Here is a 72,089-nt window from a genome sequence, read left to right on the forward strand (position 1 = left end):
CGCAATTTGATGCGGACCCCAATGGGGCACAGGTCAGATGTACCAACGAGGTTTGTCCTGTCAAAGATTTTATCTTTAGTCTTCCAAGTCCCAATCTGCCACATAAGTATACTTCTAAATCGGACATCAGGGAATGCACTAAAAGATGCCAAAGACGGCAGGCAGAGACCATTCCAGGTCGCGGTGCCACTGATCATCTGGGCAGTTGCAGGAAAGGCCTCTTGTATCTTTCAGCATCTCTTTAGCTTGAACAGGAGATCAGCCGTATGACCCTTGGAGTCCACCTCTTTGTCTTGGTACAAGAGGAAGCAGGTCCAGTCCTTTAGGGCTCTTCTCAGGTCTCAGACAGAAGGTTCAACTCTCTTCTCATTTTCCAAAGGTTAAGGAGTATTCTGAAGTTGGTTGCTGGGGACGTTACGTTAATGCTAGGCTCAAGTTTGTGGGTGAGAATGATACAAGGGGATGCCTTAACCTATTATGTAAGGTTCCCAGGCTAACCCTAACCAATTGGGCATTTGCAAGATGGCTGAAGTCTTCGGCCACACTAAACTTGGGCTCTGAGGTCTGGGGGTGTGCGTAGTGAATATAACATGGTAAACTCAGTGTCTTCCTACATCTAATACTAAAATCCAGTTTTAGGCAGTTTCTGTACCCAATCCAACAGAAAGACCGAAGTCTGGTAAAATCAAAGCTGAGGTTTCAACAGCTAGACCATAGATACCCACAACATGTTTTGGCATTCTGTTTCCCTTCTTTATAGTACACACCCAAATGGTCTATGATAAACCCCAGCAGACCTGTCAAGCAGGAAGTGACATTCAAGCAAGATTTGACACTCCAATGTCAAAGAGAATTCTAACAGCTCCAACCCAGTGGTCTCTCTAAGCCACTTCTGGGGCAGCTCTCTGGTGCTTGACTGACTAGAAAGACAAAAGGAAGGCAGTCCCAGTTGTGAGCTACATCTCCATGTGACAGTGGAGGACCCCGATAAAATATTTATTAAGGTCCTTGCTTGGGCAACCCTTTGAAGTGCACCCTGGGACTGAACAGAGCCCCCAGACAATCCTGTTAAGGTGAAGGAAAATACTTCCCCATTCCCAATGTTCATTGTTCCTGACCTGGAAGCAGTACACTGTTCATCTCAGGGCAGCCCACAAGCTGCCTGGTGACTGTTGAATTCTCATGGAAAGGCCTCCAGAGAACTTAGGCAGGACAAATGTATTTTTCAAAAGTACCTTTTGCATACTAGTTTCAAAATATTCAGCATGACCATTTAATTGGATTTTTTGTTTAACTATTAAAAATAGTCCTTGACATATTTCTGTAGCTATTACTAATCTGAAATTAACATTAGAAGGTGTTATAATGTAATCCCTCATTTCTTTATGGAAGCAACAAGCCTTGCTACAGAGAAAATAGCTTTTACGCTGTATGGGCATGTAGAATACTGAACTTCTACATGTCCTACTTTTAAATACCATGTACCATACCCTTTGGGCAATAAGGCCTACCTTAGGGTACCTCATTAATATTTAAAAGGACGGGTTAGGCCTGCTAAAAAGGGTTTAGTTTGACAGGCCAACTTGGCAGTTTAAAACAGCAAAACCAGGCTTCACTGGCAAGCCTGGAAGCATGCTTTTCTTTGTCACTATAGTAGTTATCAAAATGAGTGCTGCAGCCCACTGATGACAATTGACTTACAGGCTCTAGATAGACTGTGGGTATCATATATTAGGAACCTATAGAAAAGGTAAATATTCCAATCAGGAATGTTCCAATTTTACCATGCTGAAAGAATGAGCACAATCATTTTATCAATGGCTATCAGGGGTAAAGTGCACAGAGTTCTATAGCCAGTAAAAATAGAGCTCTGCACAAAGGGCAAATAGAAAAATGGGGTGGCCATGAAGAGAGGGCAACTTTCCAATACCTCCTACATCTTGTTACCTCTAACTGCCAATTTAAACCTAAAATACCCTGACCCCCATTTATCACTATCCAACACTGAACCCTAAAACCCCTAGGTACCCGGTACCCTTATCCACATCTGAATGCTAAAAACACCTTTACTGGTCTTACTATGCTCTTTCTTAACCCTCATCTGAACCCTAAAACCTCTTTAAAATCCTTAACACCCAGAACCCTTATAAATAGAAATATGTTTTTTCACATTTCATGTTAATATTTTGCAGACTGTTGGTAGGTTGTAAATGACAAGAAAACATACATGCACACTGTGATTACATGTCTGTTTTTCTATTTTCCTTCAAAAGTATGATTGTATACATTTATCAGAATCTGCGGCTCACGGACCATGGGCAATTTTTATAGGGTAAATCGAAAGTTCCCAAGGCTGTCCCTGTCCCCCAAAAATATTTGTGTCTCCTACACCCCTGGCTGCGCCAATAGAAAGCTGTGGGATGGGGGGTTAATGGTACCAAAAAAGACTTACCTGCCGCTACTGCTGTCGGCCGCATAGGTGTTCCTCTGCTTCCTGAAGTCCATACGCCAGAACAGGAGTCACTCACAAACAAATCTAGGCAAGGTATGAACCTGCAGAAAAAATACTTGGGACTCACAGCTACGACTCTGTTTCTGAGTCCTTCTGAGAAAAAGGCGCGCAAGATAATCACTAGCATTCAGACAAGTTGCTGGAACAACACCGTATCAGAGTACTCACAAGAAATATCTAAGCAAGATTTGCACTCACATACAAAATGCTAGCTTTACCACTGCAAACTATAACTCGCAGGAGTAGACTAAGTGAAGGTCTATGCCTAGAAAATCTGACGATTCGGTGAACAATTAATAAGGAAATCTGCAAGATTATGCTTGTGCAAAAAAAACTGTGCACACCCACACACATACCGGTCGTACAATGACCAGTTGCAGTAGATAGATAGATAGCCAAATAGATAGATAGATATATAGATAGATAGATAGATAGATACATAGATAGATAGTGACCATGAGTCATACGTATGGAAATTAGGAATTATCAGACTGCAAAGAGGAAATTGCAATTACCAATGTACAACATATAAAAAAAACGATTCCTTTTTAAAAAAAATGTATTTATTGATTTTATGGCAGAGGAGAGATGCACAATAGAAAATACAAACAAAAGTATTGCATATATTATCAATCAACAATACGTCGATTAATCACAGATAAAAAAAATAAAAAAAAATAAAATGACAGTAATGAAATCAAAGCAATCTGATTAAATCCAATTATTTATAGGTGACCATAATTTCTGACCCAAAATTTTTTTTTCCAACCCTTAAGTTTATAAACTGCCTTTTCTAATCGATAAACACTTAATAATTTACATTGCCAGTCATGGAACATTGGTGGGTCAGGATCTAACCATCGTGAAGTTATACAGAAATGAAATGCAGACATAGCTATAAAAATAAAACCTTCTTCTTCAATCATCCTTTCTATTTGATCCGTTTGAATTCCAAATATTACCAGATCAGGTGATAGAACAACAGTCGATTCCAAAATAATATTTAAGAATTCTTGTACTTTGGTAACAAATTGGGTTAACTTAGGACAAGAAAAAAGCATATGGGTTAGGTTAGCAGCCAGAAGACCACAGCGATTACAGTTAGTACCCTTCAAAGCTTTCCATTTCAGCAGTTTAAAAGGTGTATAGTACCGATTAAAAATAGACATATAGTGCTGGCTTTTAAGTGATCAATTAAATAGCACCTCAAAACCAACCTCTAGAGATCTTGACATATCGATTCTATCGATCCCTAAACTCCTCTGCCATGTGTCTGTCCAAGCTTCAAGGTCATCCGGAGTTTTATCTAACATCATATGGTCATATGGTTATAAATCATATTTTTAATGATTCCGTGATGATTAGATGGAACAACCTCAGGATCTGCTCTCTCGGGTCGTTGTATCAGGATGATCAATCTGTATCATTCGTTGAACTTTAAAAAAAAGTACGGTATTAATGTTGGACCTGGCCCTTTTTGGCAGGTTCACCCCGAAACTTTTTGCTTTTTCCTAGCCTGTTTCAGGAACCTGGGTTGGTGATTTTAGGCCTCTGCGCACTTTTTCACTGTGGTACAGTGTTTAGTGCGTGTGCTCTCTGTGTATGTGTGGTGAGTGACCTGCCCTCCCATAGGAATGAATGGGGAATATGTATGCCCATGGTAGTTCCTGATGTGTGGGGAGTGCAGGGTCGAGTTTGATATGTGCGAACTCGGGAGAATGAATGCTGCATAATGGTGTATGCGGCATGGTTGTGTCTAGTCTAGAAGTGCCACTTTTAGAAGTGGGCATATTTGTGTAGTGAGTCTGCTGGCACGTGATTGGCTGGTGAGCCTGACCCAGGAGTGCCTGGGCCTGCTTGTGGATTGACTGTCTGGTTTGAGTGTGACAGGGGCTGCAGAGCCCCAGGAGGTTGTCTGAGTCAGCCCGTGGATGAAAGGCAGCATCTGCTGCCAGGGAAGTGGGAGGAGATTAGCACCTGATAGTGAAGGGCTGTGCCTGCCTGCCACAATGCTGGCTCCACCACCCGCTGGGCGACTGTCACCTCTGTCCCTGATACTGACAGGACTTCCCTATAACCAGTTCTAGCTGGTTCTCACACTGCCTGCACAAAGACTTCAAAGACTTTTCTGTGTATAAGAAGGGGCTGTGTCCCCTTCCAAAATGTTCTTGTTTCTGACTTGAATCTACCAGGTGCGGGCGCTGCCCTGCCCCTGGATGCCTGGAGGACTTCTGGGGGCCCAGCCCCTGGATTCCTGATGGACTGGTCCTGGACTCCTGAAGAACTTTGCTGGTGGATTTCTCTTAATAGGAGCTGCTGTGCTGCCTCCTGGATGCCTCAGGACTTTTGGGACCCTTCTTGATGTAGGGGTCATCTCTGGGGGCTTGTGGGGCTGTCAGTGTCCCCAGCGCGAAGGAAGCGCTTTATTTTGCCTCCTAGCGCTTGAGAGCGCTTTATTTTACACCTGCAGCGAGCGTGTCGCTATCCCGCATTTTGCGTGAGGTTTTGCAGGTGCCAGCATGCGTTATGCCCGAGTAGTGCTATTTTTAAACTAAAGGGTGCCACCCCTTGTTTTGGTTCCCTGAGCGAGTGCCCACCTCGCTGCTATGTTTATTTGGGATTTCGAGGGTGCCCACCCCTCATGATGCCAGTGAAATCACCACCGCGGCCCTCGCGCCGCGACCAGGAAGTCAGGCACCGGAGTGCCTGATGTGGGGCGGGACTTCCGGTTCCCGGAGGAAGTCCCGCCCGCTGCCGCGCACTGATTGGCCAGTCCGGCCCGGTGAGGGAGAGAGAAGATGACGGCTGTTGCGGGGCTCCCGTGACCGAGAGGGAGCCCCGAGAGAAGGAGTGTGGCCAGCTGCTGGTGCTCCCGTGTGCAGAGGGAGCCCCGAGTGAGGAAGCTGAGCGGCCGAGAGAGGAGATGCCTGCGGCCGGAGAGAAGAAGGGTGGCCATTGTCCTGAGGGGCTCCCAGTTCAAGAAGGGGAGCCCCGCGCTGAGAGGAGAGCTGCCGGCTGCATTGTGGTGACCGGCGGAAGCAGCACTGTTCCTGGCCCCTTCCGGGGCTCCCGTAGTGAAGAGGGGGCCCCAGGGCCGCGAGGGCAGCAGAGATGACCGGAGAAGCCGAGGAGTAGAGTGCTGGAGTCCCCCGAGAGACGCCCGGTGAGCGATGGCTGGGCAGGGGGACATTGCTGCGTGGCGCTACCACTCCAATGTTGGGGGCACATCCGTCCAGAGAGCCCACGAGGCTTGGGCATTCCTGCAGTTAGAGCCTGAGAGGCCCGGGGGCCATTATTGATTGAGAGGCTCCCGAGTCGGCCACATTGTTGTTGAAGAGCAAGAGGGCTCAGGGGGCATATCGGGGCAGATTGTCGTTGCCCGTCCCCAGAGGGCCCAGTTGTGTCTAGAGCCACGAGGCTCTGGGGGCATCTTCTTTTAATGCCGAGCCCCGGAGGGGGGCTCCAACGACGCCGCCATTATTTTGAGAGCTCGCCAGGCTAAGAGGGGCATTTTGGTTGAGGAGCCAGAGGGCTCCAGAGGGCATGTTTTGTTCCAGAGCCTGTGTGGCTCCAACCGATGGTGTAGATGTGTCCAAGGGCCAGTGAGGGCCCTGTCGCAGTTTGTCTCCAGCTGCCCAGCAATTAGTGGGCAGCTGCACCGTTTAGGCGCAAGATGGAGAGTGAGTCCCTGAGAGGGACAGAGATGGCACAGAGGTGCCCGGCCAGTCACAGCTGCGCAGCACTTAGTGCCAGCTGCAGCGTTTAGGCCCTTGTGAGTGTTCACAGGTGCCCAGCAAGTAGTGGACACCTGCCACGTTTAGGCCCCTGACATTGAGACTCAGGGCGTCTTAGCCCCAACAAGGCCAGTTGGCCTAGGTACTGCCACAGGTGGTGGCTTATGTAAGGTTTTGCGCAATTGTATGGTTTTTATTCCTGTACCTCTGAATGTTTTCAGACATCATGTGACTTTTGCGCTATTGTATTGTTATGGTACCTCTGAATGTATTTTTATTGCATCATGTGCTTTATTCTTAACACCGCTGAATGTGTAGGTTCATGCATCATGTGTTTCCCTTTACTACTCCTCTGAATGTATATTTATGCATCATGGGTAATGTGTTCTTTCTTAGACCCCTAAATGCTGTGTGATACTTAGGTGGTTGTTCTTTTTAGTACAGGTGGTCCTAGTGAGGTCCTGGTCCCCTGCGTGACATTCTCCTAAGGTCTTTAGGGTTGCGTAGGTGGTACTTACCTGTCCCCAGTAGTTACTGGATGTGATTTACAACTGTTATTCTTTTTGCTATACTTATTCTAAGTTCTATAAGTGCTATTTCTATATCTGCAAAGTGTTGATTCTGACAGTGGCCCATGTGGCCATGTCCTGTACATAATCCCTTATGAATGTTGCCCGTGCCAGTTGGCACAATGTTCATGTGTGATTTTTATCTGTGTGTTTACAATACAAAAGTTATTTTAATATGACTTGTGTGGAGTCCCTTTTGTGGTGTGCCCAGTATGTTGTTGCTGTTGTGCCCTGGCGCAAATGCTTTACACATTGCCTCCGAGTTTAGCCTCACTGCTCGTGCCAAGCTACCAAGGGGGTGAGCAGGGGTTATCTTGCCGTGTGACTTCCTTGCCCTGACTAGAATGGTGGTTTCTGCCTGGCTTTGGCGTCAGCCATAGCCTACCAGAAATAGCCAGTTCTAACATTGTTGGTCAGCGGTGTGGATTTGGACTTGTGATTGCGCAGTGCCACAGCGACAGCTGGCTACATTACAAAAACTCTGCAATTTTTTTTCAGATAGTCACATGTTTGGGATTATTGTTTATGATTTTGTTTTTCCTCAAGAGTGTCATTTTCAGATGGTGTTCCTGCGCTTTATGTTTAGTGGCAGATGAGAGAAAATGACAGGGCGGGACGCCAGTAGAGGGGGAGGTTCCCATAGATTAGGAATCCTTTGCTGGGTCCAGTGGCCAATCTATTCCTGTCCCTGTGTGGGTAGATGGAAGAGAGGGAGTGTTGAGGAGAAATGACTTACTTGGGAGGGTGGTTATCCCCTGAGTGTAGTGTGTGTGTCTGGATTCCCTAGTATGGTAGGATCCAGCGGTGGCAGCTTAAATGTGTCCAGTGCGTGAAGTCCCATTCCCAGTTCCCAGAGTATGGTGCCTGGTGCTCAGTAAGAGGGTGACAGGTTGAAAGGTCAGAGGCAGTGAGGAACTGTCTCACCAGTCTGGAGGGGGAGTGTGTGTATGAGTGCTGTGTTGAACTGGAGGAGTTGGTGTGAGGTTTTTTTAAGGAGCTTGCACGTGAGGTGTACCTCTGGTGGTGTGCAGGAGGTCCTGCAGAGGCACTGGACAAGAAGGTGGATGTCTGGCCGTGTGCTAGATGTCTTGCAGAGGCATTGGGGAGTGATTCTAAAAGTAGTGGCTTGTGTATCTGATGATCCTGTGTAGGTGAAGAGGTTCATGTGTAGCCCAGCTAGGTCCCATTAGGATGGTAGGGGTGTAGGGGCTCACGTCCTGTCTCAGTGGAGGCGGAGTGAGTGTGGGACGGTGTGTCCCACGTTGGCCCGAAACCCTGTCTCAGGGCCTGGAGGGTTCCCTAAGGGAGCGCCAGGTCAGGGGCCTAGGCTGTACTTACAGGTCATTTGAGGGGGATCTTCCTGTGTCTAGAGGACGGGGAGTTTCTGTAATCAGAACTCCGGCGGTCCTGGTGTTGGGCCGTACCGCTCCTTAGTGGAGGGTGCAGAAGTCCTGGCTCGCTGAGCATTTGACCGTCTAGAGTGCTTGACCATTTGTGGGGCCTCTGGAGGTCGTTCCCCGAGGAGGGGGAAAGCCCGGTTGGGGTTGTAGCCTGACCTGGAAGGAGTACTGGAGGAGAGTGTGTCACTGATACGCCGCTGGCGTGTGCTCTGTCTAGCCTGGGACATACTGAGAATCACCCTGTGATAGGGAGTACTGGAGGAGAGTGTGTCGCTGATACGCCGCTGGCGTGTGCTCTGTCTAGCCTGAGACATACTGGGCCTGTAATCATGGAACTGGAAGGGGGTGCAGAGGGACGGTGTACTTCTGACCCCGGTGCAACCTGAGGGTTTAGATCCTAGGTTGGGAGATTAGGAAACCTCTAGGTCAAGAGGAACTCTACCAAAGTGGATCAGCTGAAGAGACTGAGGGGGCTCACCTGCAGTCGTTGTTTCCGCTAAGGTAGAGGAAAGGGGACTTTGCTGTGTGCTGTGTCCCCCCACCTGCTTGAAGAGGAACTGTGCTGTGTGCTTTGTACCTCAGAAGTGGAATAGTTTCCAGGTGGTAGACCAGTGATGGAGTGAAGTCCTGATCTGGTAGGAGAGTTGTGTTCTGGTGAGTGCTTCCCTGTGAGGGTGCGGGAACCCAGAAGTAGAGGTAGGGTGGGGCATGCTTGCCCGTGACCTCTGGTCAGCCTGCGGGTGTGGTCCCTGGGTTGAAGGATCAGTGGTAGTTGTAGCTACACTGAGAGAGAGAGTGGAGAATGGCTATTGTGTGCCAGGGGTTACTGCCCCCCACTCTGTGGATTGGTTAGGACCTGTGATATTTGGATGGCCTAGGGCCTGGTCTTGGCCGTGGATGACTAGAGAGTACCAGTGGGGTATCCTAGTTGTGCCAGAGAGCTTTTGTTGAGGGAAATCTTTGTGGGTTCAGAGTGGCGAAAAACCGGAGGGTGTCCCTGCCGTGCGGGCCCGTGTCCGTGTTTTGTCGCCCAATGCAAGGAAGCCCATAGGTGGAGTGATTGGTCTACCCTGCGTTTTGGCTGGAAGGGGGTTGTGTTGGACCTGGCCCTTTTTGGCAGGTTCACCCCGAAACTTTTTGCTTTTTCCTAGCCTGTTTCTGGAACCTGGGTTGGTGATTTTAGGCCTCTGCGCACTTTTTCACTGTGGTACAGTGTAAAGTGCGTGTGCTCTCTGTGTATGTGTGGTGAGTGACCTGCCCTTCCATAGGAATGAATGGGGAATATGTATGCCCATGGTAGTTCCTGATGTGTGGGGAGTGCAGGGTCGAGTTTGATATGTGCGAACTCGGGAGAATGAATGCTGCATAATGGTGTATGCGGCATGGTTGTGTCTAGTCTAGAAGTGCCACTTTTAGAAGTGGGCATATTTGTGTAGTGAGTCTGCTGGCACGTGATTGGCTGGTGAGCCTGGCCCAGGAGTGCCTGGGCCTGCTTGTGTATTGACTGTCTGGTTTGAGTGTGACAGGGGCTGCAGAGCCCCAGGAGGTTGTCTGAGTCAGCCCGTGGATGAAAGGCAGCATCTGCTGCCAGGGAAGTGGGAGGAGATTAGCACCTGATAGTGAAGGGCTGTGCCTGCCTGCCACAATGCTGGCTCCACCCCCCCGCTGGGCGACTGTCACCTCTGTCCCTGATACTGACAGGACTTCCCTATAACCAGTTCTAGCTGGTTCTCACACTGCCTGCACAAAGACTTCAAAGACTTTTCAGTGTATAAGAAGGGGCTGTGTCCCCTTCCAAAATGTTCTTGTTTCTGACTTGAATCTACCAGGGGCGGGCGCTGCCCTGCCCCTGGATGCCTGGAGGACTTCTGGGGGACCCCTCTGCCTTGCCTGGGCTGATGGGGGGACTTGGCCCAGCCCCTGGATTCCTGATGGACTGGTCCTGGACTCCTGAAGAACTTTGCTGGAGGATTTCTCTTAATAGGAGCTGCTGTGCTGCCTCCTGGATGCCTCAGGACTTTTGGGACCCTTCTTGATGTAGGGGTCATCTCTGGGGGCTTGTGGGGCTGTCAGTGTCCCCAGCGCGATGGAAGCGCTTTTTTTTGCCTCCTAGCGCTTGAGAGCGCTTTATTTTACACCTGAAGCGAGCGTGTCGCTATCCCGCATTTTGCGTGAGGTTTTGCAGGTGCCAGCCTGCGTTATGCCCGAGTAGCGCTATTTTTAAACTAAAGGGTGCCACCCCTTGTTTTGGTGCCCTGAGCGAGTGCCCACCTCGCTGCTATGTTTATTTGGGATTTCGAGGGTGCCCACCCCTCATGATGCCAGTGAAATCACCACCGCGGCCCTCGCGCCGCAACCAGGAAGTCAGGCACCGGAGTGCCTGATGTGGGGCGGGACTTCCGGTTCCCGGAGGAAGTCCCGCCCGCTGCCGCGGACTGATTGGCCAGTCCGGCCCGGTGAGGGAGAGAGAAGATGGCGGCTGTTGCGGGGCTCCCGTGACCGAGAGGGAGCCCCGAGAGAAGGAGAGTGGCCGGCTGCTGGGGCTCCCGTGTGCAGAGGGAACCCCGAGTGAGGAAGCTGAGAGGCCGAGAGAGGAGATGCCTGCGGCCGGAGAGAAGAAGGGTGGCCATTGTCCTGAGGGGCTCCCAGTTCGAGAAGGGGAGCCCCGCGCTGAGAGGAGAGCTGCCGGCTGCATTGTGGTGACCGGCGGAAGCAGCACTGTTCCTGGCCCCTTCCGGGGCTCCCGTAGTGAAGAGGGGGCCCCGGGGCCGCGAGGGGAGCAGAGATGACCAGAGAAGCCGATGAGTAGAGTGATGGAGTCCCCAGAGAGACGCCCGGTGAGTGATGGCTGGGCAGGGGGACATGGCTGCGTGGCGCTACCACTCCAATGTTGGGGGCACATCCGTCCAGAGAGCCCACGAGGCTTGGGCATTCCTGCAGTTAGAGCCTGAGAGGCCCGGGGGCCATTATTGATTGAGAGGCTCCCGAGTCGGCCACATTGTTGTTGAAGAGCAAGAGGGCTCAGGGGGCATATCGGGGCAGATTGTCGGTGCACGTCCCCAGAGGGCCCAGTTGTGTCTAGAGCCACGAGGCTCTGGGGTCATCTTCTTTTAATGCCGAGCCCCAGAGGGGGGCTCCAACGACGCCGCCATTATTTTGAGAGCTCGCCAGGCTCAGAGGGGCATTTTGGTTGAGGAGCCAGAGGGCTCCAGAGGGCATGTTTTGTTCCAGAGCCTGTGTGGCTCCAACCGATGGTGTAGATGTGTCCAAGGGCCAGTGAGGGCCCTGTCGCAGTTTGTCTCCAGCTGCACAGCAATTAGCGGGCAGCTGCACCGTTTAGGCGCAAGATGGAGAGTGAGTCCCTGAGAGGGACAGAGATGGCACAGAGGTGCCCGGCCAGTCACAGCTGCGCAGCACTTAGTGCCAGCTGCAGCGTTTAGGCCCTTGTGAGTGTTCACAGTTGCCCAGCAAGTAGTGCACACCTGCCACGTTTAGGCCCCTGACATTGAGACTCAGGGCGTCTTAGCCCCAACAAGGCCAGTTGGCCTAGGGACTGCCACAGGTGGTGGCTTATGTAAGGTTTTGCGCAATTGTATAGTTTTTATTCCTGCACCTCTGAATGTTTTTAGACATCATGTGACTTTTGCGCTATTGTATTGTTATGGTACCTCTGAATGTATTTTTATTGCATCATGTGCTTTATTCTTAACACCGCTGAATGTGTAGGTTCATGCATCATGTGTTTCCCTTTACTACTCCTCTGAATGTATATTTATGCATCATGGGTAATGTGTTCTTTCTTAGACCCCTAAATGCTGTGTGATACTTAGGTGGTTGTTCTTTTTAGTACAGGTGGTCCTAGTGAGGTCCTGGTCCCCTGCGTGACATTCTCCTAAGGTGTTTAGGGTTGCGTAGGTGGTACTTACCTGTCCCCAGTAGTTACTGGATGTGATTTACAACTGTTATTCTTTTTGCTATCCTTATTCTAAGTTCTATAAGTGCTATTTCTATATCTGCAAAGTGTTGATTCTGACAGTGGCCCATGTGGCCCTGTCCTGTACATAATCCCTTATGAATGTTGCCCGTGCCAGTTGGCACAATGTTCATGTGTGATTTTTATCTGTGTGTTTACAATACAAAAGTTATTTTAATATAACCTTGTGTGGAGTCCCTTTTGTGGTGTGCCCAGTATGTTGTTGCTGTTGTGCGCTGGCGCAAATGCTTTACACATTGCCTCCGAGTTTAGCCTCACTGCTCGTGCCAAGCTACCAAGTGGGTGAGCAGGGGTTATCTTGGCGTGTGACTTCCTTGCCCTGACTAGAATGGTGGTTTCTGCCTGGCTTTGGCGTCAGCCATAGCCTACCAGAAATAGCCAGTTCTAACATTGTTGGTCAGCGGTGTGGATTTGGACTTGTGTTTGTGCAGTGCCACAGCGACAGCTGGCTACATTACAAAAACTCTGCAATTTTTTTTCAGATAGTCACATGTTTGGGATTATTGTTTATGATTTTGTTTTTCCTCAAGAGTGTCATTTTCAGATGGTGTTCCTGCGCTTTATGTTTAGTGGCAGATGAGAGAAAATGACAGGGCGGGACGCCAGTAGAGGGGGAGGTTCCCATAGATTAGGAATCCTTTGCTGGGTCCAGTGGCCAATCTATTCCTGTCCCTGTGTGGGTAGATGGAAGAGAGGGAGTGTTGAGGAGAAATGACTTACTTGGGCGGGTGGTTATCCCCTGAGTGTAGTGTGTGTGTCTGGATTCCCTAGTATGGTAGGATCCAGCGGTGGCAGCTTAAATGTGTCCAGTGTGTGATGTCCCATTCCCAGTTCCCAGAGTATGGTGCCTGGTGCTCAGTAAGAGGGTGACAGGTTGAAAGGTCAGAGGCAGTGAGGAACTGTCTCACCAGTCTGGAGGGGGAGTGTGTGTATGAGTGCTGTGTTGAACTGGAGGAGTTGGTGTGAGGTTTTTTTAAGGAGCTTGCACGTGAGGTGTACCTCTGGTGGTGTGCAGGAGGTCCTGCAGAGGCACTGGACAAGAAGGTGGATGTCTGGCCGTGTGCTAGATGTCTTGCAGAGGCATTGGGGAGTGATTCTAAAAGTAGTGGCTTGTGTATCTGATGATCCTGTGTAGGTGAAGAGGTTCATGTGTAGCCCAGCTAGGTCCCATTAGGATGGTAGGGGTGTAGGGGCTCAAGTCCTGTCTCAGTGGAGGCGGAGTGAGTGTGGGACGGTGTGTCCCACGTTGGCCCGAAACCCTGTCTCAGGGCCTGGAGGGTTCCCTAAGGGAGCGCCAGGTCAGGGGCCTAGGCTGTACTTACAGGTCATTTGAGGGGGATCTTCCTGTGTCTAGAGGACGGGGAGTTTCTGTAATCAGAACTCCGGCGGTCCTGGTGTTGGGCCGTACCGCTCCTAAGTGGAGGGTGCAGAAGTCCTGGCTCGCTGAGCATTTGACCGTCTAGAGTGCTTGACCATTTGTGGGGCCTCTGGAGGTCGTTCCCCGAGTAGGGGGAAAGCCCGGTTGGGGTTGTAGCCTGACCTGGAAGGAGTACTGGAGGAGAGTGTGTCACTGATACGCCGCTGGCGTGTGCTCTGTCTAGCCTGGGACATACTGAGAATCACCCTGTGATAGGTAGTACTGGAGGAGAGTGTGTCGCTGATACGCCGCTGGTGTGTGCTCTGTCTAGCCTGAGACATACTGGGCCTGTAATCATGGAACTGGAAGGGGGTGCAGAGGGACGGTGTACTTCTGACCCCGGTGCAACCTGAGGGTTTAGATCCTAGGTTGGGAGATTAGGAAACTTCTAGGTCAAGAGGAACTCTACCACAGTGGATCAGCTGAAGAGACTGAGGGGGCTCACCTGCAGTCGTTGTTTCCGCTAAGGTAGAGGAAAGGGGACTTTGCTGTGTGCTGTGTCCCCCCACCTGCTTGAAGAGGAACTGTGCTGTGTGCTTTGTACCTCAGAAGTGGAATAGTTTCCAGGTGGTAGACCAGTGATGGAGTGAGGTCCTGATCTGGTAGGAGAGTTGTGTTCTGGTGAGTGCTTCCCTGTGAGGGTGCGGGAACCCAGAAGTAGAGGTAGGGTGGGGCATGCTTGCCCGTGACCTCTGGTCAGCCTGCGGGTGTGGTCCCTGGGTTGAAGGATCAGTGGTAGTTGTAGCTACACTGAGAGAGAGAGTGGAGAATGGCTATTGTGTGCCAGGGGTTACTGCCCCCCACTCTGTGGATTGGTTAGGACCTGTGATATTTGGATGGCCTAGGGCCTGGTCTTGGCCGTGGATGACTAGAGAGTACCAGTGGGGTATCCTAGTTGTGCCAGAGAGCTTTTGTTGAGGGAAATCTTTGTGGGTTCAGAGTGGCGAAAAACCGGAGGGTGTCCCTGCCGTGCGGGCCCGTATCCGTGTTTTGTCGCCCAATGCAAGGAAGCCCATAGGTGGAGTGATTGGTCTACCCTGCGTTTTGGCTGGAAGGGGGTTGTGTTGGACCTGGCCCTTTTTGGCAGGTTCACCCCGAAACTTTTTGCTTTTTCCTAGCCTGTTTCTGGAACCTGGGTTGGTGATTTTAGGCCTCTGCGCACTTTTTCACTGTGGTACAGTGTAAAGTGCGTGTGCTCTCTGTGTATGTGTGGTGAGTGACCTGCCCTTCCATAGGAATGAATGGGGAATATGTATGCCCATGGTAGTTCCTGATGTGTGGGGAGTGCAGGGTCGAGTTTGATATGTGCGAACTCGGGAGAATGAATGCTGCATAATGGTGTATGCGGCATGGTTGTGTCTAGTCTAGAAGTGCCACTTTTAGAAGTGGGCATATTTGTGTAGTGAGTCTGCTGGCACGTGATTGGCTGGTGAGCCTGGCCCAGGAGTGCCTGGGCCTGCTTGTGTATTGACTGTCTGGTTTGAGTGTGACAGGGGCTGCAGAGCCCCAGGAGGTTGTCTGAGTCAGCCCGTGGATGAAAGGCAGCATCTGCTGCCAGGGAAGTGGGAGGAGATTAGCACCTGATAGTGAAGGGCTGTGCCTGCCTGCCACAATGCTGGCTCCACCCCCCATCCGCTGAGCGACTGTCACCTCTGTCCCTGATACTGACAGGACTTCCCTATAACCAGTTCTAGCTGGTTCTCACACTGCCTGCACAAAGACTTCAAAGACTTTTCTGTGTATAAGAAGGGGCTGTGTCCCCTTCCAAAATGTTCTTGTTTCTGACTTGAATCTACCAGGGGCGGGCGCTGCCCTGCCCCTGGATGCCTGGAGGACTTCTGGGGGACCCCTCTGCCTTGCCTGGGCTGATGGGGGGACTTGGCCCAGCCCCTGGATTCCTGATGGACTGGTCCTGGACTCCTGAAGAACTTTGCTGGAGGATTTCTCTTAATAGGAGCTGCTGTGCTGCCTCCTGGATGCCTCAGGACTTTTGGGACCCTTCTTGATGTAGGGGTCATCTCTGGGGGCTTGTGGGGCTGTCAGTGTCCCCAGCACGATGGAAGCGCTTTTTTTTGCCTCCTAGCGCTTGAGAGCGCTTTATTTTACACCTGAAGCGAGCGTGTCGCTATCCCGCATTTTGCGTGAGGTTTTGCAGGTGCCAGCCTGCGTTATGCCCGAGTAGCGCTATTTTTAAACTAAAGGGTGCCACCCCTTGTTTTGGTGCCCTGAGCGAGTGCCCACCTCGCTGCTATGTTTATTTGGGATTTCGAGTGTGCCCACCCCTCATGATGCCAGTGAAATCACCACCGCGGCCCTCGCGCCGCAACCAGGAAGTCAGGCACCGGAGTGCCTGATGTGGGGCGGGACTTCCGGTTCCCGGAGGAAGTCCCGCCCGCTGCCACGCACTGATTGGCCAGTCCGGCCCGGTGAGGGAGAGAGAAGATGGCGGCTGTTGCGGGGCTCCCGTGACCGAGAGGGAGCCCCGAGAGAAGGATGGTGGCCGGCTGCTGGGGCTCCCGTGTGCAGAGGGAACCCCGAGTGAGGAAGCTGAGAGGCCGAGAGAGGAGATGCCTGCGGCCGGAGAGAAGAAGGGTGGCCATTGTCCTGAGGGGCTCCCAGTTCAAGAAGGGGAGCCCCGCGCTGAGAGGAGAGCTGCCGGCTGCATTGTGGTGACCGGCGGAAGCAGCACTGTTCCTGGCCCCTTCCGGGGCTCCCGTAGTTAAGAGGGGGCCCCGGGGCCGCGAGGGGAGCAGAGATGACCAGAGAAGCCGAGGAGTAGAGAGCTGGAGTCCCCCGAGAGACGCCCGGTGAGTGATGGCTGGGCAGGGGGACTTGGCTGCGTGGCGCTACCACTCCAATGTTGGGGGCACATCCGTCCAGAGAGCCCACGAGGCTTGGGCATTCCTGCAGTTAGAGCCTGAGAGGCCCGGGGGCCATTATTGATTGAGAGGCTCCCGAGTCGGCCACATTGTTGTTGAAGAGCAAGAGGGCTCTGGGGGCATATCGGGGCAGATTGTCGTTGCACGTCCCCAGAGGGCCCAGTTGTGTCTAGAGCCACGAGGCTCTGGGGGCATCTTCTTTTAATGCCGAGCCCCAGAGGGGGGCTCCAACGACGCCGCCATTATTTTGAGAGCTCGCCAGGCTCAGAGGGGCATTTTGGTTGAGGAGCCAGAGGGCTCCAGAGGGCATGTTTTGTTCCAGAGCCTGTGTGGCTCCAACCGATGGTGTAGATGTGTCCAAGGGCCAGTGAGGGCCCTGTCGCAGTTTGTCTCCAGCTGCCCAGCAATTAGTGGGCAGCTGCACCGTTTAGGCGCAAGATGGAGAGTGAGTCCCTGAGAGGGACAGAGATGGCACAGAGGTGCCCGGCCAGTCACAGCTGCGCAGCACTTAGTGCCAGCTGCAGCGTTTAGGCCCTTGTGAGTGTTCACAAGTGCCCAGCAAGTAGTGGACACCTGCCACGTTTAGGCCCCTGACATTGAGACTCAGGGCGTCTTAGCCCCAACAAGGCCAGTTGGCCTAGGGACTGCCACAGGTGGTGGCTTATGTAAGGTTTTGCGCAATTGTATGGTTTTTATTCCTGCACCTCTGAATGTTTTTAGACATCATGTGACTTTTGCGCTATTGTATTGTTATGGTACCTCTGAATGTATTTTTATTGCATCATGTGCTTTATTCTTAACACCGCTGAATGTGTAGGTTCATGCATCATGTGTTTCCCTTTACTACTCCTCTGAATGTATATTTATGCATCATGGGTAATGTGTTCTTTCTTAGACCCCTAAATGCTGTGTGATACTTAGGTGGTTGTTCTTTTTAGTACAGGTGGTCCTAGTGAGGTCCTGGTCCCTGCGTGACATTCTCCTAAGGTGTTTAGGGTTGCATAGGTGGTACTTACCTGTCCCCAGTAGTTACTGGATGTGATTTACAACTGTTATTCTTTTTGCTATACTTATTCTAAGTTCTATAAGTGCTATTTCTATATCTACAAAGTGTTGATTCTGACAGTGGCCCATGTGGCCCTGTCCTGTACATAATCCCTTATGAATGTTGCCCGTGCCAGTTGGCACAATGTACATGTGTGATTTTTATCTGTGTGTTTACAATACAAAAGTTATTTTAATATAACCTTGTGTGGAGTCCCTTTTGTGGTGTGCCTAGTATGTTGTTTCTGTTGTGCGCTGGCGCAAATGCTTTACACATTGCCTCCGAGTTTAGCATCACTGCTCGTGCCAAGCTACCAAGGGGGTGAGCAGGGGTTATCTTGGCGTGTGACTTCCTTGCCCTGACTAGAATGGTGGTTTCTGCCTGGCTTTGGCGTCAGCCTTAGCCTACCAGAAATAGCCAGTTCTAACATTGTTGGTCAGCGGTGCGGATTTGGACTTGTGTTTGCGCAGTGCCACAGCGACAGCTGGCTACATTACAAAAACTCTGCAATTTTTTTTCAGATAGTCACATGTTTGAGATTATTGTTTATGATTTTGTTTTTCCTCAAGAGTGTCATTTTCAGATGATGTTCCTGCGCTTTATGTTTAGTGGCAGATGAGAGAAAATGACAGGGCGGGACGCCAGTAGAGGGGGAGGTTCCCATAGATTAGGAATCCTTTGCTGGGTCCAGTGGCCAATCTATTCCTGTCCCTGTGTGGGTAGATGGAAGAGAGGGAGTGTTGAGGAGAAATGACTTACTTGGGAGGGTGGTTATCCCCTGAGTGTAGTGTGTGTGTCTGGATTCCCTAGTATGGTAGGATCCAGTGGTGGCAGCTTAAATGTGTCCAGTGCGTGAAGTCCCATTCCCAGTTCCCAGAGTATGGTGTCTGGTGCTCAGTAAGAGGGTGACAGGTTGAAAGGTCAGAGGCAGTGAGGAACTGTCTCACCAGTCTGGAGGGGGAGTGTGTGTATGAGTGCTGTGTTGAACTGGAGGAGTTAGTGTGAGTTTTTTTAAGGAGCTTGCACGTGAGGTGTACCTCTGGTGGTGTGCAGGAGGTCCTGCAGAGGCACTGGACAAGAAGGTGGATGTCTGGCCGTGTGCTAGATGTCTTGCAGAGGCATTAGGGAGTGATTCTAAAAGTAGTGGCTTGTGTATCTGATGATCCTGTGTAGGTGAAGAAGTTCATGTGTAGCCCAGCTAGGTCCCATTAGGATGGTAGGGGTGTAGGGGCTCACGTCCTGTCTCAGTGGAGGCGGAGTGAGTGTGGGACGGTGTGTCCCACGTTGGCCCGAAACCCTGTCTCAGGGCCTGGAGGTTTCCCTAAGGGAGCGCCAGGTCAGGGGCCTAGGCTGTACTTACAGGTCATTTGAGGGGGATCTTCCTGTGTCTAGAGGACGGGGAGTTTCTGTAATCAGAACTCCGGCGGTCCTGGTGTTGGGCCGTACCGCTCCTAAGTGGAGGGTGCAGAAGTCCTGGCTCGCTGAGCATTTGACCGTCTAGTGTGCTTGACCATTTGTGGGGCCTCTGGAGGTCGTTCCCCGAGGAGGGGGAAAGCCCGGTTGGGGTTGTAGCCTGACCTGGAAGGAGTACTGGAGGAGAGTGTGTCACTGATACGCCGCTGGCGTGTGCTCTGTCTAGCCTGGGACATACTGAGAATCACCCTGTGATAGGGAGTACTGGAGGAGAGTGTGTCGCTGATACGCCGCTGGCGTGTGCTCTGTCTAGCCTGAGACATACTGGGCCTGTAATCATGGAACTGGAAAGGGGTGCAGAGGGACGGTGTACTTCTGACCCCGGTGCAACCTGAGGGTTTAGATCCTAGGTTAGGAGATTAGGAAACTTCTAGGTCAAGAGGAACTCTACCAAAGTGGATCAGCTGAAGAGACTGAGGGGGCTCACCTGCAGTCGTTGTTTCCGCTAAGGAAGAGGAAAGGGGACTTTGCTGTGTGCTGTGTCCCCCCACCTGCTTGAAGAGGAACTGTGCTGTGTGCTTTGTACCTCAGAAGTGGAATAGTTTCCAGGTGGTAGACCAGTGATGGAGTGAGGTCCTGATCTGGTAGGAGAGTTGTGTTCTGGTGAGTGCTTCCCTGTGAGGGTGCGGGAACCCAGAAGTAGAGGTAGGGTGGGGCATGCTTGCCCGTGACCTCTGGTCAGCCTGAGGGTGTGGTCCCTGGGTTGAAGGATCAGTGGTAGTTGTAGCTACACTGAGAGAGAGAGTGGAGAATGGCTATTGTGTGCCAGGGGTTACTGCCCCCCACTCTGTGGATTGGTTAGGACCTGTGATATTTGGATGGCCTAGGGCCTGGTCTTGGCCGTGGATGACTAGAGAGTACCAGTGGGGCATCCTAGTTGTGCCAGAGAGCTTTTGTTGAGGGAAATCTATGTGGGTTCAGAGTGGCGAAAAACCGGAGGGTGTCCCTGCCGTGCGGGCCCGTGTCCGTGTTTTGTCGCCCAAAGCAAGGAAGCCCATCAGTGGAGTGATTGGTCTACCCTGCGTTTTGGCTGGAAGGGGGTTGTGTTGGACCTGAACCTTTTTGGCAGGTTCACCCCGAAACTTTTTGCTTTTTCCTAGCCTGTTTCTGGAACCTGGGTTGGTGATTTTAGGCCTCTGCGCACTTTTTCACTGTGGTACAGTGTAAAGTGCATGTGCTCTCTGTGTATGTGTGGTGAGTGACCTGCCCTCCCATAGGAATGAATGGGGAATATGTATGCCCATGGTAGTTCCTGATGTGTGGGGAGTGCAGGGTCGAGTTTGATATGTGCGAACTCGGGAGAATGAATGCTGCATAATGGTGTATGCGGCATGGTTGTGTCTAGTCTAGAAGTGCCACTTTTAGAAGTGGGCATATTTGTGTAGTGAGTCTGCTGGCACGTGATTGGCTGGTGAGCCTGGCCCAGGAGTGCCTGGGCCTGCTTGTGGATTGACTGTCTGGTTTGAGTGTGACAGGGGCTGCAGAGCCCCAGGAGGTTGTCTGAGTCAGCCCGTGGATGAAAGGCAGCATCTGCTGCCAGGGAAGTGGGAGGATATTAGCACCTGATAGTGAACGGCTGTGCCTGCCTGCCACAATGCTGGCTCCACCCCCCCGCTGGGCGACTGTCACCTCTGTCCCTGATACTGACAGGACTTCCCTATAACCAGTTCTAGCTGGTTCTCACACTGCCTGCACAAAGACTTCAAAGACTTTTCTGTGTATAAGAAGGGGCTGTGTCCCCTTCCAAAATGTTCTTGTTTCTGACTTGAATCTACCAGGGGCGGGCGCTGCCCTGCCCCTGGATGCCTGGAGGACTTCTGGGGGACCCCTCTGCCTTGCCTGGGCTGATGGGGGGACTTGGCCCAGCCCCTGGATTCCTGATGGACTGGTCCTGGACTTCTGAAGAACTTTGCTGGAGGATTTCTCTTAATAGGAGCTGCTGTGCTGCCTCCTGGATGCTTCAGGACTTTTGGGACCCTTCTTGATGTAGGGGTCATCTCTGGGGGCTTGTGGGGCTGTCAGTGTCCCCAGCGCGATGGAAGCGCTTTATTTTGCCTCCTAGCGCTTAAGAGCGCTTTATTTTACACCTGGAGCGAGCGTGTCGCTATCCCGCATTTTGCGTGAGGTTTTGCAGGTGCCAGCCTGCGTTATGCCCGAGTAGCGCTATTTTTAAACTAAAGGGTGCCACCCCTTGTTTTGGTGCCCTGAGCGAGTGCCCACCTCGCTGCTATGTTTATTTGGGATTTCGAGGGTGCCCACCCCTCATGATGCCAGTGAAATCACCACCGCGGCCCTCGCGCCGCAACCAGGAAGTCAGGCACCGGAGTGCCTGATGTGGGGCGGGACTTCCGGTTCCCGGAGGAAGTCCCGCCCGCTGCCACGCACTGATTGGCCAGTCCGGCCCGGTGAGGGAGAGAGAAGATGGCGGCTGTTGCGGGGCTCCCGTGACCGAGAGGGAGCCCCGAGAGAAGGAGTGTGGCCGGCTGCTGGGGCTCCCGTGTGCAGAGGGAACCCCGAGTGAGGAAGCTGAGAGGCCGAGAGAGGAGATGCCTGCGGCCGGAGAGAAGAAGGGTGGCCATTGTCCTGAGGGGCTCCCAGTTCGAGAAGGGGAGCCCCGCGCTGAGAGGAGAGCTGCCGGCTGCATTGTGGTGACCGGCGGAAGCAGCACTGTTCCTGGCCCCTTCCGGGGCTCCCGTAGTGAAGAGGGGGCCCCGGGGCCGCGAGGGGAGCAGAGATGACCAGAGAAGCCGAGGAGTAGAGTGCTGGAGTCCCCAGAGAGACGCCCGGTGAGTGATGGCTGGGCAGGGGGACATGGCTGCGTGGCGCTACCACTCCAATGTTGGGGGCACATCCGTCCAGAGAGCCCACGAGGCTTGGGCATTCCTGCAGTTAGAGCCTGAGAGGCCCGGGGGCCATTATTGATTGAGAGGCTCCCGAGTCGGCCACATTGTTGTTGAAGAGCAAGAGGGCTCAGGGGGCATATCGGGGCAGATTGTCGTTGCACGTCCCCAGAGGGTCCAGTTGTGTCTAGAGCCACGAGGCTCTGGGGGCATCTTCTTTTAATGCCGAGCCCCAGAGGGGGGCTCCAACGACGCCGCCATTATTTTGAGAGTTCGCCAGGCTCAGAGGGGCATTTTGGTTGAGGAGCCAGAGGGCTCCAGAGGGCATGTTTTGTTCCAGAGCCTGTGTGGCTCCAACCGATGGTGTAGATGTGTCCAAGGGCCAGTGAGGGCCCTGTCGCAGTTTGTCTCCAGCTGCACAGCAATTAGTGGGCAGCTGCACCGTTTAGGCGCAAGATGGAGAGTGAGTCCCTGAGAGGGACAGAGATGGCACAGAGGTGCCCGGCCAGTCACAGCTGCGCAGCACTTAGTGCCAGCTGCAGCGTTTAGGCCCTTGTGAGTGTTCACAGTTGCCCAGCAAGTAGTGCACACCTGCCACGTTTAGGCCCCTGACATTGAGACTCAGGGCGTCTTAGCCCCAACAAGGCCAGTTGGCCTAGGGACTGCCACAGGTGGTGGCTTATGTAAGTTTTTGCGCAATTGTATGGTTTTTATTCCTGCACCTCTGAATGTTTTTAGACATCATGTGACTTTTGCGCTATTCTATTGTTATGGTACCTCTGAATGTATTTTTATTGCATCATGTGCTTTATTCTTAACACCGCTGAATGTGTAGGTTCATGCATCATCTGTTTCCCTTTACTACTCCTCTGAATGTATATTTATGCATCATGGGTAATGTGTTCTTTCTTAGACCCCTAAATGCTGTGTGATACTTAGGTGGTTGTTCTTTTTAGTACAGGTGGTCCTAGTGAGGTCCTGGTCCCCTGCGTGACATTCTCCTAAGGTGTTTAGGGTTGCGTAGGTGGTACTTACCTGTCCCCAGTAGTTACTGGATGTGATTTACAACTGTTATTCTTTTTGCTATACTTATTCTAAGTTCTATAAGTGCTATTTCTATATCTACAAAGTGTTGATTCTGACAGTGGCCCATGTGGCCCTGTCCTGTACATAATCCCTTATGAATGTTGCCCGTGCCAGTTGGCACAATGTACATGTGTGATTTTTATCTGTGTGTTTAGAATACAAAAGTTATTTTAATATAACCTTGTGTGGAGTCCCTTTTGTGGTGTGCCTAGTATGTTGTTGCTGTTGTGCGCTGGCGCAAATGCTTTACACATTGCCTCCGAGTTTAGCATCACTGCTCGTGCCAAGCTACCAAGGGGGTGAGCAGGGGTTATCTTGGCGTGTGACTTCCTTGCCCTGACTAGAATGGTGGTTTCTGCCTGGCTTTGGCGTCAGCCTTAGCCTACCAGAAATAGCCAGTTCTAACATTGTTGGTCAGCGGTGCGGATTTGGACTTGTGTTTGCGCAGTGCCACAGCGACAGCTGGCTACATTACAAAAACTCTGCAATTTTTTTTCAGATAGTCACATGTTTGGGATTATTGTTTATGATTTTGTTTTTCCTCAAGAGTGTCATTTTCAGATGGTGTTCCTGCGCTTTATGTTTAGTGGCAGATGAGAGAAAATGACAGGGCGGGACACCAGTAGAGGGGGAGGTTCCCATAGATTAGGAATCCTTTGCTGGGTCCAGTGGCCAATCTATTCCTGTCCCTGTGTGGGTAGATGGAAGAGAGGGAGTGTTGAGGAGAAATGACTTACTTGGGAGGGTGGTTATCCCCTGAGTGTAGTGTGTGTGTCTGGATTCCCTAGTATGGTAGGATCCAGTGGTGGCAGCTTAAATGTGTCCAGTGCGTGAAGTCCCATTCCCAGTTCCCAGAGTATGGTGTCTGGTGCTCAGTAAGAGGGTGACAGGTTGAAAGGTCAGAGGCAGTGAGGAACTGTCTCACCAGTCTGGAGGGGGAGTGTGTGTATGAGTGCTGTGTTGAACTGGAGGAGTTAGTGTGAGTTTTTTTAAGGAGCTTGCACGTGAGGTGTACCTCTGGTGGTGTGCAGGAGGTCCTGCAGAGGCACTGGACAAGAAGGTGGATGTCTGGCCGTGTGCTAGATGTCTTGCAGAGGCATTAGGGAGTGATTCTAAAAGTAGTGGCTTGTGTATCTGATGATCCTGTCTAGGTGAAGAAGTTCATGTGTAGCCCAGCTAGGTCCCATTAGGATGGTAGGGGTGTAGGGGCTCACGTCCTGTCTCAGTGGAGGCGGAGTGAGTGTGGGACGGTGTGTCCCACGTTGGCCCGAAACCATGTCTCAGGGCCTGGAGGGTTCCCTAAGGGAGCGCCAGGTCAGGGGCCTAGGCTGTACTTACAGGTCATTTGAGGGGGATCTTCCTGTGTCTAGAGGACGGGGAGTTTCTGTAATCAGAACTCCGGCGGTCCTGGTGTTGGGCCGTACCGCTCCTAAGTGGAGGGTGCAGAAGTCCTGGCTCGCTGAGCATTTGACCGTCTAGTGTGCTTGACCATTTGTGGGGCCTCTGGAGGTCGTTCCCCGAGGAGGGGGAAAGCCCGGTTGGGGTTGTAGCCTGACCTGGAAGGAGTACTGGAGGAGAGTGTGTCACTGATACGCCGCTGGCGTGTGCTCTGTCTAGCCTGGGACATACTGAGAATCACCCTGTGATAGGAAGTACTGGAGGAGAGTGTGTCGCTGATACGCCGCTGGCGTGTGCTATGTCTAGCCTGAGACATACTGGGCCTGTAATCATGGAACTGGAAAGGGGTGCAGAGGGACGGTGTACTTCTGACCCCGGTGCAACCTGAGGGTTTAGATCCTAGGTTGGGAGATTAGGAAACTTCTAGGTCAAGAGGAACTCTACCAAAGTTGATCAGCTGAAGAGACTGAGGGGGCTCACCTGCAGTCGTTGTTTCCGCTAAGGTAGAGGAAAGGGGACTTTGCTGTGTGCTGTGTCCCCCCACCTGCTTGAAGAGGAACTGTGCTGTGTGCTTTGTACCTCAGAAGTGAAATAGTTTCCAGGTGGTAGACCAGTGATGGAGTGAGGTCCTGATCTGGTAGGAGAGTTGTGTTCTGGTGAGTGCTTCCCTGTGAGGGTGCGGGAACCCAGAAGTAGAGGTAGGGTGGGGCATGCTTGCCCGTGACCTCTGGTCAGCCTGAGGGTGTGGTCCCTGGATTTAAGGATCAGTGATAGTTGTAGCTACACTGAGAGAGAGAGTGGAGAATGGCTATTGTGTGCCAGGGGTTACTGCCCCCCACTCTGTGGATTGGTTAGGACCTGTGATATGTGGATGGCCTAGGGCCTGGTCTTGGCCGTGGATGACTAGAGAGTACCAGTGGGGTATCCTAGTTGTGCCAGAGAGCTTTTGTTGAGGGAAATCTATGTGGGTTCAGAGTGGCGAAAAACCGGAGGGTGTCCCTGCCGTGCGGGCCCGTGTCCGTGTTTTGTCGCCCAAAGCAAGGAAGCCCATCAGTGGAGTGATTGGTCTACCCTGCGTTTTGGCTGGAAGGGGGTTGTGTTGGACCTGGCCCTTTTTGGCAGGTTCACCCCGAAACTTTTTGCTTTTTCCTAGCCTGTTTCTGGAACCTGGGTTGGTGATTTTAGGCCTCTGCGCACTTTTTCACTGTGGTACAGTGTAAAGTGCGTGTGCTCTCTGTGTATGTGTGGTGAGTAACCTGCCCTCCCATAGGAATGAATGGGGAATATGTATGCCCATGGTAGTTCCTGATGTGTGGGGAGTGCAGGGTCGAGTTTGATATGTGCGAACTCGGGAGAATGAATGCTGCATAATGGTGTATGCGGCATGGTTGTGTCTAGTCTAGAAGTGCCACTTTTAGAAGTGGGCATATTTGTGTAGTGAGTCTGCTGGCACGTGATTGGCTGGTGAGCCTGGCCCAGGAGTGCCTGGGCCTACTTGTGGATTAACTGTCTGGTTTGAGTGTGACAGGGGCTGCAGAGCCCCAGGAGGTTGTCTGAGTCAGCCCGTGGATGAAAGGCAGCATCTGCTGCCAGGGAAGTGGGAGGAGATTAGCATCTGATAGTGAAAGGCTGTGCCTGCCTGCCACAATGCTGGCTCCACCCCCCCGCTGGGCGACTGTCACCTCTGTCCCTGATACTGACAGGACTTCCCTATAACCAGTTCTAGCTGGTTCTCACACTGCCTGCACAAAGACTTTAAAGACTTTTCTGTGTATAAGAAGGGGCTGTGTCCCCTTCCAAAATGTTCTTGTTTCTGACTTGAATCTACCAGGGGCGGGCGCTGCCCAGCCCCTGGATGCCTGGAGGACTTCTGGGGGACCCCTCTGCCTTGCCTGGGCTGATGGGGGGACTTGGCCCAGCCCCTGGATTCCTGATGGACTTGTCCTGGACTCCTGAAGAACTTTGCTGGAGGATTTCTCTTAATAGGAGCTGCTGTGTTGCCTCCTGGATGCCTCAGGACTTTTGGGACCTTTCTTGATGTAGGGGTAATCTCTGGGGGCTTGTGGGGCTGTCAGTGCCGCCAGCACAATGGAAGCGCTTTATTTTGCCTCCTAGCGCTTGAGAGCGCTTTATTTTGCACCCGTAGCGAGCGTGTCGCTATCACGCATTTTGCGTGAGGTTTTGCAGGTGCCACCCTGCGTTATGCCCGAGTAACGCTATTTTTAAACTAAAGGGTGCCACCCCTTGTTTTTGTGCCCTAAGCGAGTGCCCACCTCGCTGCTATGTTTATTTGGGATTTCGAGGGTGCCCACCCCTCATGATGCCAGTGATATCATCGCCGCGGCCCTCGCGCCGCGACCAGGAAGTCAGGCACTGGAGTGCCTGATGTGGGGCGGGACTTCCGGTTCCCGGAGGAAGTCCTGCCCGCTGCCGCGCACTGATTGGCCAGTCCGGCCCGGTGAGGGAGAGAGAAGATGGCGGCCGTTGCGGGGCTCCTGTGACCGAGAGGGAGCCCCGAGAGAAGGAGTGTGGCCAGCTGCTGGGGCTCCCGTGTGCAGAGGGAGCCCCGAGTGAGGAAGCTGAACGGCCGAGAGAGGAGATGCCTGCGGCCGGAGAGAAGAAGGGTGGCCATTGTCCTGAGGGGCTCCCAGTTCGAGAAGGGGAGCCCCGTGCTGAGAGGAGAGCTGCCGGCTGCATTATGGTGACCGGCGGAAGCAGCACTGTTCCTGGCCCCTTCCGGGGCTCCCGTAGAGTAGAGGGGGCCCCGGGGCCGCGAGGGGAGCAGAGATGACCAGAGAAGCCGAGGAGTAGAGTTCTGGAGTCCCCCGAGAGACGCCCGGTGAGTGATGGCTGGGCAGGGGGACATGGCTGCGTGGCGCTACCACTCCAATGTTGGGGGCACATCCGTCCAGAGAGCCCACGAGGCTTGGGCATTCCTGCAGTTAGAGCCTGAGAGGCCCGGGGGCCATTATTGATTGAGAGGCTCCCGAGTCGGCCACATTGTTGTTGAAGAGCAAGAGGGCTCAGAGGGCATATCGGGGCAGATTGTCGTTGCCCGTCCCCAGAGGGCCCAGTTGTGTCTAGAGCCACGAGGCTCTGGGGGCATCTTCTTTTAATGCCGAGCCCCAGAGGGGGGCTCCAACGACGCCGCCATTATTTTGAGAGTTCGCCAGGCTCAGAGGGGCATTTTGGTTGAGGAGCCAGAGGGCTCCAGAGGGCAGGTTTTGTTCCAGAGCCTGTGTGGCTCCAACTGATGGTGTAGATGTTTCCAAGGGCCAGTGAGGGCCCTGTCGCAGTTTGTCTCCAGCTGCCCAGCATTTAGTGGGCAGCTGCACCATTTAGGCGCAAGATGGAGAGTGAGTCCCTGAGAGGGACAGAGATGGCACAGAGGTGCCCGGCCAGTCACAGCTGTGCAGCACTTAGTGCCAGCTGCAGCGTTTAGGCCCTTGTGAGTGTTCACAGGTGCCCAGCAAGTAGTGGACACCTGCCACGTTTAGGCCCCTTACATTGAGACTCAGGGCGTCTTAGCCCCAACAAGGCCAGTTGGCCTAGGGACTGCCACAGGTGGTGGCATATGTAAGGTTTTGCGCAATTGTATGGTTTTTATTCCTGCACCTCTGAATGTTTTTAGACATCATGTGACTTTTGCGCTATTGTATTGTTATGGTACCTCTGAATGTATTTTTATTGCATCATGTGCTTTATTCTTAACACCACTGAATGTGTAGGTTCATGCATCATGTGTTTCCCTTTACTACTCCTCTGAATGTATATTTATGCATCATGGGTAGTGTGTTCTTTCTTAGACCCCTAAATGCTGTGTGATACTTAGGTGGTTGTTCTTTTTAGTACAGGTGGTCCTAGTGAGGTCCTGGTCCCCTGCGTGACATTCTCCTAAGGTGTTTAGGGTTGCGTAGCTGGTACTTACCTGTCCCCAGTAGTTACTGGATGTGATTTACAGCTGTTATTCTTTTTGCTATACTTATTCTAAGTTCTATAAGTGCTATTTCTATATCTACAAAGTGTTGATTCTGACAGTGGCCCATGTGGCCCTGTCCTGTACATAATCCCTTATGAATGTTGCCCGTGCCAGTTGGCACAATGTACATGTGTGATTTTTATCTGTGTGTTTACAATACAAAAGTTATTTTAATATAACCTTGTGTGGAGTCCCTTTTGTGGTGTGCCTAGTATGTTGTTGCTGTTGTGCGCTGGCGCAAATGCTTTACACATTGCCTCCGAGTTTAGCCTCACTGCTCGTGCCAAGCTACCAAGGGGGTGAGCAGGGGTTATCTTGGCGTGTGACTTCCTTGCCCTGACTAGAATGGTGGTTTCTGCCTGGCTGTGGCGTCAGCCTTAGCTTACCAGAAATAGCCAGTTCTAACAATTAATAAAGCCGATTTTTTTAAATTCTTACAGATACGTAGCTTTTTGGAGTCGAAAAATTTATTATTCACAAAATCTATGAATAAAATAGATATTTTAGAAAGCATTAAGAAAAAAGCACGAATTGGAATACTGTACCAAAAAAACGATTCCTAATGTGTTTGCAAATAGACCGACCTTATAAATATCAATTTGCAACCCATTAGGACTCATGGCCATCCCTGGGATTGTGACATGCTGAGTTCAATTGACCACCATGTCTGTGATTGTTTTCTATTAAAGCAATTATTTACTGTCTGCATTTAACAAATACTTGATTCAAATTTCAAAAAAGGGAAGGGATCCATTAGGTACCCATTCCCATTTGTGAATGGTTAGAACCTCCTTGGAAGTATCATTAAATAATGAATGTTTTGCAACTGTAACTCAGTCGCAACACATTCATAAACACCACTGCAATTCTGTATTTGAAGGCATGCCCCTTCCACATACCAAATACCAAATCACAAACACTAATTGCAATTTGGTAGCGTTACCGAATTGCAAATTGTTCATTTGCAAAAACATTTTTGTGGTTAGAATGGTCCGATTCTGTGAATCAGACCATTTCTGACCGCAAAAATGATTTGTACATGTGGCACCAAAAATCCCTGAGCATTCTGAACAATGTGTTCATTAAGCCTCTTTCCAGCACCTGCAAATCTCTCGTCGCACCGCCAGCATTGAGTAGAACAAAAGATTGTTATTAGCATTACGTTTTGTGTCCACTACTCCAAAAATTACCAGGCGGACATCTATACTCACGATGGAACCTGTTGAGGATGTTAATCTGATGCCTATTGATTGCCAGTAAGATGTTAGACGTGGGCAATCATAAAACATATGCACATCCGAGGATGCCACTTGGCCACAACGGGGACAAGCCACTGGTATGCCTGGTGAAAATGTGGACAACCTCTGAGGCGAATAATAAGCCCTGTGAAGGGTAAAAAGGTGGTTTCTGCGAAGCCAGGCAGGTTTAACGATATCCCAGAGAACATTGCAGGAGGTTAACCAAAGTTTGTGCAAGTTTATTGTAGGCAATAGGGAGCCCCAGAGCTGGTCTGGAAGATGGAATTCTCCGTCGATCTCCTCTAAAATTAGATTATAAAAGTAGGAGACCTCCTTGGGTGCCTGTGGCCTATCGAGTTGAGAATACTCCAATTGGCTACTTCCTCCGAAAGGTGGTTGTTGGCAACAAGGTGGCCCTGTTTTTTGTGCTTGTGCCCAGCTTGAAATTTGTAAGAATTTTAATCTAGAGAGATTGGGGCCTACCATGCTGACTAGGTGTTCCCAGGAGAACAGGCTTCTCCCCCGACGTTCTACGACTGGTGTTCCTCCATGCTACAAATATCTAAAATGGATCTTTCCAGGGCTGGAAAACCGGATAAAAGAGCTTTTTGGTCGAAACTTGATTGGTCCCAATAACTTGAGCTGGTTTTTTTTTTTTTACCCCAGTTCCAATGATTACGAAGCCATGACACACTCTCTTCGCTATATCACTGTTGTCCTTGTTTTAAGGCGAATCAGTGGTAACAGCAATAGTGGAATCTGGTTAATGGCATTCACCTGTCGATGGGTGCACAGGGGCCAGAGATTGGGTGAGAAAATGACATAGCTGTAGGGTCTTGTCGGATTCGCATTACGATCGCACCCCAACCAGTCCTGCACTGAGACGGCATGTCTACTTTCCATATCTCTTTTTTCCCTGTCCACGGTACTGACGGGCTAGCCATGGTTGAGATGAGGAACAAAAGAAAAAAGTAAAAAAATGTGTACATTAAGTTTCACTGGGGTCGTTTGTTAATGTGTTATCTATTAGCCTAGCACCTACCAGTAATCATCAGGATAAGCAATAAACAGAGGGATGCTGGCAAACCTGCAACTCCAGCAATCTTCCAATAGCACATCTAGAAACTTCAGTAAGAAATAAATCTGCATCCATTTAACGGCAATAGACTAATGGATGCACATGTATTACTTTCTGTAAGGATCCCAAGGCTTTTAGGAGGAGGCAGGTTTGAGCCTTTTAATCATTAGAACACATACATGTTTCTGCCCCTGGGTAAGTCCTAGTGGAGTGGGATTATGAAACAAAGTCCAAAGGCCATGGAGGCAAAATAGTACGTTACACCTGTTTGGCTACCAGGTAGAGTGGAATTCTGTCAACACTGAAAAGATCCCTTGGAGGTTATGCTAATGCTTAGTGTATAGATGTACCTTCCCTCCTACTTCCACATCCCTTATCTCAATATAGGAGAAAACTGACAATGTCCCTTGAACAAACCACCCTGAACATGACATGCACAATGATGGGCTTATCATGGATGGAGTGTGAATCACCTTCAATGACTCTGTAATTGAGAAATTGATCCCAATCCCTGTGGAAGGAGGGGTGAGGGACAACCATTGCATTACGGCTGTTACCCAGCATGCCATTACAACGCAAGTGTTACCACACATGCTTCGCAACAACGAGTAGTCTTTACTATCCATTGATTTACAACGCATGTGCTTTTACAAAGCATGCCTTTACAACGAATTTTGTTGTAAAGGTATGTATGGTAAAAGCACATATGTTGTGAAAATATATAGGCAATCCACGTCGTTGTGAGGAATCAGAGGCTCTTCTTCATGATTCATGCAGGGGTAGAGATTTAGGGTAGGGAAAGGACTGGGGGTCTGAGGGGTTGTGCAGGGCTAGTGATGTAGGGTTTAGGATAGGGAAAAGATGGGTGCTTCTGAGGTTGTGCAGGGGTAGGTGTTTAGCAAAAGGCAAGGGTTGGGGGTTGCAGGGGCTGTGCAGGGTAGTGATTTAGCGTTCAGGGTAAAGCAGGGTAGCGTAACTTATCTTACACACTTTTACCAAGTGTATGCCTTTACCACACATGCCTTTGGATTGTAAAGGCATGCATAGTAAAGACATATGAGTGGTAAAAGAATAAGTTGTGATGGTAGGTCATTGTAAGTGTGCAAGCGTAGTAATATCTGTGTTGTAATGTCACATGCGGTATTAGTATGTATAGTAATATCATACAAATACAAATGAATACCTCTTTTGGTATTGAAGCCACATCTTATGCCGACGACACATAGCTGATCTTGTTGTTAGATAAAGACTCCATAGGCTCTGAGATCATCTTTAAAAACTGTTTAACTAAAGTCATCCAGTGGATGCAAGTAAATCATCTTAAGTGCAATACCAACAACATTGATATAATGCCTCTCAGGAAGTCCAATTATTTTGATCTGGCCATATGGTGGACCAACTCCACCCCCCCCTCCAGCCATGGTTGAGGTCAAATGTTATGCCTCTCTTTCATTTCACCCACAAGCGATAGCAGTAGCAGAAACTTGTTTTAGTCTCATAAAATCATAAAAAAAGTTATTTGAGTACCTCCTACTAGCGACAAGAAAGACAGTTGCCTTTGATTTGATAACATCTAGACTGGACTACTGTAAAAGTTTGCATGTAGGCTTATCTAAACAAACTGTACAGAAATTACAGATGGTACAGCACTCTGCAGCCAGACTGGCACTAAAACTCAACGACAGTCCTCTGCATCACCAGCCCTGGAAGGTTTTTCACTTGCTGCCAGTGCCAAAAAGGGTTCTTTTTAAAATCCTTTTATTCACTTTTGTAGCTTACAGAGCACTAGGGCCAAAATACTTAACCGCCCGAGTAACCCTGGGTAAAGTACTACGCTACGCTTGCGTAGGTTTTGAAGTTTGCGCTACTTCGCACTACGCGAAGTGCACGTAGGACAGTGCAAACACTCATAGCGTGGCAGTAATTTTTTGCTTGCTCATGGTCCTCAACGTCAAGTTGGCAACCGCGAGCGAGCAAAATGACATCCCGGCGAGACTTTTTCCTCATTCGCGATCAGCAACATCAAGTTGCCGATCGTGAGCGTGGAAAATAAACCTCCCGGCGAGATTCTCAACGTTGGGAGGTCAGGTTTCTCATTGCGAGTGGTCGCATATGCTCGCGACCGCTCGCTATGAGAAACTACCAGTCCGCATTGAGAAAGCTGCCGCTCGAGTAGAAATCTACTCGAGCGGCAGAACACAACTGCTTGCACTGTGCAAGATGCGGTTTGCAATGATTGCACAGTGCAGACAAGCATCTGGTACTGTCAAGTGCGGACAAGCATCCGACACTGACAGAGTCACTCAACACACTACTCTGTGGACACGTAAATCCTCACAAGCCAACCTGGTCAAACCTCCTATGTTCAGACTTAAAACACATGGAGGGAAATCCTTCACAGTCTTGGGTACAAAGGTTTCGAATCATCTCTCAATGTATTTGTGATTCATTGAATTGGAAGTCATCTTTAGAAGGCAGCTCATGACATGGCTCTTTGGCATTTATGACTAGATGTGTTACTGGTTTATCCTCTGCTGTACATTCCACGTAGGTCACTTTGGATTCTGTAGCCACATTCATCACCGCTTAACGCCAGGATGCCCCTTTAGGAGTGGCAGTGCACTCTAAAAAGTATACTATTCATTCATGCACACAACCAAAAACCAAATACCCTTCACCAGCTTGGGCAGAACTAAAATAATGCAACCCATGTCGTAAGATTTTGCTAATCATAATACACAACACAATCACTGATTAAAGACAAGAAAAGATGAAAGTAGACATTGCAAATGTTAGACATAGTGGCAGATGAAACTGAGACAAGTGTAGGAGAAGCACCGTAAAAGCATGTTTTAAAATGTAAGATGAAGAAAACATACCTACAAAGGAATTCTAATACATATACACAAGTTCCGCTAATTTGAATTTCTTATGAACATGTTGTTTATTTGAATTTATTTATGAAACAGTACTATTAATAAAGTGGCCTAGTGTTTCTAATGCCTTCCGTAAGAATGCACCATTTAGGAAAGTCAGTGCAAAAGCGTGTAGAAACTAAGGGGTCTATTAGGATGTAGGGCGGATCGCCATCACCCGCTTGGGCTGGTGATCCACCAGACATCATACCCCAACACCACCCATTTCCCCCCGCCATATTAGTATGGCGGGGGTTTTACACAGGTCGACCAGTCGATCGGGCGGAAAAGGGGCTAGATATGGTGGCGATGTCTGCTAGACACCGCCATCCATATTAGCATGGGCAGCGGTGCATGGCTTTCCATGGCGGAGGCCTTTGTGGACTCTCAAATCTTTTGTTTCTCATGAATAGCATGGGTCAGCATCTTTCTTTTGCATGTGTCCCAGATGAAATTATGTGAATCTAAGCTCATGACAGTCTTTTGCTTGTACTTTGTTAGAGATTTTATAAAAGAAGAAAGTCCAAAGGAGGGGCAACAACTGCCATTCTGATTTTTCCAACTCTGAGACCTGAACACTATGCTGATCGATTTTTGATGATTATAGAGAACTATCCTTTTTCTTTTGGACTGCTTTGCTGAGGCTACAGGTGGTAGCTGATGGACTGAAACCTTCATTGCCAAACCATTTGCCTTTTTTGTTTCTTTTGATTTGAGCTGTTAGTCAAAAAAAATCTCTCTGCTTTTAATGGTAGTGGGAATCTGTAACTCTGTAAACTGATTTTTCTAATAACCATCTGATGAAGTCTTGTCTAAATGTTTCATGCTTTAATGCAAGCTGTGAAGTTATCTGAATTCTCAAAAGATTGCTTATTACAATGGACTTTGAATCTTTAATACAATAACCAAATTAATTCAATATCTGTGTTAGTGTATTATTGAGTCTTGTTTTTCTTCCATTTAAACTGTTCTAATTTACTAATGACTTAAATACACTGTAGAGAGAATTTGACAAGCTCTGTCAGAACATCAAGTGTTACTTCTTTTTTTCTGTGTTGCTTTTGTAGAGCTTTTGGTCTACAAAATTCTAGTCCAACTTAACATCAACAGGAGGATATGTCTACAGTATGGTCTCAACTGTGGTGTACCTAAACCTGGTCTCAAATTTGTCAGTTAGCTTTTAATTAATGGTCCTCATTGGACAGCTATCATGGTGTTTTGGTCACCCTATTTTTCATCCCTCCTATCAGATGATCAAAACCTCTGTGGTAAATGCTGCAGATTGCATAATTGTAAAGGGCCCAGTACGGTTAGAGTAGTGTGGAGAATCAGCATATAGTAAGATTTTACCACGCGTGCACTGCAACACACACTACCAACAAACCCCCCTAAAGGTAGTACAATATTATGCACTCTGTTGGAAAGGGAAATCACATTTGGACCTTTAACCCGAATTACAGCATTTTCGAGAGATAAACAATAAACGTGCAAAACATCAACAAATGAGAGAACCTTAGGCCTAGATGTATCAAGCCTTTTTCGATTCGTTATGGCCGAAATTCTGCGAATTTCGGCCTTAACGAATCGCAAACTGACATTTTGCATCTTTTGGGATGTATGAGAAATTAGCAAAATAAGGAATCGCAAAAAATTGCGATTCCTTAATTTGCTTAAGCATTTAAGGAATCACAATTTTGCGATTCCTGAAATGCCATGTATGAAGCTTTTTCAAATTGCGAATTCTGGTTAAGAAATCGCAAATTAACACCAACTTGAGGTTGGTGTTAATTTGCGAATTCCTTTCAAAATTCACAATTTAGCAATTTTGAAGGTGGCATGTGACACACATACATGCCCACTGGGCATGTATGTGCGCCATATGCACACACATGTAAGTTTCAGGGGTGCAGCAGGGTGTCCATGAGACTAACCCTGGGCGTAGTTCGCGGAGCCGCACTCCGCGGAGCTACGCGAAGACGCAGTTGCACTCCGCGACCTTCGCGTAGCTCCGCGGACATGCGTAGTAGCTTGCTAGACTCGTTCGCGCGCCGTTTTTCGTCTTCGGGAGCGCGGTGCGCGTGTTCGGGGCGCTGGCTGCATGCTCGAGATAGCTGTGTGTTAGACATGTTCGGGAACTCATCTTCTCGTTCGCACTGCCAAAGTGCGTGATCGCGTCAAATATCGCGCGAACTTACCCCGGCGCACGCGATAATGTTATTCAGCGCGCGAGAACTACGCTACGCACCGGATCGCGGAGTAATCGACAGCTTCGCGTTCTCCGTAGAACGCGGAGTTGCCAAAACTCCGCAAGCTCCGCGAACGGAGCGTAGTTCTTCGCCCAGGGTTACATGAGACACCCCTGCACCCTTGAAATAATTCTCAAATTGCGATTAGAATTATTTCGCAATGAATGGGAAATTATTCCTTATTTGCGATTTCGCAACCTGCGAATTCGCAAATAAATAATAAGGAATCGCAAAAAAATAGCGATTTTAAACATACATCCCATTTTGCAATTTCTAAATAGCGATTCGGTAAAAATCGCTATTAAGAAATTGCAAATAGGAACGATGATACATCTAGGCCTTAGTTACTGCATCGTAAAAGCATGTTGAAAAAGATGTATTTTAGATGATATTTTTCATACAAATAATATAGATTGTGATTTTTAAAAATAAGAATTTAACAAATAGTAGAAATGTGCATTATGGTGAACTCTTACGTTATGAAGTTTATTACTAATCATACTTTATTATCATTCATATGTGTGCACATCTAATGAAAACTAGTTAATCATTACGATTTAACCTGAATATGATGACACATTCAAAATAAATGTATGTTTTATGTGTAAACGTGTGCACTGAAATGACAAGAGAAAAGTAGGTGCCACACATTTCTAATTAATGATGCCTTTATGAAACTTTCATACTCTGAATTTCATACATGTACTAATTAAATGAACTAAGAACTCATCAGTTTGCTTATTATTTTAAATGAATTTACATTTACATGTTAGTACCTTACGGAAAGTAGAAGTCTGTCATAATGACATGTTTATTTTGTAACTATCCTAAATGATTTCATGAGCATCAAAGACACACTTGAATCACAATATCATTATATCTCTTATTAACGTATGCTTAATTGATTTTTATATATTTCACATTATATTAGCATCATTTAATGTAGGCCAAATGAATAAGTGAAGTATCTTGCCTTGCTGAACCTACTCCATTTGAGAGAGTTCTTCATTATAACAAATAACATGAAAAAGTGTTTTCATTCCTGAGTTCTCATGTACTGAAGGGGAAGCGTTGTTACAATGTTTGGTGCAATCTTGATCAGCTGCCTGGGAAACTCTCCTCTTTAACTCCCCTAAGTGTTTTTGCTAGAGGATTCACACACTGGATTGCTAAAGGACTGCATACTTGTCCCACCTTGTGTCTACAAATTGTTGGCTTATTTATGTTGCCTGATACCCATCCTATACAAATTGAACAATGCACTGAGTGGTCTGACCAGATGAGGTGATCCAAGGAGTTGTCAATCCTGGAAATTTAAGAATATAATATTGTCTGAACTGATGGTCGTGGAGCTCACTCTTTGTTCCTGTTCTTACTGGCTCTTGGCCTCTTCTTTTAGATTTGCTCACTGGGCTCCTAATGGTGATGGACAACTGAACTCTTAGCTTAACTTTCTTTGGCAGTCCTAACTTGCAGATGCAGGCTCACCTGGCTATCCTTATGAACTGATGCATACACTGTGGTCTTAGTGGTCCCTTCCTTCTCGGGAAACTGATCGAACTGGCATATTTCATGTAAGGGTGGGCGTAGTTTGCGAAGTAGCGCTACGTGAAGCTACAGGAAGTGCACTTCGCACTACGCAAACTTCACATAGCACTACGCGAGCTGCGTAGTAGCATGTTCGCACTGTGCAAGATGCGTTTTCAATGATTGCACAGTGCGGACAAGCATCCGGCACTGTGCAAGCATTGAAAACGGCATCTTGCACAGTGCGAGCTATAGTTTTCTGCTGCTAGAGTAGATTATTACTCGAGCGGCAGCTTTCTCAATGCGAACAGGTAGTTTCTCATTGAGAGCGGTCCCGAGCATGAGCAACCACTCACAATGAGAAACCTGACCTCGTCGCGTTGAGAATCTCGCCGGGATGTCATTTTGCTTGCTCGCGGTCGCGAACATGACGTTCAGGACCGCGAACAAGCAAAAACATGACCGCTGCACTACGCTACGCTGCACTACGCATGTTCGCACTGTGCTACGTGTAGCTCGCGTAGTGCGAAGTTGCGAAAACTTCGCAAACTCCGCGAGCGTAGCGTAGTGCTTCGCCCAGGGTTAATTTCATGTCTCTTCCGTATTTCTCGAGCTTTGATATTTTCAATTCAATGCCTTAATAGAATTGAACCAAACTCACCTTTAACCCCTTCGCCGCTAGGCCTCCCCCCTGCCCCCTGTGCTAAGCCTTTTTTTGGCTATTTGGGGTAGGGCGCGCTTAAACCCCTGTAACTTTTTGACCATATAAGGTATCCACGCCAATTATGCGTCCTTTTCTTCCACCATCAAGGAGATTCTAAAGGTACCCAGGGTTTGTGTATTCCCTTGGAGAAGTCCCAGAAATTAGCCAAAATACCACAACATTTTGGGTTTTTTCAGAAAAATGGGAAAACTTAAAGCATCTGGGTTTTTCCCTGCAAATGTTATCAAACAGGGGTTTGTGGGGCTGAAATCACCATTTCCCAGCTTTTAGGGACTGACAGACTTTTGTCAGAAACCAACATTTTTTACACAGTTTTGGCAAATTCATCAAGGGGTCTATTGTGTTGATCCATCAAGCTTTCTTTGTAGAAACTAACAGTTAAACATTGGAAATATTAGAAAATTAGTTAAAAAAAACAGCCTTTTGTGTCCAAATTTTCACCTGTAACTATTTGTAATTATCACAGCTCTTTGAAAGCAATATACCGTTACATTCGCTGGACCTTCCTGGTTGTCGGGATATATAGGACTTGTAGGCTCACCAAGAACCAGATGAACCCAGAGTGAAAAACTGAGTTGCAATTTGCAATGGCTTTTGATTGTGTACCGGGTATATAGCAATTATTGTGTGACAATGTATATATGGGAAAATCGGTATGAAAGACACCTATGTATTTCTGAAATGGGAACAAATTATAGAGTTTAGAAACATTACATATTTGCACAATTTCAAAATTGGGAATACTCATACAAGCATGGGAATTATTGGTCATTTTACACAATGTCTTTCATTTGGAAGGCAAAAGTGCATCAAAAATCAAAAGGTACTAACAGTTACTTTACAAATCTAAATTACCCTAAGTCTCCCGATAAAAATGGTACCTCACTTGTGTGGGTAGGAATAGTGTCCTCGACCGGAAAGGGCTCAAAACCCAACGTGAACACAGTCACACCACATTTTCACAATGAAAATGTACCCTTTTTTTTGCGAAGCGTGTATCTGTTGTTTTTATAACCCTAGCTCTGCCGGCACCACAGGCAACCTAGCAAACCTATACATTTGTGAAAACTAGACACCCAGGGGAATCCAGGATGATGTGACTTGACAGCCTCCCACCGGGTTCTGTTATGCAGAATCCCTTGCAAACCTAAAGAATTGTCAAATAAGCCAAATTATCCCACATTTCTGTGGTGGAAAGTACTGGACTCTGCGTGGATCCACACATTTCTACCCACCCCAGGTTCCCCAAAGTCTTACAAGAAAAACACTACCTCACTTGTGTGGGTCTGCCTAGTGCCCACGACAGGAAACGGCGCAAAACGCAACGTGGTCACACCTCAATTTCGCAGTGAAAAGCGACCCTTTTTTGGCAGAGTGCCTAGCTGTAGTTTTTTAAACCTAGCTCTGCCGGCACATAGGGAAACCTAGCAAACCTATACATTTTTAAAAGCTAGACAACCAGGGAATTCCAGGTTGGGGTGAATTGACTGTCTCCTACTATGTTCAGTTACCCAGAATCCCTTGCAAACCTAAACAATTGTCAAAAAAACAAATTTTCCCTACATTTCTGTGGTGGAAAGTTCTGGAATATGCATGGATCCACACATTTCTATTCATCCCGCGTTCGCCGAATTCTTACAAGAAAAATGGCACCTCACTTGTGTGGGTTGGTCTAGTTCATGCAACAGGAAATGGCGCAAAACACAACATGGTCACATCTCAATTCTGCAGTGAAAAATGACCCTTTTTTGGCAAAGTGCCTAGCTAAGGTTTTTGAACCCTAGCTCTGCCGGCACCTAGGGAAATGCAGCAAACCTATACTTTTTTTGAAAACTAGACACCCAGGGTAATCCAGGATGGGGTGACTTTACTGGCTCCCACCAGGTTTTGTTACCCAGAATCCCATGCAAACATAAAACATTGTAAAAAAAACCCATTTTCCCTACATTTCTGTGGTGGAATGTTCTGGAATCTGCGTGGATTCACACATTTCTACCCACCACAGGTTCCCCAAAGTCTTACAAGAAAAACACTACCTCACTTGTGTGGGTCGGCCTAGTGCCCACGACAGGAAACGGCGCAAAACGCAACGTGGTCACACCTCAATTTCGCAGTGAAAAACAACCCTTTTTTAGCAAAGTGCCTAGCTGTAGTTGTTAAAACCTAGCTCTGCCGGCACCTAGGGAAACCTTGCAAACATATACATTTTAGAAAGCTAGACAACCAGGGAATTCCAGGTTGGGGTGACTTGACTGCCTCCTACTAGGTTCTGTTACCCAGAATCCCTTGCAAACCTAAACAATTGTCAAAAAAACACATTTTCCCTACATTTCTGTGCTGGAAAGTTCTGGAATGTGCGTGGATCCACACATTTCTATTCGACCCGCGTTCCCCGAATGGTACCTCACTTGTGTGAGTAGGTCTAGTTCCTGCGACAGGAAATAGCGCCAAAACACAATGTGGTCACACCTCAATTTCGCAGTGAAAAATGACTCTTTTTTGGCAAAGTGCCTAGCTGTAGTTTTCGAACCCTAGCTCTGCCGCCACCTAGGGAAACGTAGCAAACCTATACTTTTTGAAAACTAGACACCCAGGAAAATCCAGGACGGGGTGAGTTGATTGCCTCTTATCAGGTTCTATTACCCAGAATCCCTTGCAAACCTAAAAAATTGTCAACAAAACAAATTTTCCCTACATTTCTGTGGTGGAAATTTCTGGAATCTGCGTGGATCCACAAACTTCCACCCACCCCGCGTTCTTCAAAGTCTTCCGAGCAAAATGGTATCTCACTTGGGTTGGTCGGCCTAGTGCCCCTGACAGGAAACAGAACAAAACGCAACGTGGTCACACCTCAATTTCTCAGTGAAAAATTACCCTTTTTGGCAAAGTGCCTAGCTGTAGTTTTTTAACCCTAGCCCTGCCGGCTCCTAGGTTAACCTAGCAAACCTATATATTTTTGAAAAGTAGACACCCAGGGGAATCCAGGATTGGGTGACTTCACTGCCTCCCACCAGGTTCTATTACCCAGAATCCCTTGGAAAGTTAAAAAAATGTCTCCCAAAAATCTTTCCCTACATTTCTGTGGTGAAAGTTCTGGAATCTGCATGGATCCACAAATTTCCACCCACCCCGCCTTCCCCAAAGTCTTCTGAGAAAAATGGTACCTCACTTGTGTGGGTCAGCCTAGTTCCTGCGACAGGGAACTGTGCAAAATGCAATGTGGTCACACCGCACTTTCGCACTGAAAATTTACCCTTTTTTGCAAAGTGCCTAGCTGTAGTTTTTTTACCCTAGCTCTGCCAGCACCTAGGTAAACCTAGTAAAACTATACATTTTTGAAAACTAGACACCCAGGGAAATCCAGGATGGGGTGACTTCAGTGCCTCCCATCAGGTTCTGTTACCCAGAATCCCTTGCAAATCAAAAAAATTGCCAAAAAAAACACATTTTCCCTACATTTCTGTGGTGGAAAGTTCTGGAATCTGCTTGGATCTCAAAGTTCCACCCGTCCCACGTTCCCCTAAGCCTTCTGAGAAAAATGGTACCTCACTTGTGTGGGTCGGCCTAGTGCCCGCGACAGGAAACGGCGCAAAATGCAACATGGTCACACATCAATTTTGCAGTGAAAAAGGACCCTTTTTTGGCAAAGTGCCTAGCTGTAGTTTTTTAACCCTAGCTCTGCCAGCACATTGTGAAACCTAGCAAACCTATACATTTTTTAAAACTAGACACCCTGGGAAATCCAGGATGTAGTAACTTGACTGAATCCCACCAGGTTCTGTTACCCAGAATCCCTTGCAAACCTAAACATTTGTCAAAAAAGCCACATTTTCCCCACATTTCTGTGGTGGAAAGTTCTGGAATCTGAGTGGATCCACAACTTTCCACACACCCCACGTTCTCATAAGACTGAGAAAAATGGTACCTCATTTGTGTGGGTAGGCCTAGTGCACGCGACGTGAAACTGGCGCAAAATGAAACATGGTCACACCTCATTTTTGCAGTGAAAAATTACCCTATTTTGGCAAAGTGCCTAACTGTAGTTTTTTAACCCTAGCCCTGCCGGCTCCTAGGTTAACCTAGCAAACCTATATATTTTTGAAAAGTAGACACCCAGGGGAATCCAGGATTGGGTGACTTCACTGCCTCCCACCAGGTTCTATTACCCAGAATCCCTTGGAAAGTTAAAAAAATGTCTCCCAAAAATCTTTCCCTACATTTCTGTGGTGGAAAGTTCTGGAATCTGCATGGATCCACAAATTTCCACCCACCCCGCCTTCCCCAAAGTCTTCTGAGAAAAATGGTACCTCACTTGTGTGGGTCAGCCTAGTTCCTGCGACAGGGAACTGTGCAAAATGTAATGTGGTCACACCGCACTTTCGCACTGAAAATTTACCCTTTTTTGCAAAGTGCCTAGCTGTAGTTTTTTAACCCTAGCTCTGCCAGCACCTAGGTAAACCTAGTAAAACTATACATTTTTGAAAACTAGACACCCAGGGAAATCCAGGATGGGGTGACTTCAGTGCCTCCCATCAGGTTCTGTTACCCAGAATCCCTTGCAAATCTAAAAAATTGCCAAAAAAACCACATTTTCCCTACATTTCTGTGGTGGAAAGTTCTGGAATCTGCTTGGATCTCAAAGTTCCACCCGTCCCACGTTCCCCTAAGCCTTCTGAGAAAAATGGTACCTCACTTGTGTGGGTCGGCCTAGTGCCCGCGACAGGAAACGGCGCAAAATGCAACATGGTCACACATCAATTTTGCAGTGAAAAAGGACCCTTTTTTGGCAAAGTGCCTAGCTGTAGTTTTTTAAGCCTAGCTCTGCCAGCACATTGTGAAACCTAGCAAACCTATACATTTTTTAAAACTAGACACCCTGGGAAATCCAGGATGTAGTAACTTGACTGAATCCCACCAGGTTCTGTTACCCAGAATCCCTTGCAAACCTAAACATTTGTCAAAAAAGCCACATTTTCCCCACATTTCTGTGGTGGAAAGTTCTGGAATCTGAGTGGATCCACAACTTTCCACACACCCCACGTTCTCATAAGACTGAGAAAAATGGTACCTCACTTGTGTGGGTCGGCCTAGTGCCCACGACAGGAAACGGCGCAAAACGCAACGTGGTCACACCTCAATTTCGCAGTGAAAAACGACCCTTTTTTGGCAAAGTGCCTAGCTGTAGTTGTTAAAACCTAGCTCTGCCGGCACCTAGGGAAACCTAGCAAACATATACATTTTAGAAAGCTAGACAACCAGGGAATTCCAGGTTGGGGTGACTTGACTGCCTCCTACTAGGTTCTGTTACCCAGAATCCCTTGCAAACCTAAACAATTGTCAAAAAAACACATTTTCCCTACATTTCTGTGCTGGAAAGTTCTGGAATGTGCGTGGATCCACACATTTCTATTCACCCCGCGTTCCCCGAATGGTACCTCACTTGTGTGAGTTGGTCTAGTTCCTGCGACAGGAAATAGCGCCAAAACACAACGTGGTCACACCTCAATTTCGCAGTGAAAAATGACTCTTTTTTGGCAAAGTGCCTAGCTGTAGATTTCGAACCCTAGCTCTGCCGCCACCTAGGGAAACGTAGAAAACCTATACTTTTTGAAAACTAGACACCCAGGGAAATCCAGGACGGGGTGAGTTGATTGCCTCTTACCAGGTTCTATTACCCAGAATCCCTTGCAAACCTAAAAAATTGTCAACAAAACACATTTTCCCTACATTTCTGTGGTGGAAATTTCTGGAATCTGCGTGGATCCACAAACTTCCACCCACCCCGCGTTCTTCAAAGTCTTCCGAGCAAAATGGTATCTCACTTGGGTTGGTCGGCCTAGTGCCCCTGACAGGAAACAGAACAAAACGCAACGTGGTCACACCTCAATTTCTCAGTGAAAAATTACCCTTTTTGGCAAAGTGCCTAGCTGTAGTTTTTTAACCCTAGCCCTGCCGGCTCCTAGGTTAACCTAGCAAACCTATATATTTTTGAAAAGTAGACACCCAGGGGAATCCAGGATTGGGTGACTTCACTGCCTCCCACCAGGTTCTATTACCCAGAATCCCTTGGAAAGTAAAAAAAATGTCTCCCAAAAATCTTTCCCTACATTTCTGTGGTGGAAAGTTCTGGAATCTGCATGGATCCACAAATTTCCACCCACCCCGCCTTCCCCAAAGTCTTCTGAGAAAAATGGTACCTCACTTGTGTGGGTCAGCCTAGTTCCTGCGACAGGGAACTGTGCAAAATGCAATGTGGTCACACCGCACTTTCGCACTGAAAATTTACCCTTTTTTGCAAAGTGCCTAGCTGTAGTTTTTTAACCCTAGCTCTGCCAGCACCTAGGTAAACCTAGTAAAACTATACATTTTTGAAAACTAGACACCCAGGGAAATCCAGGATGGGGTGACTTCAGTGCCTCCCATCAGGTTCTGTTACCCAGAATCCCTTGCAAATCTAAAAAATTGCCAAAAAAACCACATTTTCCCTACATTTCTGTGGTGGAAAGTTCTGGAATCTGCTTGGATCTCAAAGTTCCACCCGTCCCACGTTCCCCTGAGCCTTCTGAGAAAAATGGTACCTCACTTGTGTGGGTCGGCCTAGTGCCCGCGACAGGAAACGGCGCAAAATGCAACATGGTCACACATCAATTTTGCAGTGAAAAAGGACCCTTTTTTGGCAAAGTGCCTAGCTGTAGTTTTTTAACCCTAGCTCTGCCAGCGTTTTGTGAAACCTAGCAAACCTATACATTTTTTAAAACTAGACACCCTGGGAAATCCAGGATGTAGTAACTTGACTGAATCCCACCAGGTTCTGTTACCCAGAATCCCTTGCAAACCTAAACATTTGTCAAAAAAGCCACATTTTCCCCACATTTCTGTGGTGGAAAGTTCTGGAATCTGAGTGGATCCACAACTTTCCACACACCCCACGTTCTCATAAGACTGAGAAAAATGGTACCTCATTTGTGTGGGTAGGCCTAGTGCACGCGACGTGAAACTGGCGCAAAATGAAACATGGTCACACCTCATTTTTGCAGTGAAAAATTACCCTATTTTGGCAAAGTGCCTAACTGTAGTTTATTAACCCTAGCTCTGCCGGCACCTAGAGAAACCTAGCAAACCTATACATTTCTGAAAAGTAGACACGTAAGGAAATCCAGGATGGGGTGACTTGACTGCCTCCTACCAGGTTCTGTTACTCAGAATCCCTTGTAAACCTAAAAAATGTCCAAACAAACACATGTTCCCTACATTTCTGTGGTGGAAAGTTCTGGAATCTGCGTGGATCTCAAAGTTCCACCCGTCCCACGTTCCCCTGAGCCTTCTGAGAAAAATGGTACCTCACTTGTGTGGGTAGGCCTAGTGCACGCGACGTGAAACTGGCGCAAAATGAAACATGGTCACACCTCATTTTTGCAGTGAAAAATTACCCTATTTTGGCAAAGTGCCTAACTGTAGTTTATTAACCCTAGCTCTGCCGGCACCTAGAGAAAACTAGCAAACCTATACATTTCTGAAAAGTAGACACGTAAGGAAATCCAGGATGGGGTGACGTGACTGCCTCCTACCAGGTTCTGTTACTCAGAATCCCTTGTAAACCTAAAAAATGTCCAAACAAACACATGTTCCCTACATTTCTGTGGTGGAAAGTTCTGGAATCTGCGTGGATCCCCACATTTTCATGCACCCCCCTACTCCCCAAAGTCTTCCAAGAAAAATGGTACCTCACTTCAGTGGGTCGACCTAGTGCCTGCGACAGGAAACGGCACAAAACGGAACGTGGTCAAACCTCAATTTCACAGTTAAAAAATATCCATTTTTGGCAAAGTGCCTAGTTGTCGTTTTTTAGCCAAGCCGGCACCTAGGGAAACCTAGCAAACATATACATTTTTGAAAACTAGACACCCAGGGAAATCCAGAATGGGGTGACTTTACTGCCTCCTACCAGGTTCTGTTCCCCAGAATCCCTTGCAAACCTATATAATGGTAAAAAAAACACATTTTCCCTATATTTCTGTGGTGGAAATTTCTGGAATCTGCGTGCATCCACAAACTTACATCCACCCCGCGTTACCCAAAGAAAAATGGTACCTCACTTGTGTTGGTCGGCCTAGTGCCCCTAACAGGAAACGGCGCAAAACGCAACGTGGTCACACGTCAATTTCTCAGTGAAAAATGTTCCTTTTTTGGCAAAGTGCCTAGCTGTTGTTTTTTTTAACCCTAGCCCTGCCACCATCTAGGTTAACCTAGCAAACCTATACATTTTTGAAAACTAGAGACCCAGGGGAATCCAGGATGGGGTGACTTCACTGTCTCCCCCTAGGTTATGTTACCCAGAATCCCTTGCAAACCTAAAAAATTGTCAAAAACACATTTTCCCTACATTTCTGTGGTGGAAATTTATGGCATCTGCATGGATCCACAAACTTCTACCCACCCTGTATTCCTCAAAGTCTTCCGAGTAAAATGGTACCTCACTTGTGTGGGTAGGCCTAGTGCCCGCAACACGAAACGGCGGAAAATGAAACATGGTCACACCTCAATTTTGCAGTTAGAAATGACCCTTTTTTGGCAAAGTGGCTAGCTGTAGTTTTTGAACCCTAGCTCTGCCGGAATCTAGGGAAACCTAGTAAACCTATACATTTCTGAAAAAGTAGACACCCTGGGAAATCCAGGATATGGTGAATTGACTGCTTCCCACCAGATTCTGTTATCCATAATCCCCTGCAAACTTAAAAAATTGTCAAAAAAACTAATTTCCCCCATATTTCTGATGCAGAAAGTTCTGGAATCTGTGTGGATCCAGAAATTTCTAGCCACCCCGTGTTCCCCAAAGTCTGCCGAGAAAAAGGGTACCTCATTTGTGTGGGTCGTCTTAGTGCTTGCGACAGGAAATGGTGCAAAAAGCAACATGTTAATACCTCAATTACACAGTGAAAAACGACAATTTTTTGGCAAAGTGCCTAGCTGTAGTTTGTTAACCCTAGTTCTGCCGGTACCTAAGAAAACCTACCTAACCCACACATTTCTGGAAAGTAGACACTCGGGTGCTTCCAAGGAGGTATGGCGTGCGTGGATCCCCCAACGTTTCCTTACCCAGGATCCCTTTTTTTCACACATTTTTTGTAAGGGAATGTGTGGCATCAGGGGGCTCACACAAATTTCCTACCAACCAGCATTCCACCAGGCCTCACAATAAATATGGTGCCTCACTTGTGTGGGAGGCGCAAGTACCCGCGACAGGCAAGGGCCCAAAACTTAGTGAGGCGATCTCAAAACCACCTGCTTTTGCAAGGGGGGTCACCTGGATTTTGGCCCCGTGCTCGGCGGCCATCTAGGGAAACCTACTAAACCCACACATTTCTGGAAAGTAGACACCCAGAGGCTTCCAAGGAGTCTGACCCTTGCTTGACTCCAGTGGCAAAGTGAGCAAAGGACTCACGTCTGAGCATACCCTGCCAACTTAGGGCGAACAAAGAAAAACCAAATGTGATGATGGACGGAGCGTTGACAATACAAACACTCACCCCTAGTCAACTGATCTGGGTTTAATCCATCACCGTTCTTTAGCTCTCTCCGCCACCCCAGTTCAGACATGGCCATATGCAAATCAGTCTGACCCTGTGCCTCATGGGAACAGTCCAGCTCGAACTGCCAAGCCATGTATTCCCTGGACCAGAATCAAGCTTCCCAGGACCGGTTTCTGGCATTACAGCCGTCTTCAGCCGGGCTTGCTTGACTCCAGTGGCAAAGTGAGCAAGGGACTCACGTCTGAGCATACCGTGCCAACTTAGGGCGAACAAAGAAAAACCAAAGGTGATGATGGATGGAGTGTTGACAATACAAACACTCACCCCCAGTCAACTGATCTGGGTTTAATCCATCACCGTTCTTTAGCTCACTCCGCCACCCCAGTTCAGACATGGCCATATGTAAATCAGTCTGACCCTGTGCCTCATGGGAACAGTCCAGCTCGAACTGCCAAGCCATGTCTTTCCTGGACCGGAGTCAAGCTTCCCAGGACCGGTTTCTGGCATTACAGCCGTCTTCAGCCGGGTTTGCTTGACTCCAGTGGCAAAGTGAGCAAAGGACTCACATCTGAGCATACCCTGCCAACTTAGGGCGAACAAAGAAAAACCAAATGTGATGATGGACGGAGCATTGACAATACAAACACTCACCCCTAGTCAACTGATCTGGGTTTAATCCTTCACCGTTCTTTAGCTCACTCCGACACCCCAGTTCAGACATGGCCATATGCAAATCAGTCTGACCCTGTGCCTCATGGGAACAGTCCAGCTCGAACTGCCAAGCCACGTCTTCCCTGGACCAGAATCAAGCTTCCCAGGACCGGTTTCTGGCATTACAGCCGTCTTCAGCCGGGCTTGCTTGACTCCAGTGGCAAAGTGAGCACGGGACTCACGTCTGAGCATACCCTGCCAACTTAGGGCGAACAAAGAAAAACCAAAGGTGCTGATGGACGGAGCGTTGACAATACAAACACTCACCCCCAGTCAACTGATCTGGGTTTAATCCATCACCGTTCTTTAGCTCACTCCGCCACCCCAGTTCAGACATTGCCATATACAAATCAGTCTGACCCTATGCCTCATGGGAACAGTCCAGCTCGAACTGCCAAGCCATGTCTTCCCTTGACCGGAATCAAGCTTCCCAGGACCGGTTTCTGGCATTACAGCCATCTTCAGCCGCGCTTGCTTGACTCCAGTGGCAAAGTGAGCAAGGGACTCACGCTGAGCATACCCTGCCAACTTAGGGCGAACAAAGAAAAACGAAAGGTGATGATGGACGGAGTGTTGACAATACAAACACTCACCCCCCGTCAACTGATCTGGGTTTAATCCATCACCGTTCTTTAGCTCACCCTGTCACCCCAGTGTAGACATGGCCATATGCAAATCAGTCTGACCCTGTGCCTCATGGGAACAGTCCAGCTCGAACTGCCAAGCCATGTCTTCCCTTGACCAGAATCAAGCTTCCCAGGACAGGTTTCTGGCATTACAGCCATCTTCAGCCAGGCTTGCTTGACTCCAGTGGCAAAGTGAGCAAGGAACTCGTGTCTGACCATACCCTGCCAACTGAGGGCGAACAAAGACAAACCAAAGGTGATGATGGACGGAGCGTTGACAATACAAACACTCACCCCCAGTCAACGGATCTGGGTTTAATACATCACCGTTCTTTAGCTCACTTACTTGCTGCACTACACCAACAGGAAGCCTAGCAGCCCCAGATGCCTCTTGCCACACTACACCAACGGGAAGCCTAGCAGCCCTAGATACCTCTTGCCGCACCACAGCAACGTGAAGCCTTGCAGCTGCAGGCTGCAGACCAGATGCCTCTTGTCAACCTAAACCAATGGGAAGCCTTGCAGCCCTAGGCTGCAACCCGAATGCCTCTTGGTGCACAACCTGCTGAGCAGTAATACTGCGGCTAGCCATTATCCTTACTAAGAAAGGAGACTGCACAAGCAAGTCAACAACAGCCAACACTGTGCAAAGTAAGTAGTAAACAAAGTGAGGCTTTACCACAAAGATCTATACACTCCAAAACAATATAACTCTTACCAACGATAGCTACACTCATCAGCACCTACTCTGCAGAGAAACAGCAACAGCAACAATATCTCACTAGAAAGAAAAAAACAATTACTCATAAGACAACAAAGTACACATCAAGCACCAATGCAAAAAAGATTTTGACACTCAAAACACAGAATCCAAACAAACTGATATTACTACACCATTTACAAAAACACATTCATGTAGGGAAATTAAACTAATTTAGAGTAAACAGTACAATATAAATTCACTTACCAAGCACATGCAACTACACAAGCTGCAAAACCAGGAGTAACAAAACTGCAATCTACAACAATCCAAACAGCAAAAGCCTTGAACTAGAATAAAATAGAGAAATAAAAAATTACTATTACATTTCAAAAACAATATGACAATTAAAATTATAACAATGAAATTTGTATGATCTGTGCACTCCCTCTAGTCTGCTATTAAACAAATTACTAGCAATGTACTCAACAGATGCGTGCAGCCTGGTGGAGAGGTTGCCAACCACATTAAACTGAGAAAGTAAGCTGATGGAAAACCATCAGTATGCCAGACACACTGCTGAAATTATAGTATCGCAATTTACTTGTATGAGAAAACACATAAGTTTCACAAATATATCAATAAATAAACATGAATCTGATTTCAACAGTTTGTTCGCAGATGTGCCACTATTTGCCTACACACGTAGCAAAAATATCAAAGACATATTATCAATTACGCAGCCACAAGATCAACTACAGTTTCGAGGAATGCGCAAATGTCAAAATTGCGTACATTTCAATAATGTTATTGTGGGCAATGTTATCCATCACCCACAGTCGGGCAAAACAATTGCTTTGAGATACAATGGAGATTGTAATTCTACCAATGTTATTTACTCAATCAAATGCCATTGCGGATTATTGTAAGTAGGTAAAACATCTTGCAAAATCAAAATCAGGATTACAGAACATAAAAGTACTATAAGGACCAAAAGTATTAAGTCACATTTTGCGGCTCATTGGACTGAGCATGGTCATTCTAATGCATTCTAATGCCAGGAGAGTATATCGAATTTGACTGATAATAGGGCTGACACACGCACCTACACCAGTGCACAAGTACAAGATATTTATTCATTGATAAAAGATGCTCCGTCTTTTAACGCCCAGGGCAGTTCTGTCACACTACAACTTAGGCAATTGGAGTTCATTACACGTCGCGCACTTTCCCAACGTCTACATGCATCCACGCTTATACAATACCATATAGTACCGAGAATACCTCGTGGCGCACGTTTACCAATTAAACCACTATTGTACAAATTTCAATTCAACAAGGTATTCATTGAAAATGGCAAGCAGTACTCAATAAGTGCTCCCTTGATTTGATCTTATTATTAATTGAAGAATTATCCAAAACAATTAAAGATTTGGAAGATGATATCGATGTCATCAAGGATGATTTCTCTATGAGATGTGAAGCTGAATTCTGGCAGGCCACATTAGATGACTTGAATAACAAACTTGATATCTATGGCAAAGACATTCAGGAAAGGAAATTAAGAAAATACCACCATGACATAATTGATTACAAGCTCAACGAGGTCTACACCTGGGCAGAGGTGTATGCCCGTAGACACCCTTACCAAAAACCTAATACATCTTCCCAAGATTTAGTTGTTGCAGATGATGAACCTGACCCCTCCAGACCACCATTAGTAGTTTCAAGTGAAGGAATTCCTTCCAGTTCACATGACCGAACAGGAACGTCTACTGCCCACACCCAATCCGCACAACCGGCTCCTTTTTTAGGGAAGGTCCCCACAGGAGGCAAAACCCCAGATCCCAAAAAAACAAGGCGCAGCAAGAGAAAAGAATAAAGAACATGAAGCAAGGTCATTGAAAAGCATGGGGAAACCCTCCTGATCAATATTTCATATCTTCAATTGACACCAGCTCAGGAACAAGTTTTGAACAAAGGCACATCATTCGTACCGACATATCACACTAACCAATTGGAATTGGAGGTCTCCATTTTCAAATTCATACGTCTTCTGAGATTAAAACATTTCTTTACAAATGTTGTTCCCACCATAGAAAGCTTCACTCCATTGTGTCAAGACATTGATCCTGAGCTGCGTCTTTCAAACCCAAGAGTCTTAATTTGTTTGAAAATCTGATTCGACAGGATTTCTCTAAACTCAATCTTCACCCTCGGATTAAATCCAATTTGAAAAAACATGAACTCAATATACTGCGCACAATGACTAATGACAGAAGTATCACTTTTCAAAAGGCAGACAAGGGTGGCGTCCTTGTGATAATGCACACCTGTTTCTATGAACAGTAAGTAGAAGATCATTTATCTGATACTACTACTTACATTAAGTTGGACAGTGACCCGACCGACATGATAATGGATACTCTGGCCCGTATTTTAGATCACGTAGAAGACATGTCATGGATCAACGTCAGTCTACGCAATTTTTTGACAGTATCACATCCACGTAAACCGAGATTGTACATGCTCTCCAAGGTGCATAAAAGTCTAACCGTTCCCCCATTTCGCCCGATCGTCTCCAGTGTGACTCTATTTTCGCATCTGCGGGGCGGTTAGTAGATCATTATTTGCCGAAATTTGTGCAGTCATGGAGGAGTTATGTCAAAGATACAACTCATTTTCTCAATCGTTTCCAAGAAATTCAAGATCAATTTTCACCCTCGTGGCTGATGTGTACAATTGATGTTACATCATTGTACACGTCAATACCTCTGAAAGATGGCATTGACCCATGTGAATGGGCATTGTTACAAATGCCCACCTTGAGTATTGATAAAGTTTTTTTACTTAAGCTGCTAACATCAACACCACCCCCCTTTTGTACCACAACATTCTGTCTTCAGCATAGTTACCTTAGGTGGAAAGAAAACTATTACCTACAAGTGAGTGGAACCTCGGTGGGTTTTTCGGGGGCTCCTTCGTATGCTAACACTTTCATGTCTCAGTTTGAGAATGTCCACATTTTTCAAGATGACCAATGGAGTTCCAATCTGGCGTTTTACGTCAGATTCATTGACAACATTTTTTTAGTTTGGAAAAACTCCAGAGAGATTCTGGAACAGTCAATTGTTGAATTGAATATCAAGCATGAGAGAAAAAAATTCACTCATACCATCAGTGAAGACACCATTTCCTACCTAGATGTATTAATACACAAAGGAAATGACAGTTTTGACACAACTGTTTACACTAAGTCTATGGATAAAAACAATGTGTTATTCTCCAGTTTTCACCCCCCACAGCTATCTCAAAACTTACCGTATTCCCAGATGCTTAGAATGAAATGCATCACCTCAGATCCAGATAAATTGGAGCGTTCTCTCCAAGATCAAAGTGAAAGATTCCAACAACGGGGTTATCCCGCATCCATCTTGTCTTTAGCTGCCAGGAAAACTGAATTACAAGACCGAACATCATTGCTGCAATCTAAAGTTAAAAGTGAGAACACACGACAAGTATTTGTTTCTAAATTTTCATCCCGTTCTAATGAAATCAAAAGGATCATTAAATCCAGATGGGATGTTCTCAAACATGAATCTGATTTTAACAGTTTGTTCACAGATGTGCCACTATTTGCCAACACACGTAGCAAAAATATCAAAGACATATTATCAATTACGCAGCCACAAAATGGTCGGAAAGATAAACGACGAGAAGTCCAATGATTATGCCAGGGGTTTGTGGTCTGGTCCTCCCTTGGGGCCGATGTCGAGAATGGGAGTTGGACTAGTAGACAGCCTACCTCTGGGTGATCTTTAACCGCCATGCATAATTCCTAGGGCGGCTAGCAACAACTTGTGCTGGTGGCTTGAGAGATCCCATCTAGAGTCATAACATCTGGTGGCATATATGAGGACGTAGTTTTTTTATACAAAGAAAAATAAGGAAAAAAAAAGACATATTATCAATTACCCAGCCACAAGGTCAACTACAGTTTTGAGGAATGCGCAAATGTCAAAATTGCGTACATTGCAATAAGGTTATTGTGGGCAATGTTATCCATCACCCACAGTCGGGCAAAACAATTACTTTGAGATATAATGGGGATTGTAATTCTACCAATGTTATGTACACAATCAAATGCCCTTGCGGATTATTGTATGTAGGTAAAACATCTTGCAAAATCGAAATCAGGATTACAGAACATAAAAGTACGATAAGGACCAAAAGTATTAAGTCACATTTTGCGGCTCATTGGACTGAGCATGGTCATTCCAACGCACAATTGAAATTCACCATTCTAGAAGTGCTAACATACAGATCAGATTCAGACACTAACAGACAGTTAGCACAAAGGGAAGCATGGTGGATCAAGTATCTGCAAACTTTAATACTAGGAGGTTTAAACGACAGGATTGAATTATTATGTTTCATTTAATTACTTCTACTGGAAGCTTTCTGTTTCGCATGTAACGTTGGATGTGTGCTTTGTTAATCAAACATAGATTGTAAGTGTGTCTATTTGCCGTCAATTGTAGTGTCTTTGATCACCTATCCTATAGTCTTTTTACTACATTTTCTCTGTTTGGCCCCTAAATCTTCATGCACTTCATTTCAGGATAATGCATATCACAACATGTGTGGCACCTGGTCGTCTTTTTAAATGTCTTTATCAGCTCTATATCTGTCAATTTTCTGCCTTTGGTTTATACACCCTTGCACACTTTACTTGATTCACGAGTTTCCACTTATGATCTCTCACTATTATAGTTTTCAGTGGATTCACTGTCTTGTGTTATGAGTGGCCACACACAGGTTTTTACAGTTGTTTCATCCCGTGCACATCAGCAGGCGTGTTCGGACAGGGACACCTCCTTGTTTGATCAGCAGCTATATTAGTTTTATTATAGAGTTTTTTTCCGTAGATACGTAACATTTTTTGCATACTTTTTACGCTAACGCGGAACCTCTACAAGATGGCCGCCAGGTTTGAAGTCCTTTTTCCATTTCCATACTTTCTTGGCACAGCACGTCGCGGCCCCGCATTTAAGGCGGGTGATGTGATAGTTCTTTTCTCGTCGCTTCTTTGTGGTTACGCCATTGTCGGCTCACAGCTGATCATTTGGTGGAGGTAAGGTGGACAGAGAGTTGTTTTGGTACGGTCCCTGCCAGGATTTAGTATAGGTTGTACAAACGGGCATTCTGTCTTTACTTTCAATAGGGGTCATCTATGCCGGAAGAAGGTTTGGTGGTAGAGACGTTCATGAAACAGAATACGTGTCTGTTTCTCGTTTTCGAACAGGTAACCTTTAGGATCTTGGATCTATAATTACAAGATAAAGAGCTGAGTCCTATGTCATTAACATGTCCACTGAATTTTGAGCTAACATTCTTTAATATTGCCATTTCAGTGATGTATAGAAAAGTTCAGTGAATTCGGCAGAAGCCGCTTCGTCTCCTTGATTCTGTGCAGTAAGTTCTCTCCATATTTTCCAAGCTACCAGTAGCACTTTGACACGCACTAGATTTGCCCTCTGAGCATACATTTTAGTTTCCACCTCTAGTGTTCACAGTTGGACACAGCAGCAAGGAGTGTAGTGTAGTTCCTATTATCCCAATAGGCTCTGCGCATTGGAATAATATCTTCAATAGTATAGACGTAGGACTGTGGTTAACTAGGTCTTCTACTGACGATATTAGACTTAAAGTTATGTGTGCCAGCTAGCTCAGAGTTCACTAGAAACTTTCTCGAATAGGCAAGGAGGAGTTTAACCTCCCTGGATAGACAAGAAGGGATTTAGTTTCTGACAACCATAGAACATGACAACTTTGCTCTCCCCTAATCAAGAGTATATCTCTAGAGTCGTGTGAAAACAAAAGACAACTATTTTACTCAGTCAGTACGTGCATTCTTAGTTTCACCAGTTTGTAGAGAAATAAGAGATGGTCGTGCTTCAATAAAAAGATGTTATTTATTGATCAGTCTCTTTTCCCATACAAGAGAAATGAATCGCGATTATTGCAATACTTATAGTTAAGTAAAGTGCATACAGTAAAAACAGAATTATAAAATAATACTGTAAAAGCATTTATATGGTGTCTTAGCCATATGATACTTAAAATGGATAAAAGATATACATACATATATACATTGACTAATCGTTCTCAACTGGTGCTTCTAACTACGCCTACCCCGGTGTACCTGACCTAAGCCTAATACTTGGGAGGGAGTAAGTAAGTAGCAGTTTAAGTTAAGTTTGTTTTGCCAAGAATCTGACTCAAGAATTCTCTGTAAGGGGTTAGTCAGTTCAGTACCTGGGATTTAGAAGGCTGGAGGGTTGGTATCTCTGTCACAGGACTCGATATCCCAGATACCCGCGAGGGCGGCTGGAAACGCCAGAGGCTGGATTTCTCGGCAGGAGAAAAGGCAGCGTCTCTCTCAGCGCGTCAAAAGGGAGGGGCAGCGTCCGTGGGCTTTTCTGCATCAGCTGGGCCCTCCGGCAAGTAGCGCTGCTCCAAGCTCGTCACCACCGTGTCTTAGCTTAGGGCAGCGTCGGTATATTTATACCTGAAAGGTGCCGTGTTTGACGTAAGGATGGACATAAGACGTCAGCAAGAATATCATAAGGACTGGTCGTTCTTACATTCTTTGCAGGAGTTCTCGAGTGAAATCAAAACAATAGCTGCGGGGGATTTCCCAGGTCTGTTGGAGGTTTGATTTGTTTTGAGAACTGGTGTGCTTTCTAGGGGGCTGAAGGGATAGTGCTTGCTTAATGTGACAGCATGCGCTATGACCTAATCTGAAAACGGGTTTCTGTGCCGGTGTATGGACTTTAGTGAATTAATAACCGGACAAGGGTCAGAAATAGGAGTATCAATATAGGTACCTAGATAAACACACTACAGGAGCTGGTTTTCGTGCTCAGGTCAAACGTGAGTGACCTGTATGTTATTGTCCCACACACTTCATTTTTCCCATCACGTTTTCATTTCTTCTATTTCACGATCAATATCACATGGGTTTTCTCTTGGTAGCTGAGCTTTTCTGGTCCTTTTTTTAACCCTTCAACCAGCGGTGTTTCAGTTCCCCACGGCAATTGACAGTGAGCAGTCACATGAGTTTTTCTTCTCTACATTTACTATTGGCAGCACACCCTGGACACCCAGACGTCTTTCTTGTATTAAGTTCTTCATTGTATAGTTGTTGTCATTACCAGACTACATCACGTTTTTCATTTCTCTTGTTCAACAGTGCCCCCGAAGAAGGGATTGTGTCCCGAAATGCATTGGGCATGACCATTATTTCTGCACAAATTTCAAAGTACAAACAGATTTTGAACAGATTCATGATCATCTGTATATGAAAACAGAAAATACTGTGATTTTCTTTTGTTTACATTGTTTTCAAATATATTGAGTACACAATTTTGGTACTTAGCACCGTGTGTTGTTTTCTCTTTTATGTGAACACTTGTTTGAACAAAACTTTATTGATATATTTGTGAAACTTATGTGTTTTCTCATACAAGTAAATTGATATACTATAATTTCAGCAGTGCGCCTGGAATACTGATGGTTTTCCATCAGCTTACTTTCTCAATTAAAATTATAACACACAATGTCACTACCCAAATGGTCATTCGGCCAGATGCGCCTTCAAATAGAGCTGAGACCAATGGGGATTAGGTGAGGATTTCCACCAACCCACTGGTTATATTTTTGGATGTTTATTTCTGCCCGCACCCCTTGAGGGCAGTCAGTCTTTTTTTTGTCCTAACTGCCCGGCTAGGAAGTTGGGACTCCTACCACCATCAATGAGAGAGGCCCAGATTGCAATGCTCCCTAATTTGGGTAGGGACCTATACTCGCAAGACTCAAAATTGATGCTGGGTGTAAATACAAAAATACTGGCTTAAGCACTGGCAATGTATCTGAGTAGGGTTAATACACATCAGGTCCACATGGATCAATGTGTTTCATGCTGGGACGTGGCACACATACAAATATACAAAGGTTATCTCCCAGGAGCGCTATCCTTTCCTCTTGCCACTTTGCGCAGGAGCGCTTTCAGTTGTATTTGTGATTACACTGGCGCACCATTTCCTTTTGCCTTGCTAATGATGATGTCCTGAGACTTGGTGTTCTGCTGCCAGGTAGCTATTCATTTGTATGTGTGCTGAGGTATATGTAGGAGGGGTTGGGGTAGGTCTTATCCTAACTGGTTCTTCCTTTTTCTTCCTGCCAAGCAAGAGACGTCCCTTCCTGATTTCAAGTTCTCCTTCCCATCATGTTTAGCTTCCTTCCCTGGTCCTATCTCATCCCAGCTGGGTACATCTGATTTCCACGGGGTAAGGTGGGTGCAGGGGTGATGGCTCCTTTCGTCTCTACGAGATTACTCCGCAAGCAAAGGTAAGCCTTTGTAGGGTACCTGACAGAATTCAGAGCACACGTGTTTCATCACGCCCAGATGCCATGAGCGATCCAGAAATATCAATACAGGACATAGCAGCCATGCTTACCAGTATGCAGGCAGAGAACCTCAGCCTGCGCCATAACATGACGTCCTTACAAGGCCAGCTGGCAGCTGGGTTGACAGGCCCTTGGGGCCCATCCCTGAGCCATAGATTCAGGCAGGAAGGGTTGTTGTGGCCTCCCATGTTCACTTTTGGGGGGTCCTCCTCTACCCCAATCAGGAAACTGCAATACAAGTGATCACACCCCACCCGGTGCAACTCGCACCACCAGAACGCTTTTATGGCGACAGCGACAGCGTCTTCCTTCACCAGTGCCATCTGCATTTCATGGGCAGAACAACCGCATTCCCAGACGACACATCAACGATCGCCTTCATACTCTCCTACATGGGTGGGGATGCCGCTCAATGGTCCATATCATTGGTGGAAAACAACGATCCTATGTTATACAACGTACCAGTGTTTAAAGAAACGATGCGGCGGATGTTCGCTCGTCATACCTTTGTTCAGGCCGCATACAACAAGCTCCTTAATCTAAAGCAAGGCAACACTGACTTGCTCCACTATATCACGACGCTCAGTAGACTCGTCATCGAGGCCCATTGGCCTGAGTCCAAGAAGGTGTCGGTTTTCTATAGAGGATTACGTGATGAACTTAAGGACCTGATATCACAGATGTCTGACCCGCCTGAAGAGATAGGGCCGTTTATTGATTTGGTGGTCAAGGTAAACTACAGACTACAGGAAAGAAAGTCCGAAAAGACAAAAGGGTGCGACAACAGATTCTTGCCGTTCAAGTATAAAAGCAGAGACCACGCCACTCCCATGAGTGATGCCCCAGAACCGATGCAGATAGGAGACATCCGGCGTCCACTCACCAGTGAAGAAAGAGATAAGAGGAGGAAACAGAATCAATGCTTGTACTGTGGCAAGAGCGGACACTTTGTCAGGGAAAGTCCTGTGAAGCCCACACGTTCACGGGGTAGGAGACCCTTTGCTTTGCCCGTATCCAAAGGAGACAAGACAGGACACGAAGTAGCCCAGTACACAAGGGGGTCCATCTACTGGGTTCATCTTTCTGCAAGAGAGCGATCCCTACCGTATTCGATGGTAGTCTTCATGTGGGAGTAGAGGTGACTCTACGTAACCAGTCAGGCAAAATATGGCTGGTAACCGCTTATTGGATTCCGGAGCCACCGGAAACTTCATCGACACCCATTATTCTCAGGTCCTGGGAATGACCACTGTACCCAAGGCAAAACCTGAAACAGTCAAGGCTGTGGATGGTACGAATCTTACCTCCGGCCTCATCCGGTATCAGACAGAAGAGATGGTCATGTCCTTTGTAAATCACCTTACCGAAACCATTGACTTTGACGTGATCGATGCCCCTCAGTTCAAGGTTATATTAGGTCTTCCTTGGTTAGTGAACCACAATCCCCGGATTGATTGGGTGTCCAGAGTCATAACCTTGGATTCAGAACGCAGTAGTGTTTCCTGTTATACGGAAGACAATCCCTTTGGTGTCCGAACCATACAGGCACACTCATTACCCTTGATGGGTATGGGGTGGTGACCCAAGCAGATGTACCGGAGGCATACCTTTATTTGGGGGATGTGTTTGACAAGAAAGGGGCCAATACACTGCCACCTCATCGACCATTTGACTGCCGGATTGACCTGATCCCTGGTTCCACGCTTCCTTGCAGTCAGATTTACACCCTCATGGAGAAGGAGAACGAACATCTACGCTCCTACCTGGATGAGTACTTAAACAACAGGTTCATATGCCATTCCAGGTCATCAGTGTCGTCGTCCCTTTTTTTTGTGGAGAAGAAGGAGGGAGATCTGAGGACCTGTATTGACTTCAGGGCTATGAGTGCTATCACCATGGAGAACCGGTATCCCTTACCGTTGATTTCTAGTCTCTTGGATCAGGTGAAAAGCGCCTCGATATACACCAAGTTGGACCTACGGGGGGCTTATTGTCTCATCAGCATCCGGAAGGGTTTACGAATGGAAGACCGCCTTCCGGACCAGATTCGGCCTCTTCGAGTACCAGGTCATGCCTTTCGGACTCTGCAACGCCCCCGCGGCATTCCAATATTTCATAGATGAGGTGTTACGGGACTACATCGATATTTTCTGTATTGTCTATATTGACGACATTCTGATCTATTCACAGAATATCATGGAACACATCCAGCATGTCCGCACTGTCCTCCAGCAGCTGGAAAGACATTGTCTTTATGTGAAACTGGAGAAGAGCATTTTCCACACTACTGCTGTAGAGTTCCTGAGACACATCATCACTCCTGCCGGTATACAAATGGACACCAAAAAAGTGGAAGCCATTTTGCTATGGCCACTCCCACCTCCGTGAAAAGCGTCCAGAGGTTCCTAGGTTACTCCAACTACTACCGCTGCTTCAATACAGGCTTCTCCGGGATGGTTGCTCCTATCACTTGTCTACTGCGCAAAGGTGTCCCCTTTTGTTGGGATGCAAAAGCAGAAAACGCGTTTCAGGAATTGAAGAGGCAATTTACTACCGCCCCGTACTGATACACCCAGACACAGAACTACCATTCGTAGTGGAGGTAGATGCCTCACAGGACGCATTGGGGGCGTGTTGTCACAAAGAGATGCCAGTACAGGGCTCTTACATCCCGTGGCCTTCTATTCCAAAAAGCTCCAACCCGCTGAACGCAATTACACGGTGTCTGATCGGGAACTATTGGCCATAAAGATGGCATTTGAGGAATGACGCCACTACCTGAAAGACGCCAAACACCCTGTGACCAACTACACGGATCACAGGAATCTCCAATTCCTGCGCTCAGCATGCGCCCTTACATCCAGACAACTGTGTTGGACCTTGTTTTTTAATGAATATAACTTCACAATTAAGTACAGACCTGGAAAGGAGAACGCCAAGGTGGATGCGCTTTCCCGACTGGAAGAAAACGACGACACCTTGCCCACTACTGAGCCAGTTCCTATCGTTCCAGAAAATCGCTTCCAGGGGGTTGTTTTATCTTCGGAGTTCCTGACTCAGCTACAAAAGGACGTAAATCAGACTGATCCGGCTGTCTTGGCAGGAAAACATGAGGGTGTGACTCATGAGAATGGGTTTCTGTTCATAGAAGACCGGTACTACCTACGGATGGAGGCTCGTCAACAACACGCACTGTACATGTGTCATGACCATGTCCTTTCCAATCATCCGGTATACCACAAAACCTTAGACCTAATACAGAGACACTTCTGGTGGCCTACCATGGAAGCAGACGCAAATACCTATGTAGCTCGTTGTGCAGTTTGTGTTCAAGGGAAGAACAGGGCAGAACCCCCTACGGTGCTGCTACATCCCATTCCTGTTCCTCCATATCCTTGGCACACCGTTTCCAAGGATTTCGTAGTGGAACTCCCAATTACCAAATCAAGTTACACCACAGTCCTTACCATCGTGGACCACCTCTCAAAGATGGCTCATTTCGTGCCTCCGAAGAAATTGCCTACGGCAGCCGAGTTAGCGGTGGTTTTTCTGCATAATGTGGTTCGCCTCTACGGCATCCCTATGGTGGTGATAACAGACCGGGGTTCGCAATTTGTGTCCCGCTTCTGGAATGAAGTATGCAAGACGATGGATATGGACGTGCGCCTATCTTCTGCGTACCATCCCCAGACGGATGGTCAAGCTGAGAGGACCAACCACACCATGGAACAGTACCTCCGCTGCCTACTGCTGGTGGTGGAAAAGGATTGGGCAGAAGTACTATGGATGGTGGAATACGGATACAATAACAACAAGCATTCAGCCGTCGGCATGTCTCCTTTCTATTGTCTCCAAGGAAAACATCCCCGTACTACTGCGTGGGAAGAACCCCAGAACATCTGGGGTACCATGGAACGCTGTGCAACCTCTGGCAACAGGCCCGGTTCGAGCTGGCCAAAGCCAAAGAAACCTACAAACTGCATGCTGACAAACACAGGCGGAAGGAACCCGAATACCAGAAAGGGGGCAGGGTATGGCTCTCCATTCGTCACCTCAACATGCACGGCCCCAAGAAACTCCAATGAAACCAGCACGCCTATCTGACGCGTCTGGCGCCTTTAAATCACAGTGCTCTCGATCCTAACCACACCCCGGGGCAGAGTCAGCACAAGGCGGAAACATCCACACATGCGGGTAATGGCGGCGATCACCTAGAGATACCGGTAAGACAAATAATCCCCTCCAAATACTAACGGAACGCTCTCTACGACAGCTCTGAGCTTCAAGCGGCTTCAAAATAATGAGACCCCGGTGAGGCAGAATACGTACTGTCTTTCAGGTATGAAAACATTGCACATACTTTATGCGATAAAATAGCGTCATGTATACAGCCTGACCTCACGCTTTGCTATACACCGGGTGCCTTGATAACACTCTATACCCTACCAGACTGTAAGATCATAGAATTGTTTGTAATATGAGTACAGCTCTAACGCGCACTTTAGACTAAGTATACACAGCAAAGATATCAACCAGTATTTCGTTTTTAACATAAGAGAACCTAGCATCTCTACTCTCCATTATTTGCCATTGTTTTAAAGTTTAGTAGTTTTGCTGAAAATGTCACAAAACTCTGATAATGAAATTCACTATCATTAGGTGTAAGGTGTATATGTGTATGCAAAACCTGTACTTCTGTCTATCCCATTGCAGATTACGAAGGGAAATTCCCTAACAATACACAATCTGAACAAGAGTGTTTGTACCAAAATGACTGCACAAATTGTGTGAGTACAATACCTTTATGTTATGTTTTGTGAGTCCTGACGAAAGCTCCGCAGACCCTTCCAGGCCCCAGGAGCTGAAACATGTCGACGTACTTCTTTTAACTATACTATCTGACCTAGTAACTCGGTCTAAGATCGTACCACTTAATTTTAAACTGTGGTGCGGAACACCCCCCATTAAAGAACTTTGGGGCTGTTTACCCCCTTATTTTTAAATATTTGTTCCTTTTTTGCACAGTTTTCTTTACACCCTTTTTTCACGTAAAATCTCTGGACACTGCACCCTAGACCAGAGGCGCCTCGGGCGAGGCTGGCAAACCCACTACTTCAGAGTAGCCAATGATAACTGCCACAACTCTAGTGTGGGGCGGACGAAACACATATACCGCACCTTTTCCAACCATAACACAGAGTTTTTTGAGGCTACTCTGATCTTTATCCCTTATGCCAAAGGCCATAAGGTGTAACTAGTGTCCGTTATTCTATTTTTGATAATTGTTAATTAACCATTGGGGAACGAAAACGGAGACTCTGATCCCTTATCCCTCCTTTTGATTAATTTCTGTACAAGCAGCGCACAGCTGCGGGATTACAATTACTCTTGCATATTTCTCTAAATATAGTAAGCAGTAATGGAAGGCATCCCTGGATTGAGTTTTGATGCGAAAGAAATAGACGAAATACTGGCAGGACAATCATTGTTACAGAATACTGAACTTATAGAAACCCTTGCACAAACTAATGATTGGGACAACTTAACAGACAAAAAGAGAGAACAGATCCGAACTTCCATCCATGGAATAATCATGACGGAATATTTAAGAGTGAAAACAGCACCCAAAGGCCTTTGGGTTAACAATGCACCCAGAATTTTCCTGCATGATCTGGCCTTCAGGATGGACTGGTCATCCATCTCCTGGAAATGTACTTTGGACTACCTTGTCCTAATTGTAAAGACGGCAAAAAGATTATCAGATGCCCTACTGAAGGAAATCGAAGAATGCGAAAATGAATTAAAGAAAGGCATAAATCCAGCGATCGTAAAAAAGAGATTGGAAGAATTAAACAAGGAAATGGATGAGACTCGTGAATTTATATTGCAGAGTAAATTGCAAAAACTCAGTAAGGAATTGAAGAGATTCAGTCGAGAGAAAATGCACCCATACATATCAGACGAATATACAACACGGGACACTGGATCGGATAATGAGTCCACAGGGTCCAATTCTTCTAATAACTCTGCCACGAGTATGGATGAGTATACCACAAAAAGAGGACGCAATAATTACAGGAACCAACGTCCAAGAAGGGGAAACAGATGGCAAAGACCCTTCTATCCAGGTTACAATATGCCGTTCTACCCTCCCTTTGTGCCGCAATATGGAGGATGGATGGATCCTTTCAACCGGGGCATACAACAGATGCCACAAATGGACGAACAACAAATGACATCCAATTCCAACCCACACCAACAAGAGCCTTTTTTAGCCAGAGGCCAAAACCAAACAAGAGGCCGAAAAAAGACAATAAGATGGCAGGACCAACAGAGAAACGTCCAGACCAGGAGCATGGCTGCAACACAACCATCAACCAGCAAGACCAGACCCTCGTAGTAAACCTGTCCAATCTACAACTGACCCAAGACCAAATGACTGTCCTAAATAAAGGCTTAAGCTTTGTGCCAACACCTCGATTGGATACCTTCAAACTAAAAAGCGAGTTAGCTGAGTTTTGCAGAACCCTCAAATTAAAAGCCTTCTTCCATAACATCCCTAATAACCAAATAGAAGGCGACACTTCCTTACGCAAGAAATCAACCTTCAATCCTCCTCATGCCAGTGTCCCGCCGGAATTGCATACATTTGAACAATCCCTAATGAAGGGCGTGGACATGCTGGACAAGAATAAGAAAACATTCCAAAATCTAACCAAAAAAGAACGAGAAGCCCTGGACTCATTAAAGCAGAATGAAAACATAGTGGTTAAACCCGCTGATAAAGGGGGAGGCATTGTAATCCTAAGCAAAGAGGGCTACAATGACCAATGCCTGGCCCTCTTGGCAGATACAAGATTCTACAGGAAATTAACCAGCGATCCAACAATGAGATTACAAAATGTAATATCCAGCATGGTTCATGAAGCAGAGATCAAAAATTGGGTGACCAAAAAGGAAGCTGACTACCTCATCACCTCAGACCCAAAAATCCCCTATTTTTACTCACTTCCAAAAATACACAAAAACAGGTCACCTCCTCCAGGGAGGCCTATAGTGTCCGGAATCGGATCAGTGCTCGAGCCGCTCTCAAAGTTTGCGGACGAGTTCCTGAAACCTATTGTACAGAGAACACCATCATATCTAAAAGACACTCGAGATTTGCTAGTACAGATCCAAGCAAAAACCTTTGACCCAGACACTATGACCCTAGTAGGTCTGGATGTGGAATCTTTATTTACCAGCCTGCCACAAGATGACACACTACAAGTATTAGAAGACATACTCTACTCAGAAGAATGGCAATACAACACACCGAGGCACTTTATTCTTGAGTGTTGCAAGTTAGCCCTAAAAGAAAATTTCTTTGGTTATGAGGAAGATCTTTATCTCCAGACCCATGGAACATCGATGGGCAGTGCCTTTGCCCCATCGGTAGCCGGGCTGTATGTGAGTAATTTTGAGAATAAGTTCATCTACAATGCAGCCAATGAGTTCTCTCCAAACATCCTCTATTGGAGGAGATATATAGATGATGTGATCGTAATTTGGGACACATCAGCTGATTTGGAACAATTCATCCATTGGCTCAACCATCTTGACCCTTGGCTCAAGTTCACTTACACTTCCAGTAACAACAGTTTGGATTTCTTGGATCTGACAATCTTTGTGGAAGATAACACTATACAAACAAAAACCTATACTAAGCCTACGGCCAAAAATAGTTTGCTTTCTTACCAAAGCTACCACCCCAAACCTCTAAAAGACAATCTGCCTTTCAGCCAATTTCTCAGGTTAAAACGAAATTGTAGCAAGAAAGAAGATTATCTGATCCAAGCACAAGAGCTCAGCCTGAAACTATCCAAAAGAAACTACAAAGAAAAAACAATAAAATATTGCAAAAAGAGAGCAAACAATCAACCTAGAGAGTGCCTTTTACAAAGCTACCCCAAAACACAAACACAAGATCTGACGACCTGTGTCACCACTTTCTGCCCTTCAACATATGAAGTGAACAAATTGATAAAGAAAAACTGGCATATTCTGAACACTGGAGTTTTCAACTGGCCTAAACCTAGGTTTGCCAACCGCAGAACAAAGAACATCAAAGATGTTTTGGTCCATACCCGTCCCCAGAAAAAACAACAACTAACCATCACGAGGGACGTGAGTATGAATCCAGTGACAGGCCACTATCCCTGTGGCTCATGTGTAGTCTGCAGAACCACCACCATGTCTAAAACACTGCAGCTAACCGAAAAATTGGTATGGACACAACGCCAACATACGAACTGCAATTCGTCACATGTCATATACATGATTACTTGCAAATGCAACAAGAGATACATTGGCATGACATGTCGCAAGATCAAATTGAGGATTGGAGAACATAAAAGTAATATCCGCCTTAAGAAAAACACCACAAAACTGTGTGCCCATTTCATTGAAATGGGCCATTCATGTGAAGAGCTTCAATGGACAGTGCTTGAGATGCTCACCGATAAAAACACAAACTGTGAGCGCCGTTTGTTTGAAAAAGAGCAAAGGTGGGTGGATCGCCTCAAAACTTGTGAATACGGGCTGAACGACGCCATCCCTTGGCACCGTTTTGCCAACTGACAATGATCATTGATAAGCTACAGTCTGTATTTCATGATAAAACCGCCCATTAACAACTTTGTTTCATTAGATCAATAAAGCTATCACCTCAATGAATAAAAAAAACTCCAATGAAACCAGCACGCCTATCTGACGCGTCTGGCGCCTTTAAATCACAGTGCTCTCGATCCTAACCACACCCCGGGGCAGAGTCAGCACAAGGCGGAAACATCCACACATGCGGGTAATGGCGGCGATCACCTAGAGATACCGGTAAGACAAATAATCCCCTCCAAATACTAACGGAACGCTCTCTACGACAGCTCTGAGCTTCAAGCGGCTTCAAAATAATGAGACCCCGGTGAGGCAGAATACGTACTGTCTTTCAGGTATGAAAACATTGCACATACTTTATGCGATAAAATAGCGTCATGTATACAGCCTGACCTCACGCTTTGCTATACACCGGGTGCCTTGATAACACTCTATACCCTACCAGACTGTAAGATCATAGAATTGTTTGTAATATGAGTACAGCTCTAACGCGCACTTTAGACTAAGTATACACAGCAAAGATATCAACCAGTATTTCGTTTTTAACATAAGAGAACCTAGCATCTCTACTCTCCATTATTTGCCATTGTTTTAAAGTTTAGTAGTTTTGCTGAAAATGTCACAAAACTCTGATAATGAAATTCACTATCATTAGGTGTAAGGTGTATATGTGTATGCAAAACCTGTACTTCTGTCTATCCCATTGCAGATTACGAAGGGAAATTCCCTAACAATACACAATCTGAACAAGAGTGTTTGTACCAAAATGACTGCACAAATTGTGTGAGTACAATACCTTTATGTTATGTTTTGTGAGTCCTGACGAAAGCTCCGCAGACCCTTCCAGGCCCCAGGAGCTGAAACATGTCGACGTACTTCTTTTAACTATACTATCTGACCTAGTAACTCGGTCTAAGATCGTACCACTTAATTTTAAACTGTGGTGCGGAACACCCCCCATTAAAGAACTTTGGGGCTGTTTACCCCCTTATTTTTAAATATTTGTTCCTTTTTTGCACAGTTTTCTTTACACCCTTTTTTCACGTAAAATCTCTGGACACTGCACCCTAGACCAGAGGCGCCTCGGGCGAGGCTGGCAAACCCACTACTTCAGAGTAGCCAATGATAACTGCCACAACTCTAGTGTGGGGCGGACGAAACACATATACCGCACCTTTTCCAACCATAACACAGAGTTTTTTGAGGCTACTCTGATCTTTATCCCTTATGCCAAAGGCCATAAGGTGTAACTAGTGTCCGTTATTCTATTTTTGATAATTGTTAATTAACCATTGGGGAACGAAAACGGAGACTCTGATCCCTTATCCCTCCTTTTGATTAACTTCTCCATTCGTCACCTCAACATGCACGGCCCCAAGAAACTGTTACCTCGCTTTTTGGGACCATATACCATTGTCCATGAAACTTACCTTGCCTCCTCACATGAGAATACACCCCGTCTGCCACGTGTCTCTACTGCGTGATGTTCACTCTGACTGTAGTGTCCATCTCCTCCCTCTCCGGTGCAGGTTGAGGATCACCTAGAATACGAGGTCAGGGCAATACTGGGATCCCGTCGCACCCGGGGGAGGCTCTTTTACCTGGTGGACTGGAAGGGGTACGGTCCGGAGGAACGGTCCTGGGAGCCCTTGTCTCATGTACTCCATGCTCCCAAGTTGGTCCGGGCCTTTCATGTCAGTCATCCGCTTTGTCCATGCCCTGCCACACCTGTCTGATTCCGAGGTTGGATGGGGGGATCTGTCTTGGGGGGGTACTGTCAGGGTTGCGGCGTTTGGCCGCTCTCCGTAACCTCCGCGCACATACAGCGGACCGCTATCCTCACTTCCGGGTTCAAGTCGAGTTGCGGTCTAGACTTACCAGGTACCGCCTCCCCTGCATCAACGCTTCCGGCGGAAGCCGCCTAAACACTGCAGCCTCATAGTCTTGACTTGGGTTCCGTTTTTGTGGGTGCCTGCTACGCCACGCTGGAGCGCTTGCCCTGCTATTCCCCACGCATCGCGCTGAGGTGCTTGCCCTGCTATTTCCCACGCATCGCGCTGGAGCTCTTGCCCTGCTTTTCCCCACGCATCGCGCTGAAGCGCTTGCCCTTCTGTTCCCCACGCATCGCGCTGGAGCGCCTGCCTAGCTGTTTTGCCACTTTGCGCAGGAGCGCTATTCTTTAGTTTTACCACATTGCGCAGGAGCTCATTCCTTTACTTTTGCCACATTGCGCAGGAGCGATGTCCTTTCCTCTTGCCACTTCGTGCAGGAGCGCTTTCAGTTGTATTTGTGACTACACTGGTGCACCATTTCCTTTTGCCTTGCTAATGATGATGTCCTGAGACTTGGTGTTCTGCTGCCAGATAGCTATTCATTTGTATGTGTGCTAAGGTACACGTAGGAGGGGTTGGGGTAGGTCTTAACCTAACTGGTTCTTCCTTTTTCTTCCTGCCAGTTGGAGTCCCCGGTCCTACCCCAAGCAAGAGACGTCCCTTCCTGATTTCAAGGTCTCCTTTCCATCGTCTTTAACTTCCTTCCCTGGTCCCATCTCATCCCAGCTGGGTACATCTGATTTCCATGGGGTAAGGTGGGTGCAGGGGCGATAGCTCTTGTCGTCTCTGCGAGATTACACCGCAAGCAAAGGTAAGCCTTGTGGGGCACCTGACAGTGAGTGTCTGAATAGTTTCAGCGCTCCATCCTTCATCTCCTTGTGTTTGCTTTAGCTTTAGACACCGAATAAGCCTTTGATACTCTGCGGTGGGAATATCTCTGGGAGGTACTGACAAGATGGGTCTTAGCCAAGGATATTCTTCCTGGGTGCGCCTTATGTATAACCTACCACCTGCTAGGTTACGCAATGGTTGAGTTATTTCTGAAATTCTCTCCATCAAACGGGGCACAAGGCAAGGCTGCCCATTGTCCACATTCTGATACGCCCTTGTGATAGAGCCTCTGACAATCCGACTGCTAAGGGACATGATTTGTTGGACGTCAAGGTGAGTGGTCAGGTGCATGTTATTTCCTGCAGATGATGCCGTTCTATATCTCGCTCACACAGAGGAGGCAAACCCACTCTTCTGGAATCTTGTTGGGAGTTGATATAGTGTCAGGACTGAAAGTCAATAATCAGAAGTCAGTCCTATTCCCACTCACTAGATAAGTAAGTACGGGGTAACTGACCTCCCTGCAGGGGAGTTACGATGGTAGTGCGATCATTTCCGCTACCTAGGAATCCAGGTGATGCACTCAGCCAATCCGATATATAATATGCATTGAATATGGGAGCAGTAATTAAGGGTATGCAGTCATCCATAGTTTTTAGAATCTCTTCCCTCTTTCTATCATAGGTCAGGTGGCCTAGTCCTCTGATGGTACTCCTACTGAGCTGCATGTATGTTCTGCAGAATTCCTTCTGCATTATCCCCATATCTGTCTTAGAGACTCTTAATAGCCTCCTGCTATTGTTGGTTTGGGCTGGAAAGCGCAGTAGAGTAAAATTGGAGATGTTGATACTGGATGTGGTACAGGGGGGCTGGGCATCCCGGACTTGAATCTTTCTTATCTTGCTGCTCTTCTGCAATATGCGATGTTCTGATGTGTGGGGAACCCCAATGTAGAGAAGGTCCTCCTGGCAGATTGGGGGCAGGAGAACAGTCTGCCGGGATGTATCATGGTGGGATCTAGGACTCCACTGGAGTATCCTTCTGTGGTTTGTCTGGTCACGGGGCCTGGAAACATGCGGTCACATTGGTGCTGCCGAAATTGTGATATGTACGAATGCTGCCATTGCATAATGGCTGCGCAGCTTTTGCCTTATACAATCTGTGAAGGACTTAACAGGGTGGTTTGAGGGAGGGTGCCTCGCTGTGAGTGACCTGTACTGTAACGGATCATTTCTCTCATTTGCTAAAGCACGGGAATGCTTCAGGGTCCTGATTGGACATGGTTTACAATACACAAAAATCTCTCGCACAGCATGGGAGCTTTGGATTTTCTTCCCTGTGGAACCTATGGTGTCCCACACCTTGTTGGCTATATTTGACTCAGGCACCTATAGGGTATTGAGCTGTCACTTATACTGAGCACTTAAGGTCGATCGCAATGTCGACAGACCTACTGATAGCCCTCACAGACAGTGAATGGAAGCAAGTGTTTGTTCAGGTCAGGGAAGTGACCAGCAATGCTCACTTCAAATTCATACAATTTCATTTCCTACATCGCATATACATGACGCCCCTCAGATTAGCACAGGTCAATATGACACGCTCCCGGCGATGTCCTCGCTGTGGAACTGAACTAGCTGCATTAGTTACATGACATGGGATTGCCCTCAGCTTTGGCCCTATTGGGCAGGATTGCTGGAGACAGTTCAAGAGGTGATGGGCCTTTGGTTCGAGGCAACAATTAAGCACTGTCTTGTAGAGGTTCTACAATCCCTAATGCGAAGAACAGATTGCAATGTAAAGTCGCAACCCTATGACTGGTGCTTTCTAGCCATCACATGGTGATACAATGTACACAGCCAGTGCCCCCTGGACAACCCACATGGACAGCAGATATGTGTGAATGGAGAGTGGCGGGAAACAACATCTGCGTATAGTTCACATGGATGAGAATGCCGAACAGGCCTTGGAAACATGGGGCTTAATGCTAGAAAAGATGCTGACCCTCGGCAGATGGCTGAGGGGTCTGACACACCCCCACAGACTGGGGCCAATGGCACACAGTCGGGTAGTGATGAGGGAATCCCCAAATGCCCAGATGATTCTGACTGACCTAGGAGGTTAGGTTTTTGGGCAGCAAGTGGGCCTGGAAGGTCATAGTGGGGAAAGGAGATCTGTGGTTGTACTTTGGGGGTGCGCAGGTCGGCCCTGCAGCCTGGGATGCCATCCAGCTACACACTGCATCAGATACATGGGGGCAAGGCTACAGTAACAAACTACCAAATACATTGAAAATCCATCAGTGGGGGAGTTGGGATGGATATACCCATAAAACCACACTGGTCCCTGTTGTTAGAAGAGTACTGCTCTGCCAACCGCTGCCCAGTTTTTTCTCCTAATGGTTATGTGTTTATTGATAATTGTATCGCTGTTACTTATTTACCCAAAAATAGGGATGTTCAACTCCTTAACCATTTTGATTGTAACTCATGCTCTGGCAAGCACTTGCCACACGTTTGCAACTAAACTTATGCATTGTATATATGATGTATATGCCCATACTCTACATTACTGCTATGTGTATGCCAAAATAAAAATAAGATTAAAAAAATACTGCTGTGGCTCATTTCCATTGACACTCCCCCTCCAGTCCTACTGAAAATTCAATTTCTGAGGCTGCC

The sequence above is a fragment of the Lissotriton helveticus genome, chromosome 2_1 (genome assembly GCF_964261635.1).
Source record: "Lissotriton helveticus chromosome 2_1, aLisHel1.1, whole genome shotgun sequence".
Classification (NCBI taxonomy): Eukaryota; Metazoa; Chordata; class Amphibia; order Caudata; family Salamandridae; genus Lissotriton; species Lissotriton helveticus.